This window comes from Molossus molossus, unplaced genomic scaffold (assembly GCF_014108415.1).
Source record: "Molossus molossus isolate mMolMol1 unplaced genomic scaffold, mMolMol1.p scaffold_m16_p_10, whole genome shotgun sequence".
Taxonomy (NCBI): domain Eukaryota; kingdom Metazoa; phylum Chordata; class Mammalia; order Chiroptera; family Molossidae; genus Molossus; species Molossus molossus.
In genome coordinates this window covers 22,007,118-22,079,206 of record NW_023425345.1, presented here as the reverse complement: position 1 = coordinate 22,079,206, position 72,089 = coordinate 22,007,118, and the positions used below count along the sequence as shown (strand labels likewise).

Sequence of the window (72,089 nt, the reverse complement as noted above, 5' to 3'; positions counted from 1 at the left end):
AGAGTGGGAGGGGAAGGGAGAGGGAGAGAGAGAGAGAGAGAGAGAGAGAGAGAGAGAGAGAGAGAGAGATGTGAGAGATGTGAGAGAAACATATCAACTGATTGCCTTCTGCATGACCCCGACCAGGGCCGGGGCCTGAACTGCAACTGAGGTACATGCCCTTGACCAGAATCAAACCCTGGACTCTGGTCCATGAGCTGATGCTCTAACCACTGAGAAAAATGGGCCAGAGCATGTGACAACGGTTTTTTTTTTTAAATCCTCACTCAAAGATATTTTTCTATTTATCTTAGATAGAGTGGGAGGGAGTGAGAGAGGGAGAAAGAGAGAGAGAGGGAAAGAGAGACATAGAGAGAGAGAGAGAAAAACATCGATGCGAGAGCAACATGACAGGTTGCCTCTCTCACGACCCTGACCAGGGCTGGGACTGAGCTGCAACCGAGGTACATGCCCTTGACCAGAATCAATCTCATGACTCTTTGGTCCGTGGGCCGATGCTCTAACTGCTGAGCCAAACGGGCCAGGCAGACAATGGTTTTTAAACTCAGGTCTATCTGACACTAAAGCCTGTGTTTTAAACCACACATCTCCAAACAAACACATAGTCATGTCAATGAAAAGCATAACCAATTCTTAATATTTACTATATTTCATAAAGCAGATGAACTAAATTCTGATAGTTTTATAATATCTCATATTTATGTAGGTCATTTAAAACTCTTAAGTACTCTCGTATATTACCATTTTTGATCCTTATATCAACTGTGTGAAATATGTAGGGATATTACTCTATTCTCTATTTTTTAGATAAGAAAAATGAGGGAAATTAAATTATTTGTCCAAGATAACAGGTATAGTAGCAGATTCTTAGATTTTTAACTACTTCTTTAGACTCCAAAAGCAATACATTTAAAAAAAAAAAGGAACAAACTACATTGAGACTTGGGGCCAGTGTAAAACCTTGTCATCATTTAAGGGGGCCTATGGACTGACAGTACCCTAGAACAAGTATGGACAAATAGAAGGGAGCCTCTGGGATATCTGCTGGGAAAGTGTTTAATGCAATAAGATGACACAATATCGGGTGGTGTGTAGGCACAGCTTTTAAGGGCAGTGCCAGGGACACAGATGGAAAAAAAATGTGTGAAAAGTGGAAAAGTAATAATTGGGCATATCTGCCCTGACTGCCACACAGTTCAACCCCAGTACCCACCCCCACTGTCTCTAATCCTTCTCACTATTTGAAGACACATCCTTATTTTTTTCCCCTCTTTCAGATTCTGGCATAAAGGTGAACCCAATAATCGTGCTGAACGTTGTGTCATACTGAATAAACCTCCTCGTGGCTCATGGGGCTGGAATGATGTTACTTGTGAAGGCCGTCACATGTCAATTTGCAAGATGATGAAGCTCTACTTATGAATGGGAAATTATCCATGAACATGTGGTTGAATTGGTATCTACCATTAAAGAAATAAATAATTTGCTTTTTAGAATTCATGTATAAGCTTATACAAGTGATCTTCAGAAAATTTTTCAGTAGGCTGTTAACTATTCAACTTATATAAATAAGTGTACACATTAATTTATATATTAATTCACACAGTGAACATTTATGGAGCATTTTATAATATCCTGTATACTGGAGAGACTATTTGCAGATGAATGGAGGGAGTATGAGCCTCTTCTCCCAATTTTTGTCTTATTGCAAGGGGCTTAGATATTGATATAATAATATGGTATGGTTCCTCCACCTATCTGGATTTATCTCTTTATGGGCTGGTCAAAAGCAAAATAATACCAATCATTACATTACACTGGTGAGTTGACATAAATCTATATTTGTCAGGTATTCTGATGCATTTTTTCTTTAAGTTTTATAATTTCTGTGTGGATTGACACCCAAAATGACTCCTGGCATATTTGTCTGTTTGTTTTTTTGACTCCTGGCATATTTGTAATCCTCTTTTTACTATAGTTCTTACACACCGCTTCTTTCTATAACAATATAAAATATATGATATTTATAATAAAACCTGTAAGTCATGCTTTAGTATAGTAGTTATAATTGATCATGATAAAGCTGATTCTTGCCATGACTATCCCAATAAAGCCTAAAATTATACCCTGATTTTCTTGACTTAACTGAGTAATTATATTTGCCACTCATTTCTTAATTCTATCTAAAGTTGAGTTATTTTTATGCAGGTCTAATTTTATACATTATATATAGAACTTAGTAGTTTACTTCCCAGAAAGCAACTTACATCGCAATTCTGGAAAAATTCTGGGGAAACTTTATTTATGATGAGCTTTTCCCATTATTATTTCAATAATATGGAATGGAGTGTAGGGAGGGCAAAAAGAACTTCTTTATTAAATGCCTTTGGTTGCCATAGTGGAAGGTGTGCTTGACCTGGAGTGAAATGGAGAATGATAATATTATTCAGTGCTGGAACTTTTCTCTTTCTTCCACCTTGCATTGTATGAACGTGGTTCAGAGCCAATTTTCTTTCATTTTCCTTCGAACTTCTAACTATTAAATGAAGATGGTGTGTAATAGCTTGTATGTAAGATTTATATTGAAGTGTAACACTTAGGTGAAGAAGCATCTAGTTGAGTCCCAATCAATGGACAGAATTGTGAAAAAAATAACAATATAGTTTATAGCCACTAAGTTTTGGGGTAGTTTATTATTCAGCAATATATAACTGAGACACCTTCAAATTCTATTGCAGTTTTAAACTAAGATTCTATAAAATAATGAAACACATTTAATCACACAGCTGCCACTAAAAAAATTAGTAACAATTTCATAATGAGAGTAGATTAATTATACTGTCAATAAATAAAATGCAATATTAGAGTGCTCAGTTTTTGTATAATTTAATTCATATTGTATAGTGGGTTTGTTATATCATGGTATATTACATCATAGTTTTGTGGTTCATAACTATACATTCAATATTAAGTGTGCATATAATAATTTATTAAGAATGTACAGTAAAAAATTGTTTTGGGATCAGTAGTCTAGAAAAATGCACTTATAAATAAATAAATCTACCAATGCTTCAAGCTCTTTTGGTCAAATTGCCACTTGATAAATAGAAGAGGAGGCAGAAACTCCATAGAATGTCCAGTACTGGGAAAATACTTTTCCCGCTGGGATTCAAATGATCAACCTGGATGATTTTTCTAAAGGTAGGAATCTCCCAACACCTGACAACTCTTCAGAACCTGTAGAATGTTAATTTTCATTAGATGATCTTAATACGAAAACATGAATTAATAGTTCTGTCTTTGCCAATATGGAAAGCATCAATGGTGCACACTTTGTCGAAGATAAATTTAATGATTCCAGGATGGAAGAAATAATGTGACAATTCACTGTTAAACCAAATGTTCAGTATAAGGATTTGATTAATTATATTCTGTCCATAAAATGAAATGCTAAAGTTAAAATAGTTGCAAATGGAATTTTATAATTAGGACTTTGCCACATATCATTGGTCTATTTATCCCTTCCTCTTTGCAAGCAAAACTTCATTGTTGTTTAGAGAGGCACTTTCCTCATGCATCCCAGGTACCTTGGGATACTAACCTCATTTTCAGCTCTGTGGGTGAATACTGATTAATCAATCCAAGGTGATCAAAATAACCACTAAGTGGTTGGTTTAGCCATAGACACAGATTGCAAGTCATTACCATGAGCTACCTTTCCTTTTTCTCAGATAAATTATGGAGCTTATCTTTCCCAATAAGTATGAACAGAGAAGTGTGTAGTTCTCCTTGCTACTGATAGTCATTCTATGACCATGATGGGAACTAGCCACAGGATGACAGGAACACCATGAATACCTGAGTAGAACAATGGAAAGGAACTGGTTCCTTAAAGGTGCTGTTGAGCAACTAAATAAATTATTCCTGAAACACATTCTACTCTGAGTTTTTAATAATGAAAGCTAATAAAATCTTTAATTATTTAGGCCTGATTAAATCACGACTGATGTAAAGAAACTATATTATTTTTAGTGACCAAACTTCATTGAGGTTTAATTTACACAGAGTAAAAAGCTAACATTTTTGGACTACAATTAAATGACTTAGACAAATGTATACAAACCTGTAACCACCATGTCAATCAATATAAGGGACATGTACCTTATTGTCATACATTCTCTTGTGCCCCTACCCTAGAAAAACTGATCTGATTTCCATTAACATATATTTGTTTGCTAGCTCTAAAATTTTATATAAATGAAATAATAAAGTATTCACTTTTGTTTCTATCTTTCTCTGCTCAACATGTTTGTGACATTCATTCAAGTTTTTGTATTTTTTTCAGCAATACAGTCAATTTTATTATTGACTTGTATTCTATTGTCCAAATAGATCATAATATATTATTCATTCTACTTTGGTAACCTTTGAGTTCTTCCTAGGCTTTAGTTATCACGAATAAACCTGCTCTAAACATTCTTTCATACATATTTTGTGGACATGCATTTTTATTTTTTTGGATATACACCTAGGATAAAATGTATCCATCATTACAGTATCATAAAGAATAGTTTTGCTGCCCTAAAAATTCCCTGTGTCCCACCTATTCAAATCATTCCCTCTTCCCCAAGACCCCTGGCAACCACTGACCTTTTACAGTTTCTAAATTGTTGCCTTTTTTCACATTGTAATGTATGTAGAATCATACAGTTAGTAGCCTTTTCAGACTGGTGTTTTTCACTTAGCAATATGTATTTACGGTCCCTCTATGTCTTTTTATGGCTTGAGAGCTCAATTTTTGTTTATTGCAGAAAGTATCTCAGTGGATGAACATATTACAGTTTATCAGCTCACCTCTTATAGGACATCTTGGTTGTTTCCAGTTTCTGGAAATGATGAATAAAACTGCTATAAGAATCTATGTGCAAATTTTTGTGTACATGTTTTCAGCTCATTTGGGTAAATATCTTGGAGCATGATTGCTGGATTGTACACAAAACTGTCTTTCAAAGTGGCTACATTATTTTTCATTCCCACCAGGAATGAATGAGACTTACTATTCCTACACATACATCTTCACCAGCATGTGATATCGTCAGTGTTTTGGATTTTAGCTATTGTAATATGGTATCTTGTTGCTTTAATTTGTAATTTTGTAATGACAAAAGATAGTCTGTTCAGATTTTTTGCTCACTTTATTTTTTATTGTATTGTTTTTAGAGAGAGATAGAAACATCAATGTAAGAGAGAAATGTAGATCGGCTGCCTCCTGTACATCCCCTACTGGGGATCGAGTCTGCAACCTGGACTTACGCTCTGACCAGGAATTGAACCTGGACCACTAAGTCCACGGGATGATGCTCAGTCTACTGAACCACACAGACTGAGCTTGCTCACTGTTTAATTGGGTTGTTAGTTTTTTTATTGTTGAGTTTTAAAAGATTTTTGATTTGTTGGATACAACTTCTTTATCAGATATTTAAAAAATTTGCATAGGACATTGTCTTTGACTTGTGTTATTTAGAAGTGTAATCTCAAAGTTTGTTTTTGAATTTGCCAGCTATCTTTCTGTTACTGATTTCTAGTTTAATACCACCATGGGCTGAACACAGACATTGTATGTTCATATTCTTTTAAAATTTAAGTTTTGTGTTATAGCCCAGAATGTGGCCTATCCTGATGAATGTTACATTTGAGTTTGAGAAGAGTGTGTACTCTATTGTTTTTGGATGAAATAAATGTCAATTAGACTTAGTTGATTAATGGTGCTATTCAATTTAATTAAATTCTTACTTATTTCAGTCCAATGGATCTGTCAAAACTGTGAAAGGGTTACTGATAGATCCAATTGTAATAATGGATTTCTCTACTTCTTGCATTTTTATCAGTTCTTGCTTCATGTATTTCTGTACTATTGTCAGGTGCATTCACATTAAAAATTGTTATGGCTTCTTGAAGTATTCACTCTTTTATCATCATGTAATGCCTGTATTTATCTCTGATTATTTTTTATTTTTTGCTCTGAAGTCTGCTTTGTGTGGAATTATTATAGCTATAGAGATTTATATGCAAATATAATAGATACAGTTAATTATTACAGCTTTTAAAATAAAGGACTATTTTTAGAGCATTTTAGTTTACAACAAAATTGAGAGGGAGGTACAGAGAGTTCCCATTATGTCCCTTGCCCCATATATGCACAGCCTACCCCTTTATCAATGTTGCTCACCAGAACAGTATACCTTTTCACCAAGGATGAATCTACATTGACATATCGTATTAACCCAAAGTTCATAGTTTACCTTAGGGTTCACTCTTGATGCTGTACATTCATTGAGTTGGACAAAGGTATAATGACATATATTCAACATAATATCATACAGAGTATTTGCACTGCACTAAAAATCCTCTGTGCTCTTCCAATTCATCTCTCCCCACCTCACCCTGCAACCATTGATCTCTTTCTTGCCTTTTCCAGAATATTATATAATTGGAATGATACAGTATGTAGCCTTTCCAGATTGACTTCTTTCACTTTGTAATATGCATTTGAGTTTCCTCCATGTCTCTTTGTGGCTTGATAGCTCAGTTCTTTTTAGCACTGAATAATAGTCCATTTTCTGGATGTGCCACAGTATATTCACCCATTGAAGGACATCTTGGTTACTCAAGTTTAGGCAATTATGAAGAAAGCTGCTATAAACAGGTATGTGCAGGTTTTTGTGTGGCCCAATATTCTCAACTCATTTGGGTAAATACCAAAATGTGTGATTATTGAATTGCATGGCAAGAGTATTTTAGTTTAGCCCTGGCTGGTTTGGCTCAGCGGTTAGAGCATTGGCCTGCGGTCCAGAGAGACCCGGGTTTGGTTCCCGCTAAGGGCACATACCTTGGTTGCAGTTTGTCCCCGGCCCTGGTTGGGTCATGCAGGTGGCAACCACTCGATGCGTCCCTTTCATGTCAATGTTTCTCTCTGTCTTCCTCTCTCTCCCTCCCACTCTATCAGAACCAAAAAATGGAGAAATGTCCTCGGGTGAGGATAAAAAAAAAAAAAAAAGAGTATTTTAGTTTAGTAAAAAACCATCAAACTGTATTCCAAAGTGCCAATTCTATTCCATTTTTCTGTGTGTCTGTTTTTCTGCCAGTGCTAAATTGTTTTGATTATTGTAGCTTTGTAGTATAATATGAAGACAGGGATTGTGGTAGCTCCAGGTTTGTCCTTTTTTTCTCAGGATTGCTTTGGCTATTTAGGTTTTGTTTGTTTTGTGTGTGTGTGTGTGGGGGGGGGGGTTCTATGGAACTTTGATGATTTTTCTGTCCTATTTCTTTGAGAAGTGCAGTTGGAATTTTGCTAGGGATTGCATTAAGTCTGTATACTGAGTTGGATAATGTGACCATTTTATCTATGTTAATTCTTACAATCCATGAATACAAAATCTCTTTTCATTTCTTTGTGTCTTCTTCAATTTCTTTCAATAATGTTTTGTAGTTTCCAATGAATAGGTCCTTCACATCCTTTGTTAAGTTTGTTCCCAGGTATTTTATTCTTTTTATTGCAGTTGCAAATGTATTGGTGTTTTGTTTTGTTTTCATTGTTTTCTGAAATTTCATTGCTGGTATGTAGGAACACAGTGGATTTTTATACATTGATTTTATATCTTGCAACATTAAGGTATTTGTTTATTGTTTCTAATAGCTATTTTGTGGAGTCTTTAGGGTTTTCTATATAAAGGCTCATATTATCTGCAAAAAGTAACAATTTTACTTCTTCATTCCCAATTTGGATGCCTTTTATTTATTTTTCTTGCCTGATTGATCTGGCTAGGCCTTGTAGTATGTAGAATAACAGTGGTTAGAGTGGATATCCTTTCTTGTTCGTGGTTTTAGAAGAAAAAAAAAGCTTCAGCTTATCATCATTCAATATGATATTAGCTGAAAGTTTGTCATATATGGCCTCCATTCTGTTGAGGTACTTTCCTTCTGTGCCCACTCTACGACCGTTTTAATTATAAATGGATGTTATATCTTGTCAAATGTTTTTCTCTGCCTTTATTACTATAATCATATGATTTTTATCCTTATTTTTTAAATGTGGTATATCACATTGTTTGATTTGCATATGTTAAACCATCTTTGTGCCCTTGGAATGAACCTTACTTCATCGTGATGTGTTATCTTTTTAATTTAATGTTTTATTCAATTTAATAGTGTTGTGTTTAGGATTTCTGCATCTATATTTATCAGAGATATTGGTCTAAATTGTCTTTTTTGTGTGTGTAGTCATTGCTAGGTTTTGGTGTCAGAGCAATGTTTGCTTCATAAAATTAGTTAAGATATATATATTTTTTTATCACATCGTGTATGATTTTATTTGTATGAAATGTCCAAAAGAGGCAAATCCACAGAGACAAAAATCAGGTTAGTGATTGTAGGGACCAGGGGAGGGAGAGTGAGGAGTGACGGCTCATGGGTGTGGGCTTCCTTTTGGAGTGGTGAAAATGTTTTGGGATCAAGATAAAGGTGGTAGTTGTTCAATGTCATGAAACCCCTGAATTGTATGCTTTTGATGATTAAAACGATGCCTTTTATCTCTAACAAATTTTTGAAAAGAACACTGGCTGCCCAGGGTGAATAGACAATGCAGGGCAGGACCTTGACTGGAAGGTGAAGACAGTTATTGGAGGTGCTGTGAAGAGTAAGAAGTGGTCAGCTCCTGGAACTGTTTTGAAGGGAGAGTCAATAGGATTTGCTGGTGTGTTTTTTGGGGCTGGGGTGTTAGGATGTATTGCCTCTTTTAAAAATTTTTGGAAGAGTTTGAGAAGGATTAATTATTACATTGTTTTTGAATGTTTGGTGAAATTCACTAGTGAGGCCATCTGGTTCTGGACTTTTACTTTTTGGAAGTTGTTTGGTGACTGTTTCAATTTCCTTACTGTTGATCCGTCCATTTAGATGTTTCCAGTTCTTTATGATTCCATCTAGGAAAGTTATATATTTCTAGGAACTTGTTCATTTCTGCTAGGTTATCGAATTTGTTGGTGTATAGTCTTCCAGACTATTCTTCTATAGGCCTTTGTATTTCTGTAGTGTCTGCTGTAACTTCTCTTTCATTACTGATTTTGGTCAAGTCTTCTCTTTTTTTCCTTAGTGAATCCAGCCAGAGCTTTGTAAATTTTATTAGTCTTTTTAAAAAACCAACATTTTGTTTCTTTAAATATTTCTATTGTTTTTTTGTTCTCCATTTGAATTAATTTTGCTCTAATATTTTATTCCTTTCCTTCTACTGACTTTAGCCTTTGTTCTTATTTTTCTAGTTCTTTAATGTGAAATGTTAGGTTATTTTCTTGAGATTTTTCTTGTTTCTTGAGGTCAACTTGTAATAATATAAACTACCTCCTGATTACCACTTTTGCTGTATTCCCCAAATTTTGAAGTAAAATGTCATTCTTATTTGTTTCTATATATCTTTTGATTTTTTATTTATTCTTTGACCCAATCATTATTTAGTAGCATGTTGTTTAATTTTCACATATTCGTAGTTCATTCTGATTTCTTTTTGCAATTGATTTCCAATTCAAAGCATTGGGGTCAGAGGATATGGTTGGCATGATTTGAATCTTCTTACATTTGTTGAGACTGGTTTTGTGTCCCAATATATGTTCTATTCTTGAGAATGCCCTATGCGTGCTAGAGGAATGTATATTCTGGAGTTCTGGGATGAAACACTCTATAAATATCAATAATGTCCATTTGGTCTATTGTGTCATTTAAGGCCGACAATGTCTTACTGATTTTTTTTTGTTTAGATGATTCATCCATAGCTGTCAATGGGGTATTCAGTTCCCCTAGTATAACTGCATTTTTTTCGGTTTCTTCCTGTGGTTCTATTAGTGGTTTCTTTATATATTTTGACCCTCTCAATTTGGGTATAACAGTAAGTGTTATGCCTTTAAAATGCATTGTTCCCTTTATCATTATAAAAATGTCCATCTTTGTTTCTTGTTACCTTAATTTTTTTATTATGCATTTATTTTTGTTACAGATTTTCTCCTTTTTCTCCCATTGACACCCTCCTCCCAATTCCACCCAGGTCCCCTGCATTGTTATCTATGTCAATTGATTATGCATATATGCATATGAGTTCTTTGGTTTATTTTTACCCCCCCCCCCCACACACACACCCTTCTTCTGAGCTTTGTAAGTCCTTATCCTACTTCTATGTCTCTGGATCTACTTTCTGAATCAGCTTATTTTGTTCATTATTTTCCACAAATAAATGAGATCATGTCATATTTGTCTTTCTCAGATTGGCTCATTTCACTTAGCATAATACTGTCCAAGTCCCTTCATGTTGTCTCAAAAGATAAAAGATCTTTCTTTCTTACAGCTGCATAGTATTCCATTGTGTATATGTACCACAACTTTTTTTTTTATCCTCACCCGAGGACATTTTTCCATTTTTTGTTCAGATATAGTGGGAGGGAGGGAGGGAGAGAGAGAGAGAGAGAGAGAGAGAGAGAGAAATATTGATGTGAAAGGGACACATTGAGTGGTTGCCATCTACATGACCCAACCAGGGCCAGGGATAAACTGCAACTGAGGTATGTGCCCTTAGCAGGATCTAAACCCAGGCCTCTCTGGACCGCAGGCCGATGCTCTAACCGCTGAGAAAAACTGGCCAGGGCTGTATCCATCTATTGATGGATACTTGGACTGTTTCCAGATATTAGCAATTCTAAATAGTGCTGCTATGAACATGTGGGTACATATATTCTTTCTTAATGTTGTTTCAGGCTTCTTAGGATATATTCCTAGAAGTTGGATCACTGGGTCTAATGGCAGATAAATTTTTAATCTTTTAAGGAAACACCATTTTGCTTTCCAAAATGGCTGCACCAGTCTGCATTCCCACCAGCACTGTACTAGGATCCCCTTTTCTCCACACCCTCGCCAGCACTTGCTGTTTGATGATTTGTTGATGGCGGCCATTCTGACAGGTGTGAGGTGATACCTCATATTTTTTACTTTGCATCTCTCTGATGGTTAGTGACACTGAGCATTTTTTCATATGTCTCTTGGTCATTTGTATGTCCTGTTTGGAGAGGTGTCTATTTAGGTCCTCTGCCCATTTTTAATTGGGTTCTTTGCCTTCCTTTTGTTGAGTTGTATGAGTACTCTATTTTGGAAATTAACCCCTTATCTGATGCATCATTGATGATTATGGTCTCCCATATAGTGGGTTCCCTTTCCATTTTGATGGTGGTTTCTTTTGCTTTGCAGAAGCTTTTGATGTAGTTAGTTTGATGTAGTCCCATGTGTTCATTTTTTCCTTTGTTTCTCTTGCCTTAGGCATAGTATCAGTGAAAATTCTGCTGCATGTGATGTTTGAAATTTTGTTGCCTACATTTTCTTCTAGGATTTTTATGGATTCAGGAATCACATTTAAGTCTTTTATCCATTTTGAGTTTACTCTTGTTTATGGTGTAAGTTGGTGGTCTAGCTTCAGTTTTTTACATGTAGCTGTCCAATTTTCCCAGCATCATTCATTGAACAGATTGTCTTTTCTCCACTGTATGCTCTTGCCACCTTTGTCAAATATTATTTGAGCATAATGTCTTGGGTCAATTTCCTGGTTCTCTGTTCTGTTTTATTGATTTATATGTCTGTTTTTGTGCAAGTACCAGGCTGTTTTGATTACACTGGCTTTGTGGGATAACCTGATATCCAGTATTTTGATCCCTCCTACTTTGTTCTTCTTTTTCAAGATTGCTGTGGCTGTTCGGGGTCTTTTTTCCATATAATATTTTGAAATATTTCTTCCAGTTCTGTGAAATATGTTATTGGTGTTTTAATGGGCATTGCATTGACTCTATTGATTGCTTTGGGTAGTATGGACATTTTAATGATGTTAATTCTTACAATCCATGAACATGGTATATGATTCCACTTTTTATATCTTTCTCTGTTTCTTTTTTCAGTGTCTTATGGTTTTCTGCAAATATGTCCTTTACTTCTGTGGTTAAATTTATTCCTAGGTGGCTTAACTTTTTTTCTGCAATGGTAAATGGGATTTAAAAAAATTTCTCTTTCTGTGAGTTCATTATTGGTGTATAAGAATGCCATTGATTTGTTGACGTTAACTTTGTATTCTGCTACTTTGCTGAATTTACTCATTAATTCTAATAGTTTTTTGGTGGAGTCTTTAGGGTTTTCTATATACAATATCATGTCACCTTCAAATAATGGCAGTTTCACTTTCTCCTTTCCTAATTGGATCTCTTTTATTTTTTCTTCTTGTCTAATTGCTGAGTCTTAGACTTCAGGTACTATGTCAAATAAAAGTGGCGATAGTGGGCATCCTTGTCTTGTTCCTGTTCTTAAGGGAAATACTCATAGTTTTTGCCCATTGGGTATAATATTGGCTGTAGGTTTTTCATGTATGGCCTTTATTATGTCGAGATATAATCCTCTATCCTTACATATTGAGCTTTTTATCAGAAATGGGTGCTGAATTTTGTTGAATGCTTTTTCAGCATCTATTCATATGAACATATGGTTTTTATCTTTCATTTTGTTTATGTGATGTGTCACATTTATTGATTTGTGAATATTGTACCAGCCTTGCATCCCTGGGATAAGTCCCATCTGGTCATGGTGAATAATGTTTTTAATGTATTGCTGGATCCAATTTGCCAATATTTTGTTAATGACTTTGGCATCTATGTTCATCAGGGATATTGGCCTATAGTTTTCTTTCTTTGTAGTGTCTTTATTTGGTTTTGGTGCTCCTCTGTTGGGTGCATATATGTTTACCAAGGTTATATTCTCCTGTTGGATAGATCTTGTCAATGTTATGTAGTGGCCTTCTTTGTCTTTAGTTCTGGCCTTCATTTTGAAGTCTATTTTATCAGACATGAGTATTGCTATTTAGCTTTTTTCTTTTCTTTCTGTTTGCTTGAACATTTTTCTCCACCTCTTCATTTTCGACCTTTGTGAGTCTTTTGTTGTGAGGTGAATCTCTTGTAAACAACATATATATGAGTCATGCTTTCTTATCCATTCAGCTATTCTGTAACTCTTAATTGGAGCTTTTAATCCATTTACATTTATGGTTATTATTGATATGTACTTATTTATTGCCATTTTTATTTTTTATGATTATGTTTCTCTTCCTATTTCTTCTGTTTATTATATCAGTCCTTTTAACATTTCTTGGAGTGCTAGTTTGGTACTAATATATTTCTTTAGTCTTTTTTGTCTTGGTAGCTCTTTATTTCACCTTCTATTTTGAATAATAGCCTTGCTGGATGGAATAGTCTTGAATTCAGATCCTTGTTTTTTATTGCCTTGATTACTTCATGCCATTCCCTTGTGGCCTGTAGGGTTTCTGCTGAGAAGTCAGCTGATAGCCTTATGGGGGCTCATTTGTAGGTATCTTGTTGCTTATCTCTTGCTGCCTTTAAATCCTCTCTTTGTCTTTAATTTCTGGTATTTTAAATATTACGTGTCCAGGTGTGGGCATCTTTGGGTTCTTCTTACTAGGAGTTCTCTTTGCTTCTTGAACTTGTATGCCTTTTTTCTTTACCAAGTTAGGTAAGTTTTCTGTCACTATTTCTTCAAATATATTCTCTAACCCTTGCTCATTTTATTTTTCTTCTGGTACTCTATGATGTAGATGTTGTTACGTTTCATGTTGTCTCACAGTTATCTTAGGCTGGCTTCCTGTTTTTTAATTGTTTTTTTCTTTTTGGTTCTCTGACTGGGTGATATTTTTGTACCCTGTCTTCTAATTCACTGATTTGATCCTCAGCTTCCTTTACTCTGCTTGTTATTCATTCCTCGGTGTTTATGTCTGTTATGTCATTCTTCATTCCCAATTGGTTGGTTTTCAATGTTTCTATATCTTTATTCGTGCTGTTGAGTGTCCTCATAATCATTACTCTGAACTCTACCTCTGACAAGTTGCTTAATTCCATTTCATTGATCTCTTCTGTAAATTTTTGTGTTCTTTCATTTGGGATTTGTTTCTTTGTTTCAACATTTTGGCTGTCTCAGTGGGTTTTTGAGCCTGCCAAATTTTCTCTCTGGGTGTTAGTGTTTCACTGGTTGTGGCTGCCTCTACTGGGTTTGGTTGAGTGTGGGAGTACCTATGTTAAACACCACTGTCACCTCCTTTTCCTAGGTAGATTTTCAAGCCAAGAAATGTTCAGTTACTCTCTAGTTTTTGCCCTTAGGCTATTGGTCTCAGTTACTTGATGAGCCTTGATTTGTCACCTTTAGCTGAATGAAAAATTCCTCAGGTGTAAGGGGATTAATAGTTCATAGGGTACTTGCTTTCTGTCAGACTCTGTATGTTAATGAGCTTCAATTTTCATTTCTCTGGCATTGTCTGGTGGTGTTGAATTCCTGAGGGATGGTCCCTTGCTTCTCCCTGGGGCTCTGGGAAGGGCCTCTTTGAATAATATGATTGCTGTCCTATAAGAGAGTGATTCAGCATAAAACTCTCTGTGTTCTCTCCATCCAGCTCTCTCCTGAGGTAGGAGCCCTGGAGTCTCTCCACACAGTTCAGTCCAGTCTACCCTCCCTCTGCGAGAGCCCAAGGTGAGTGTCTGTAGTTCTTTGAAACCCCTGCTTTCTCAGCAGGATCTGCTCACAGCTGGGACAGCCCTCAGCTACTGTCTGAGGGATCCCAACCCACCCTCTCTCACCTCTGCTGTTTCTACCACGCTTGATTTGGCATCCTCTTTCTGTCCCTGGTTTTATGGGTTCTTTCCAGCTGCTTTTCAGTTTGTTTTCATCAATGATTTGTCTTCATTTTAGTTGTAATTTCAGTTTGGTCCTGGGAGATGGTCTGTGTAGCTTCCATTCACTTCACTGCCATTTTTCCTCTCCTTATTACCTTTTTTTAAATCTTGAAATCTATTTTATCAGATATAAATTTGGTTACACCTCTGTTCTCTGGATGGCATTTACTTGGAATATCATTTCCACCCCTTCATTTTGAGTCTGTATTTGTCCTTGCAGCTGAGAAGTGACTCCTGAAGGCAGCATATGATTAGGTTTTGTTTTTTGATCCAATTCGCTACTCTGTGCCTTTTAATTGGTGAGCTCAATCTATTTACATTTAGAAAGTTATTGATATTTGAGCATTTTCTATAGTCATTTTACTTTTTGTTTCCTGGTAGCTCTGTGTCTCTATTGTTTCTTTTCTCTTATGTTTATTTTTCAATTACAGTTGATATTCAGTATTATTTTATATTAGTTGCAGATATTCAGCATAGTAGTTTAACAATCATGTACTTTACAAAGTTCCCTCCCCCCCCCCCCAATATTTCAAGTGTGCACTTGGCACCTTACATATTTATTATATTATTATTGACTATTTTTCTTATGCTGTACTTTACATTTCTGTGAGTATTTAAAAACTATCAACTTGTACTTCTTACTCTCTTCACCTTTGTCACCCAGCTATCTAACACCTCCCCTCTGGTAACCATCAGTTTAATCACTGTATTCATGAATTTTTTTTTTCTCATTTATTTTGTTCTTTAGATTCCATATATCAGTGGAGTCATATGGTATTTGTCTTGTTCTGTCTGACTTAGTTCATTTAGCATAATACCCTCTAGCTTTATCCATAGTGTTGCAAATGGTAAGATTTTATTCTTTTTATGGCCAAGTAATATTCCATTGTATATATGTACCACAACATTTTTATCTACCCATCTATTGATGGGCTCTTTAGTTGCTTCCATAGCTTGACTATTGTCAACAATGCTGCAATGAACACAGAGGTGTGTATATTCTTTCAAATTAAAGTTTTGGGTTCTTTTGGATATATACCCAGAAGTGGAATCACTGGCAGTGAATCATCAGAAGTAGATCATCAGGCAGTTCCATTTTTAATTTTTTTGATGAACCTCCATATAGTTTTACACAGTGACTGCACCAATTTGCATTCCCACCATCAGTGAACAGAGTTCTCTTTTCTCCACATCATGACCAGCACTTGTTGTTTGATGATTTATTAATAATAGTTATTCTGACAGGTGTGAGCTGATATCTCACATGAGCATTTCTTTGATGGTAGGAGACACTGAGCATTTTTTCATAAGTCTATTGGCTATTTGTATGTCCTCTTTTGAGAAGTGTCTCTTCAGGCCCTCTGACCATTTTTAAATTGGATTGTTCGTTCTTTTTTAAAATTTAGTTTAATTTTAATTGTATTTATTGAGGAGACATTGATGAATAAAATCATAAATGTTTTAAGTGTACAACACAATATGAATTCTTTATAAATTTTGTATATTAACTCCTTATCTGATGCATCGATGAATATCTGCTCCCATTAAGTAAGTTGCCATATCATTTTGTTGGTTTCCTTTGCTGTGCAAAAATGATTTAGTTTGATGTATTCCCATTTGCATATTTTTCTTTTGTTTCCATTGTCCAAAAAGATATATCAGAAGAAATATTGCTAAGAGAAATGTCAGAGATTTTACTGCCCATGTTTTTCTCTAGGATTTTTATGGTTTCATGACTTATATTAAAGTCTTCTATCTATTTTGAGTTTATTCTTATATTTGGTGTAATTTTTTAATATATCTATCCAATTTTCCAAACACTGTTTCTAGGTTGTCTTTACCCCATTGTATGTTCTTGCCTCCATTATCATATATTAATTAATCATATAAATGTGGTTTTATTTCTGGTATCTCTACTCTGTTCAATTGATCTATGTGTTTGCTTTTCTGCCAGTATGATGCTGTTTTGATTACTATGACCTTGTAGTATACTTTGATATCAGGTAGTGTGATACCTCCAACTTTTTTCTTTCTTAAGATTGTTGTGGCTATTCAAAGTCTTTGTAGTTCCATACACATTTTTGGATTATTTGTTCTAGTCTTATGAAAGTGCCATTGTGATTTTGATAGTAATTATATTGAATTTATAGTTTGCTTTGGGTATTACGGACATTTAATGGTGTTAATTCTTTCTATCCATGAGTATGGTATATGTTTCCATTTATTTGTATCTTCTTTATTTTTTTCTTCAGTGTCTTATAATTTTTTGAGTACAGGTTTTTTACCTCCTTGGTCAAATTTATTTTTAGTTTTTTTTTTATTATTATTATTTGTTTTGTTTTTGTTTTTTGAGGCAATTGTAAATGAGATTGATTTTTAAGTTTTCCTTTCTGATAATTCATTATTGGTGTAAAAAAATGCAACCAATTTCTGGGTATTTATTTTGTACACTGCTACTTTACTGAATTCATTTATCAGTTCTAGTAGTTTTTGGTGGAATTTTTAGCATTCATTATATACAATATTATGTCATCTGCAAATGACAGTTTTCTTTAATTCTTTCCAGTTTATGTGGCTTTTATTTATTCTTGTCTCATTACTGTGGCTAGGGCTTTCAGTACTATATTGAATAAAAGTGGTAAAAGTGGACATCCTGTTTTGTCAATGATCCTAAAGGAAATGCTTTTTGTTTTTCTTCACTGAGTATGATGTTATCTGTGGGTTTGTCACATATGGCCTTTGTTATGTTTCTTTCCTTAATTCCTACCTTGTTGAGAGTTTTTATCATAAATGGATGCTGAATTTTGTCAAATTGTTTTTTTGTTTTGTTTTGTTTTCTGCATTGGGATTTTTATTCTTTATTTTATTTATGTGGTGTATCACATTAATTGATTTGCATATATTATACCAACTTTGCATCCCAGGAATAAATATAGCTTGTTCATGTTTTATAATCTTTCTGTATTGCTTAACTTAGGTTGCTAAATTTTTTTGAGGATATTTGCATCTATGTTCCCAGGGATATTGAGCTATAATTTTTTATCTTTATAGTGTCTCTATCTGGTTTTGAAATTAAGAAAATGCTGGGTTTGTAAAATGAGCTTGAGAGTTTTCTCTCCTTTTGAATTTCTTGGTAATAGTTTGAGAAGGGTATATGTTAGTTTTCTTTGAATGTTTAGTAAAATTCACCTGTGAAGCCATTCAGTGCAAGACTTTTTGCTGGGAGTTTTTTTTCTTTAATTATTATTATTACTGCTTCAATTTTATTGGTTGTAATTTGTCTTTTCAGATTTATTTTTCTTCTTGATTTAGTTTTGAAAAATTGAATGGTATGCTTCTAGGAATTTATTTCTTCCAAATTATCAAAAATGTTTTTGCATATAGTTGTTTATACAAAAACTAATTTTTAAAAGGACAACCCAATGCCTCTTACTTGGAAAAGGATTTGTTCAAGTTGCTGATTCACCAATCATGTCTTTTTAAAAAGAGTTTAAGCCAAAACAGAAGAATATTTACTTTGCATAATAGTATATCATTTCTTATTCAATCAATACTAGTTATTATCTTCTCCCCTGCTCATTTTTGCATTATTCTCAAGCCAGAATAAAACATTCTAATTTTTTTGCACATCTCATCTGAAACTATCCACAATTTGACTTTTGCTCTAATTTGCTGTTCTCCCTGCCAATTTTTGTTTTATATTTTATTTTGGTGTATTGCTCCTTTCTGACATTGCTACTACCATTAAAAGGTTTGCCAGCAGCAATCTAGAAATGTATATGGAACAGAGGAATGGAAAAAAATCAAAGGGAATGGAGTACAAGTTTGTCAGTGGTCAAGAACATTACATGATTAGGAGAAACTATATTGGAAATGAGCAAGGAAACAAAGAGGTCTTTAAGTTTTGTTTTTTTTTCCCCCTGTATATAGCTAAAAAGAATGTTTTCTTTTCCTTGACTAATATGTGGCCTAATCCTTGGGTTCTGTCTTTTTTTCTGAGGGGAACTGGAAACAGATGGTGATATTTTATAACCACGTCTCCTTCTCCCATTATGAATGAGCTGTTGCATCATACACCAACCCAGGGTATAATTTTGTGGATTTTTAATTCTGCCCTCAATGTCTATTTCATGGTTAGCTATAACTATTTATTTTAAAAGCATGTTGAGTTTAATATTCATTTATCCATGGTAAATATTTTTCTTTTTTAAAAATTTTTTTAAATTTAATTAATTAATTTATTTTTGTTACAGATGTTTCTCCTTTTTCCCCCACTGATACCCCCTTCCCCTTCCCTCTCTGCCCTGTCCCCAGCTTTTTTGTCCATATCCATTGTTCATGCATACATGCATATAAGTCCTGTGGTTTATCTCTCCCACACCACCCCCTCTTCTGGGGATTGTCAGTCTGTACCCCACTTCCACGTCTCTGGAAATACCCCATTCTTTAGACTGTTATGTTCATTATATTCCACAAAAAGTGAGATCATATGATACTTGTCTTTCTCTGTTTGGCTTGTTTCACTTAGGATGACACTTTCCAGGACCCTCCATGTTATCTCAAAGGATAAGAGATCTTCCTTTCTTATAGCTGCATAGTACTCCATTGTGTATATGTACCACAGATTTTTTATCCATTCGTCAACGGATGGACATTTGGGCTGTTTCCAGATCTTAGCTATTGTAAATAGTGCTGCTACAAACATGGGGGTAAGACCTCAAATAGCCACAGCAATCTTGAAAAAGAAGAACACAGTAGAACAAAGTAGGAGGGATTACATTACCAGATTTCAGGTTATACTACAAAGCCACTGTAATCAAAACAGCCTGGTACTGGCACAGGAACAGCCATATAGACCAGTGGAACAGAACAGAGAACCCAGAAATGGACCCAAGGCAATATGCTCAATTAATATTTGACAAAGGTGGCAAGAGCATACAGTGGAGTAAAGACAGCCTCTTTAATAAATGGTGTTGGGAAAATTGGACACCTACATGCAAAAAAAAATGAAACTAGACCATCAAATTACGCCATACACAAGAATAAAGTCAAAATAGATAAAAGACTTAAATGTGACTCATGAATCCATAAAAATCCTAGAAGAAACTATAGGCAACAAAATTTCAGACATCCTACGCAGCAGGATTTTCACTGATACATCCTCTAAGGCAACAGAAACAAAGGAGAAAATGAACACAGCAAAAGATACAATCATCAAAATGGAAAAGCAACCCATTGTATGGGAGAGCATAATTGCCAATGATACATCAGATAAGGGGTTAATTTCCAATATATATAGAGTGCTCATACAACTCAACAAAAGGAAGACAAAGAACCCCCCCAAAAATGGGCAGAGGAACTAAATAGACAACTCTTCAAACAGGACATACAAATGGCCAAGAGACATTTGAAGAAATGCTCAACATCACTAATCATCAGAGAGATGCAAATTAAAACAACAATGAGGTATCACCTCACACCTATCAGAATGGCCACCATCAACAAATCATCAAACAACAAGTGTTGGTGAGGGTGTGGAGGAAAGGGTACTCTAGTACACTGCTGGTGGGAATGCAGACTGGTGCAGCCACTATGGAACACAATATGGTGTTACCTCAAAAAATTAAAAATTGAACTTCCATTTGACCCAGTGATCCCTCTTCTAGGAATATACCCTAATAAGCCTAAAACACCAATCAGAAAGAATATATGTACCCCCATGTTTGTAGATTTTTTTCTTGTACTCAAGACTCTCACTTGAGAATGTGGAGATGTTTTTGATGTTAATAGAAAGGTCTTTATTCTAGAGACTGTATCTTAAGAAGGTTTCTGATGCCCTTGAGTAATGATAAGGAATTCATGAAGCCTGCCTCTGCTGTTATACCACTTCAAGCTTTCCCTCATCTAATTAGGGAGATTATAAGATATTATTAAGCACTGCTCAATACTGGTCTTGATGCATTAAGAATGTTTAATTACACACAAAAAAGGAAAATGGTGGTGGAATGAATGGAAGCTACACAGACCGTTTTCCAGGACCAAACTGGAATTACAACTAAAATACAAAAAAAAAAAATTCATCTGAAAAAACCAACTGAAGAGCAGCTTGAGGGAACCCTTATAACCAGGGATGTAAACTGGATCCCAAATCTAGACTGGTAGGTACAGAGGCACAAGAGGGCTGGCTGGGTTCCCACAGGCAGCAGCTGAGGGCTATCTTAGCTGTGAGAAGTTTCCTCTGAGAAGTCGGGGGCTTAAACCCCAAGCTGGATCCCCAGCACAGAGTGGCAGAACAGGAAAAACTGCAAACATAACACCTGGCTGAGAAAATGACCAGAGCAGAGGTTCTGTCCAGCAGGGAGAGGTTCTGGGAACACTGACACTTCCCTGAAGAGCCAGGGCACTAAATTACAGCTACAGCCACTCACATTGGGCTCTGGCAGAGTGTAAGGGCTTAGGAACCTGGCCTCTTGTTGATAAAGGCCGTGGTTCAGGACATGACACTGGAACTGTCTGTGCAGGCACAGACCATGATTCCTTCATAACCAAGATACAACAAAAATCTATGACACAGGTGCCACGCACCCACCCCATGCATATTATCCCATAGCACGAGTCTATAGAAGCCATTAGAAATATTGAATAAAGCTGATGCTGCTGTTGATCCCTCCTGATGTTGGTTCCATGAGCTTTCTTTACCCTGGGTATCTCACTGCTGAAATCTTACCTGCAACTTTCAGTCTCTGACACTTGATATTGTCGGCAGGATGAAGTGAGTACCCAAATGACCCTTAGTGAGGAGCAGCTCAGTGTGGATGAGATGTGTCCCCCAGCATCCCTCTGGTACCTGGTGGTAGCATACCTGATGGCCTGGACACAAATGATGGACTGTGACTCTGTATGTCCCCAGTCTAATATGATGTGGAAGGCTTTGGAAACACTGGAACTGAACATTCCTGTGGTGCATCGGGAGGCTGTGAGTCATGTTGCTTGGATGTTCCTGGCAGTCTTACGATATGCCAGCTGAGACATCCAGGACCTCACAAACCAAGTGCAGCAGCTGCTCTGAAAGAAGGAGGACTTGGAGCAGTGCCTGGCGGTGGCTGAGCACATGCTCCAGGACTTCCCATGCTAGCAGCCCTGCCAGGTCCATACAACAAGCCCAGCTCTTGGTGTGACAGAAGATAGAGATAGAGGAACCTTTAGCACCAAGAGGGGGGCTGGTGGGACTTCTGTAGTGACCTGGCATATGTCTTATACAACGTATTCTGCCACGCAGTTATGGGTCTTGGCAAAGCAGTGTAAGCAGCGGTTGGAGGAGTCTGTCCTACCTTGGTTGTTACACCTCTTGGATGATGGTGTGGACATTACTGAACTCAGCCCCACTAAGATGGGACAACTGGCCAGTATCGCTATTGTCTCTCTGTTGTGGCAGTGGTTGCAGAATGTGCTGCAGATGAACCCCCACGCTGGTAACCAGACACTTATTAATTGGTTGATGGCAGCTGCCCGAACTGTGTGGGAGAATGCTGGAGATACCTTGGATGAGTAAGTGGACAACTTGGACTTCGTACAAGTCATACGAGAGGGAGATGGGTATGTGCCAAATGATTTTCATGCAGCAATATACCAGCCCAGATGAAGAAATGTTTATGGCCTACATGAAGGACATGGTTCTAGCAAATTGCCCTTTAGGAACCTTTGGGACCATGGTGGCTTTATTGGCCCCTTCCACAGACAGCACAGTCCATGAAATAACTTCTGCTGCTGCTGTTGATCCTTCCTGATGTCGGCTCTGTGAGCTTTCTTTGCCCTGGGTATCACTGCCAAAATCTCCCCTGAAACCCTCAGATTCTGACACAGAGGGAGGATGGATTGCACTGGAGCTTTGTAAGGAGAGTCAAGGGTCTGTGGTGCTAGGGAGAACGCTGGGAAGGAAGTCCTATGCTGAGTCATTCCCCAGGCTGCAGTAGCCATCTTTCTCAAAAAGCCCCTTCCCATCAGAGCAGCTTTAGCCCTGGTGAAAAGCAACTGCCCCTCCCTTGGGAAATTAACTCCATCCAGCCAGGAGAAGTGAAACCTGAGGCTCAATAACTAACTGTCAGAGACTCCCCACTGTAGGCAGAGACTCATCTCTGAAGGTTTTGAACCTTGGGCCTGGCTCTATGTTGTTGGATTTCATGGCTCTGGGGACTGCATTGTGAAGGCTGAGGCCTGGGTCCCTGTGCTAAGCAATTAAAACATGCTACAGTAAACATCTTTCTTAAGCAGTTCTTTTCCATCAGAGTGGCTTTAGCCCAGGGGAGAAGCTATTGCTCCTCCCCTGAGAATTTAACTCCACCCAGCTTGGAGAAGCACAACCCAAGGACTATTAACTGCCAGAGACTACCAGCCAGCCTTCAGGTGAAGACAAGTCTCTGGGTGCTCTGACCTTTAGGTCAGGTTCATGGTCATTGGTCATTGGGTTTCAAGGCTCTGGGGCCAGAGCTGGAGAAGGTGGCTGCCTGGGCCCCAGTACTGAGTCATTAACGCATGCTGTAGAAACCATTTTCTTCAGGCATAGTTTTCCTCTCAAATCAGCCTTAGCCCAGGGAAAAGCAATTGACCCACCTGCTGGAAATCCTCTTACCCTGCCCACTTAAGGGATTTTTTTTATTCAGCTGAGGACTACAACTTGAGGCTCATTAAGTAATTGAGATTAACAGTTAGCCTGCAGGCAAAGGCTTTGGGATAGCAGAATCTATGCCTGGCCTGAGACTCTACCCAGGGTAAAACAAGATATTGGTGTTTAGCATGGTCCCTTCTATACGATCCAAACCCAGCAGAAGGAGCCACAATCAGTGGAACACTAACACTCACAGGGAATATTTGGCAGCACCAAACCTTGCTGAGACAGCCAAAATGGTGAAACAAAGAAACAAATTCCAAATGAAAGAACAAGAAAATTCTATTGAGGAAGGGCTAAATAAAATAGAGCTAAGCAACTTATAAGAGGTAGAAGTCAGAATTATGAAGAAGCTCAAAAGCATGAGTAAAGATATAGAAACAATACAAATTAACCAATTGAAAATGAAAAATCAACAAATGGAAATGACGAATGACATAATATAAATAAAGAACACATTGAAGGAAAAAAACCAGCAGATTAGAGGAAGCCAAGGATCGGATCAGTAAATTAGAAGACAGGGCAGAAAAAAATCACCCAGTCAGAGAACCAAAAAGAAAAAACAGTGAAAAAACAGGAAGACAGTTTCAGAGAGCTGTGGGACAATATAAAATGTAACAACATCCGCATCATAGGAGTACCAGAAGAAGAAGAAAATGAGCAAGGGTTAGAGAATATATTTGAAGAAATAGTGACAGAAAACTTTCCTAACTTGTTGAAGGAAAAAAAAGCACACAAGTTCAGGAAGCACAAGGAACCCCAAATAAGAAGAACACAAAGAGGTCCACACCAAGACACATAATAATTAAAATGCCAAAATTTAAAGACAAAGAGAGACTCTTAAAGGCAGCAAGAGATAAGCAACAGGTTACTTACAAAGGAGAACCCATAAGTCTATCAGCTGATTTCTCAACAGAAAAACTGCAGGCCAGAAGGGAATGGCAAGAAGCACTCAAAGTCATGAAAAACAAAAATCTGAATCCAAGACTACTCCATCCAACAAGGCTACCATTCAAAATAGAAGGTGAAATAAAGAGCTTCCCAGACAAAAAAGAAACGCTAAGGGAATATATTAGCACTAAAGCAGCACTCCAAGAAATGTTAAAGGGACTGCAGTAATAAGCAGAAGAAATAGAGAGAGAAAAATAGCCATAATAAATAAAAATGGCCATAAATAAGTGCATATCAATAATAACTTTAAATATAAATGGATTAAATGCTTTAATCAAAAGACACAGAGTAGTTGAATAAATAAGAAAGCATGACTTATACACATGTTGTTTACAAGAGACCCACCTCACAACAAAAGACTCACACAGGTTAAAAGTGAAGAGATGAAAAAAATTTTTTTTTTTTTTTAATCCTCATCCGAGGACATTTTTCCATTTTTTGTACAGACAGAGTGGGAGGGAGAGAGAGGAAGAGAGAGAGAGGGAAACATCGATGTGAAAGGGACACATCGAGTGGCTGCCACCCGCACGACCAACCAGGGCCGGGGACAAACTGCAACTGAGGTACATGCCCTTAGCGGGAACCGAACCCGGGTCTCTCCGGACCACAGGCGGACGCTCTAACCGCTGAGCCAAACCGGCCAGGGCGAGATGAAAAAATTTTTTTCCAAGCAAATGGAAATGGGAAAAAGCTGGGGTAGCAATACTTATGTCTAATAAAATAGACTTTAAATAAAGGTCATAATAGAGACAAAGAAGGCCACTATGTAATATTGAAAGGCTCTATTCAACAGGAGAATATAACTTTGGTAAACATATATGCACCCAATACAGGAGCACCAAAATATACTGAAAAACTTCTGGAGAACTTCCAAGAAGAAAACAGCAGCAACACATATAGCAGGAGACTTCAGCATCCCATTGACATCAGTGGATAGATTCTCTAGACAAAAAATTAGGAAACAGAGACTCTAAATGATGCACTAAATCAAATGGGTTTAATAGATATTTACAGAGAATTACACACCAAAACTGCAGAATTCACATTCTTTTCAAGTGCACATAAAACATTCTCAAAGATAGACCAAATGTTAGGATACAAACTAAGTCTCTACAAGTTCAAGAAGATTGAAATCATACCAATCATCTTCTCAAATCACAATGGCATGAAACTAGAAATTACTTACAATAAAAAACACATAGAAACATTCAAACACATGAAGGCTAAATAGCATGTTGTTAAACAGTGAATGGGTTACTACACAGATCAAGGAAGAAATAAAAAAAAACTTCCTGAAAATCAATGAAAATGAACACACAACAACACAAAATCTATAGACATAGGGAAAGCAGTCCTGAGAGAGAAGTTCATAGCATAACAGGCCTACCTCAAGAACCAAACAAAAAAATTCTAATAGAGTATCTAACCCTACCAAATAAAAAGCTAGAAGTAAAAAAACAAACAAACAAATCCCGAGCAAGTAGAAGAAAAAGAAAAAAAAAGTCAGAGTGGAAATAAATGACATAGACACTAAAAAAAAAAAAAAAAATCAAAAGATCAATAAAACCAAGGACTTGTTCTTTGAAAAGATAAACAAGACTGAAGAACCTTTAGCTAGACTAACCAAGAAACAAAAAGACTCAAATAAACAAAATAAGAAATGAAAGAGGAGAAGTAACTATTGATGCCACAGAAATACAAAGGATTGTTAGAAAGGACTGTGAACAATTATATGTGAACAGATTGAACAATCTAGGGGAAATGGACAAATTCTTAGAATCACACAGTTTCCCAAAACTGAATGAGGAAGTATCAGAAAACTTGAACAGACCAAAAAAAAAACCCCCAAAAACAAACAAACAAAAAAACAAAACTAAGGAAATTGAAGCTGTAATCAATAAACTTTCAGCAAACTAGAGCCTGGGTCTGGATGCCTTCTTGCAGGAGTTTTACAGAACATTCAAGAAGAACTAACACTCATTATTCTCAAACTATTCCAAAAAATTCAAGAGGAAGAACTACTTCCAAGCTCTTTTTATGAGGACAGCATAATCCTAATTCCAAAACTGGATACAGACATTACAAAGAAAGAAAACTATAGGCCAATATCCCTGAAAAACATACATGCCAAACTCCTCAACAAAATATTAGCAAATCTGATCCAGCAGTGTATATATATATATATATATATATATATATATATTAATTTGTTTTTGTTACAGATGTTTCTCCTTTTCTCCCCACTGATACCCCCTCCTCCCCTCCCCACCCTGTCCCCAGCTTTGTTGTCCATGTCCATTGTTCATGCATACATGCATATAAGTTCTGTGGTTTATCTCTTCTCTCCCCCACCCCCTCTTCTGGGGATTGTCAGTCTGATCCAGCAGTATATTAAAAAATTATTCACCATGACCAAATGAGATTTGTTTCAGCGATGCAAGGCTGGTACAATATTCATAAATCAATAAAAGTGATACATCACATAAACAAAATGAATGTTAAAAATCCAATGATCATATCAAAAGACGCTGAAAAAACATTTGACAAAATACAGCACCCATTTATGATAGAAATGCTCAGCAAAGTGGGAATAGAAAGATTATATCTCAACATAATAAAGGCCATATATGAAAAAACCTATAGCCAAGATCACACTCAATGGTACCTAAAGTCTTAGCCACAGCAATTAGACAAGAAGAAAAAATGAAAGGTACCCAAATGAGAAAGGAGAAAGTAAAACTGTCATTATTCACAGAACACTTGATATTGTACATAGAAAACCCTAAAGATTCCATCAAAAATCTACTAGATTTAATAAATAAATTTGGCAAAGTAGCAGAATATAAAATTAATGTCAAGAAATCGCCCTGACCAGTTTGGCTCAGCGGTTAGAGCCGGCCTGCGGTCTGGAGAGACCCGGGTTCGGTTCCCGCTAAGGGCACATACTTCGGTTGCCGTTTGTCCCCGGCCCTGGTTGGTCGTGCGGGTGGCAGCCACTCGATGTGTCCCTTCACGTCGATGTTTCTCACTCTCTCTCCCTTCCTCTCTCTCCCTCCCACTCTATCTGTACAAAAAATGGAAAAATATCCTCGGGTGAGGATAAAAAAAGAAAGAAATCAACAGCATTCTTATACATCAAAAATGAACACTCTAAAAGGAAACTTAAGAAAAAAAAATCCCATTTACCACTACAACAAAAAATAAATAAATAAAATATCTAGGAATAAACTTAACCAAAGAGGTAAAAGACCTATTCTCAGAAGACTACAATACATTGAAAAAATAAATAAAGCAAGATATAAAAAAGTAGAAATATATACCATGTTTATGGATTGGAAGAATCCACATCATTAAAATGTCTGTGCTACCCAAAGTCATCTACAGATTTAATGCAATCCTAATTAAAATACCAACAGCATATTTCACAGATCTAGAACAAATACTCCAAAAGTTTATATGGAACAAAAAAAGACCTTGAATAGCCACAGCAATCTTGAAAAAAAAAAAAAAAAAAAAGAACAAAGTGATAGGGGGATCACAATACCAGATATCAAGTTATATTACAAAACCAGCATAATCACAACAGACTGGTACTGGCACAAGAAAAGGCAGATAGATCAATCGAACAGAACAGAGAACCCAGAAATCAACACAAGACAGTATGCACAATTAATATTTGACAAAGGAGGCAAGAGCACACAATAGAGAAAATAGTTTCTTCAATAAATAGTGTTGGGAAAATTGGACAGCTACATGCAAAAAAATGAAACTAGACCACCAACTTATATCATACACAAGAATAAACTCAAAATGGATAAAAGACTTAAATGTGACTCATAAAACCATAAAAATCTTAGAAGAAAATGTAGTCAGAAAGTCTCAGACATCATAAGTAGAGAAATTTTTATTGATATATTGTCTAGGGCAAGAAAAACAAAGAAAAAAAAATGAATAAATGGGACTACATCAAAGTAAAAATCTGCACAGCAAAAGAAACCAGCATCAAAATGATAAAGGAACTTACTGTAAAGGAGAACATATTTGCCAATGATACATTGGATAAGGGGTTAATATCTAAAATATATAGAGTGCTCATACAACTCAGCAAAAGGAAGACAAACAATCCAATTTAAAAATGGGCAGAAGACCTGAATAGATGCTTCTCCAAACAGGACATACAAATGGCCAGGAGACATATGAAAAACTGATCAATATCACTAATCATCAGAGAGATGCTAATTAAAATGACTATGAGTTATCACCTCAGAATATCATGCCAGAGTAGCAGCCATCAACAAATCCTCAAACAACAAGTACTGGCAAGGATGTGGAGAAAAGGTTCTTTAGTGCACTGCATGTGGGAATGCATACTGGTGCAGTCACTATGGAAAACAATATGGTGGCCCTGGCCGGTTTGACTCAGTGGTTAGAGCATTGGCCCGCAGTCCAGAGAGATCCGGGTTCAGTTCCCGCTAAGGGCATGTACCTCGGTTGCAGTTTGTCCCTGGCCCTGGTTGGGGTTGTGTGGGAGGCAGCCACTCAATGTGTCCCTTTCACGTCGATGTTTCTCTCTCTCTCTCTCTCCCTCCCTCCCACTCTATCTGAACAAAAATGGAAAAATATCCTCGGGTGAGGAAGAAAAAGAAAACAATATGGTGCCTCCTCAAAAAATTAAAAATGGAACTCTCATTTGACCCAGTAATTCCATTTCTAGAACTATATCTGAACAAGCCTGAAACACTAATCAGAAAGAATATATGCACCCCTATGTTTATAGCAATGCTTTTTAAAATACCTAAGATCTGGAAACACTCCAAGTGTCCATCAGTAGATGAGTGGATAAAAAAGCAGTGATAGATTTGCACGATGGAATACTATGCAGCTATAAGAAAGAAAGATCCCTTATCTTTTGAGACAACATGGGGGACCTGGAGGGTATTATGTTGAGCAAAATAAGCCAGACAAAAAAAGAGAAGTACCACATGATCTCACTTATTTGTGGAATATAATGAACAAAATAAGCTGTCAAACAAAATAGATCCAGGGTCATGGAAGTAGGGAACAGACTGACAAACCTCAGCTGAATGGGGGAAGAGGAGGTTGGGAAAAGATAAACCAAGGTATATGCGTATATGCACAACCAATGGACACAGATGTTAGTTTGGGGAAAGCAGGAAGGGAGTGGGAGCAGGGAGGAGAGGTCAATGGGGAAGAAGAGGGGGACATCTGTAATACTTTTAACTTAATAAAAAGAAGAAGGATGTTTAATTACTTTTGCAGATAAATTCCTTAACGTTATATTTTGCAATCATATTCCTGAACCATGTCCACAGATCTTTAAGTAATTTATTATATTAACATATTTTCTAAGTCATATCCATTCAATAAGACTGTTGCTCACTTCCTAGGACATGGATTAAACCTTACATCGAATCCAATGTAAAGATTGACTAAGAAGAACTTAAATTAAGTAAGTCTTATAAATAAATTTCTTTTAGCTTATAAAATTTTCTATTTTGCATGCCAAAATAAACAGGAATCAGAGAGAGAAACTTAATGACAGAAACTGAACAAATGATCTGAACATTCTTGTCAAAGTTTCCATGAACTGTTTTGGATATGTTTCTCAATTTCCTCTTATTTTTCCTGATATTTTAAAATCAACAGAAACTTTAGCCTAAACCACAACTTCTTCTTTTGAGGCACACTTTATATTTTAAGTCTCTTAGTTTCATCAGAGTGTTTAGCTCTTTGTCTCATCTCTGAGCTATTTGAATGAAGCCAAGGCTCAGGTAACATCTTCAGAAAGACCCACACACACAAGAGGCTCTTGGGCCTTCTGAACACAGGAAGCCTGCATAATGGTGCAAAAAGAACAACGTCAAGGTAGAGGTAAACATTTTTTTTTCTTCATTTCAGAGAGAAAGATAGAAGTGTATGATAAGATGATGAGTTATCTGAAGAATAGAGGTAGACAATGAAAAGACTGAAGGGATAAAGATTGTACCACCATAGCAGTCATGAGAAGTTAGAAGAAAGAAAAATTCCTTAGAGCCAGAAATACTTGACAGAATAAGAAACCAAATATTAATACAGTGGTATGAGCATCAGGAGACATAAGTGATGTTTAAAAAAAAAAAAAGAGGAATCCATGTGTGAATACAATATGTAAGAAGAAAAAAAAAAGGAAGTAGAAATTACAGTTGATTGAAGATGACTTTTCCCCAGATTGTTTAAGACTTTAGTGCTATCACCTAGTTATTTATTCTGAGGTAGTTTCTTTTAAAATTTTTATTTATTTATTTTATTGAAATTATGTAAGTTTTAGGTATACATTCTATAACACATCATCTGTATATTGTATGGTGTGTTTAGCACCCCAAGTCAAGTCTCCTTCCATTACCATCTGAAGGAGTTTTTAAGCTCTCTCCTTCTTTTAGGTTTTTAATTAATATAAGATTCTGCATCTAGTTTCTTTTTTCCCCTTTATTGACATGAGAGAGAGGGTAAGGGGGAGGGAGAAAGAGAAACATTGATAAGAGAGAACATCAATTGGCTGCCTCCTGCATGCGCCCCCATTGGGAATCAGGCCCACAACCTGGGCATGTGCCATAACCAGGAATCGAACCGGCAACCTCTTGGTGCATGGGTTGATGCTCAACCACTGAGCCATACCAGCCAGACTTCACCCAGTTTCTTCATTGTTTTAAGCTTCTTAGGAACTCTGGCTCGTTGGCCCCTTGGTATTTGCATTTGTCTTGCTTTTCTGACAGAGAAAGCAGTATGGTGGCCCCAAGTGAAGATCTGGTCTGTTGCTGTGATTTCCATAGCACTCCTTAGTGCTTGTTTCATTGTGAGTTGTGTGGGTAAGTTCTTCATGAGGTGACACTCTCTTGATTCCTTTCTGTATCATGTTCTATAAAGATTTCCTAAGGTTTGTTCTCTCTTACACCATTAATATGTTAGCTGCTACTTGGAATGCCATGCTTTTCTTGATTTTACTTCCTCTTCTTCTTCCTCTTCCTCCTTCTCCTCCCTCTTTTTTCTTTGTCTTTTGATAATTGATTTTCTTCCAGATATATTTCACCTGGTTTTATTAGTATATTTTCAATCGTGACCTCACATATGGATGGATGTTAATTATAGTCATCTTCTAAGTCTAAGACATAATTTTTCACTACATGGTTCATTAGTGATCACATGTTCTCTAGTCACAAAAGCCCTCAATTGAGAACACAACTATAATTGCTTTTTTACAATAATAATACTTTAGAGTAGCCTCTTTGATGTTCTTGTGGGAGTCTTTTCTAATATAAAAAATTAAACACTGGAGATGTAAGGGAACAAAATGTTTCTTTTCTGTTCCATTTGCCTCCAAATAAATATTTCAAGTACATTTTGTGAGAAAAGTCAAACATTTTTTTTTCAAATTTTGTTCTCTATTCACTGATAAGGTAATTAAAATAGTTATTAAATAGTTTGGAAGAAAGTGAAAGTGACCATACATCAAATGGGCCTGTTTGAAGTTCTTGTGAGATATAAATAAATGTATTTGTCTTTAGTAAAACACAAATAATTATCACCAAGTTAGAATCTGTTTCACTTTTCATGGTAAAGTACGAGAGAGAAGAGGGTTTAAGAAAAGTTATTATGTTAATCAAGAGGAAGCAGATATGCAGAACCCCAAAGCACAGGCTAAGAGAAAGATAGAAAGGCTCGACAGTACAGAGCTTCAGTAGTAGAGCCCAACACATAAATGAGTGAAGAAACAAATCATGATCCAAACGAGAACAGGTCTTGCTTAATGTGCACACCCTTGAAAATAAAAATGAATGTTTATTTGAAACATTTCAAATGTCTTTAAATGTTTAAAGACTCCCCTTGGTTTCTGTTTACCTCATATGTTCATCTGTATCTACCAGCAGTCAGAAATTTTAGAAAATATAAAAATAATGTGCATGCTTGCTTCATGCTTATGAAAATTAAGGAGAAACAGATAGCCAGTGGGTCAACAGATATCTATAGATTATTTTTTGACAGTCACTGTTCTAGGTATTTGTGATTAATTGAAGTAGAAAAGAGGTAGAATCTCTGTCCTAGAATATACAGCTTAAATTTCAATGAGAAAAGAGCAAAAAATAAAATTGCAGGTTTAATAAATGAACACACATAAACAGTAATTGAACATGGTCTTTACTGAGCTTGAATAGAGAAAATGGTGGCAGTTGGAGGGAAGACTGCTTGGCACAGATTTATAGAACATAAGGCTTTATAGCAAAAGAAAAGATGGATATTATCTTTTTCCTCCTCCACAGTGACTTATGATTTTACATATGTCAAAACTAACAAGAGGCTGTCTGAATTACACACCTATCATTCAGGTCTAACCTGCTTCAGTGAAGAGACAAGGGCGACAGGTAAAGTGTTGCAATTTTTTTGTTTGTTTTGTTTTTAATTTTTAAGAAATCAACATGATTTATTGCTAATATATCAATAATTATACTACTGTTCGTTATATTTCAAGAACTTATATATATATATGTACAACCAATGGACATAGATAATAACCCTGTGTGTGGGGGGGTGGGACCAGGAGAAGGGCGTTCATGGGGGAAAAAGGAGAAACATCTACAACAAAAATATGTTAATTAATAAAATAAAATTTGAGTAAAAGAATAAAAAAAAATTTCAAAACATTCTTAACCTTCGACTCCAGAACCAAACAAAGCATCAAAACGTTATACTCCTTAAGAAACAAAATGAACAAAAATTTCTTCACTTCTTTTTTTTTTTAATCTTCACTCGAGGACATTTTTCCATATTTTGGTCAGATAGAGTGGGAGGGGGAGAGAGAGAGAGAAACAGTGACGTAAAAGGGACACATCGAGGGGTTGCCACCCGCACGACCCAGGGCCAGGGACAAACCGCAACTGAGGTACATGCCCTTAGTGGAAACTGAACTCAGATCTCTCTGGACCACAGGGCGATGCTCTAACCACTGAGAAAACCAGCCAGGGCTCTTCACTTTTTTAAATTAATTTTTGTTACAGATTTTCTCCCCCTCTCCCCATCGACACCCTCCTTCCCATTCCCTCCACCCCCGTCCGCAGCCCTGTTGTTTATGTCCATCAGCCATGTGTACACACACAAAAGTTCTATGGTTTGTCTCCCCTCTTCCCACCCCCTCTTCTGAGGGTTGTCAGTCTGTACCCTATTTCCATGTCTCTGAGTCTACCCTGTTCCTCAGACTGTTATGTTCAGTATATTCCACAAATAAGTGAGATAATGTAATATTTGTCTTTCTCTGCTTGGCTTATTTAGCTCAGGTTAATACTTTCCAGGTCCCTCCATGTCGTCTCAAAGGATAAAAGATCTTTCTTTCTTACAGCTGCATAGTACTCCATTGTGTATATGTACCACAGTTTTTTTTATCCATTCGTCTACTGATGGACACTTGGGCTGCTTCCAGATCTTAGCTATTGAAAATAGTTCTGCTATGAACATGGGGGTACATATATTCTTTCTGATTGGTGTTTCAGGCTTCTACGGGTATATTCCTAGAAGTGGGATCACCGGGTCAAATGGCAATTCAATTTTTAATTTTTTGAGCTAAAGGTGTTGCAATTCTTAACCAGACTTTCTCTTTCCTCAGAGAAAGAGAGGTCAAGGATGAGCTCAAGATTGGTTTAATCTTTTTAAAATAATAATAATGATAAAGTCTCTACTTGGATATTTTCAACTGACATGCTCATATCAGGCTCTAAATTTGCTCTCCTCCAGACTTCTTGAGATCAGTAAGTGCTATTACCATACACCATGCAATTTGCTCAAGCCAACCCTGAAAATTTTTCATAAAAGTTTTGGTTTCAAATTATCCTTACCCTTATCATTTGGATAAAATTTCCTTTTGTTATCTAAGTTTCCTAGTGAGTAACACCTATCTCCATTCTAAGCATCAACTTTATTACTGGTCTATTTGGATGGTGAAACATGGCTCAAGAAGAGACTGTCCTCACTTTAAAATGTAGTTCTGGTACCTTTGTTTATGGACAGTTAAGAGTTGGATTTAGAATCGTGGTCTGACTTGCACTGTCTAGTAAGAAATGCCAAAGGCAAAATGCATGCTTTTGGTGGTCTTTATGGCCTTACTCCTTCTAAGTAAAAAAATACAAATAGAAGTCAGACTCTTAGTATTCACAACTCTGCTTTTATGGAAAAAACTCTATCAGAAGTAAAGAAAAGATGAAAGTTTCTTTCTATTTCTATGAGATGTTGGAATTTTTCCCTTTTTTCATTTTTGGTACAAATAGGATGCATAGGGGTGGTGAAGAATGATTTTCTTTACTTTCTCTGAAGCAGGGATTTCTTGTCACACTGAGTTTTTTTTTTTTTTTTTGTCAATTGTAGAGCTGGCACTCCTGGGGAGAAAAACATAATTGCGTCAATATCATCTTCCACTCACCATTTGGAGTCACTCCTGTATCTACAACCAGAGTTTTAAAGATTACAACAGCAATGGGTACTTTAGCCTTTGCCTTCAGAATGCTCTAAAATAAATGAGACAAAGATGGATATTAACTAAGTTAATTCTGCATCCATCTAGCAAACTGACTTGCTATTATAGCCCTTCAAATTGTTTAATACAAATTATTCAAGTTATAGATAAGTTTATATGATAAAATAATTTTATATAATATGTCAGCAAATAAAAGTGCTCAGACTTTAAGAATATCCTTCAAATTATTATCACAATAAAAAGTTAAAAGTCCAAACACAAAATTTTCATTTTCATTAAAGGTAAAAAAAATAATTGGAATCCACATGTATCTTTTCCAATTTGTTTGCCACTCAGTCTTAATCAGTGTTGAGACATTTAGAAGCATGAGAAAAGTTACAGTTTCTTCAATAAGTCTGTGCTTTGCCTATACCTGTGGTCTTTGAACTATTTTGCATGTCAACTTCCAGAAAGGTTTTGAAAAATTGTGTACCCCCTTATACAATTTAATCTGACATCTAATTTTTAAAAATAATGTAATAGTAGTACAAGCTTTAATTTCTGGAACATTGTAAATATTAACATTTAAAAACAGAACTGTTACACCTGTTTTTAAAATGTATCTCTGGTGTCTAGATACTGTTACAAATTGTTATCTCCACTCCCATCATGCATTAAAAAAAAACAAAAACCATGTATTATTTAACAGTTGTGTGTCTTACATAATTCTTTTCCCCTCTTGGACTAATATTTACACAGAAATTTCCCGTCTACTAAGATATGTAAATAAAAACATGTCTAAAAATATTTTTATTTCCTATGGAACATTAAGCCTTAAAAGTTATAAAATTTCTTCTGGATTAATTTATTACAATTATCATCAGACTATAATATTCAAAACATTATACATTTATTATATATTTTGATAAATTATTACTAATAAAATAAAACTATCAGAAGCCCATCTTTTAATGAGACAAATGGAGTTTAAAATATGTAATCAGCCTGGCCGGTGTGGCTCCGTCATTGAGTGTCGACCCATGCACCAAGAGGTCACTGGTTTGATTCCTGGTCAGGGCACATGCCCAGGTTGTGGGCCCAATCCCCAGTGGGGGCATGCAGGAGGTGGCCAATCAATGTTCTCTCTCATCAATGTTTCTGTCTCTCTTTCCCTCTCCCTTCCTCTCTCTCTAAAATCAATAAAGTAAAAAATATTTTTTAAAAAAGTAATCAGATGTACTTACTACTGAATAATACTATTACTGGAATGAGATAGAATCCAACATCAATTTTATTCTTATTTTTTATTTTAGCAGCACAATCTGATAAATCTTATTTATCTAAATAAATTGATAGAATAGAAAGTGCTGTTATAATATCACCCAATTTTTAGGTTTTTTTTTTGCCAAAAAGACATATAGTGATCTAGTATCAAAAGTTATTTGTAGTACTTTGTTCACTGAGAATTTGATTTGGTAATTGTTTAATATTGTTAAATATACAAATAATAAATAAAACAATTTACAAAAGGTTTGTTTTTTTCTCAGTCAACAGTCATTTGCTTTCTTAATTTCTGGGAATTACACAAAAAAGAGGATATTATAAGTCTTATCAAGTGACTATTAATTACACTTCTATTTATACTTACAAAGCACCTTGTTCAGCTCATTATTCTCAGTACAAATGGAAAAATAAAACATTATTGATGTCAATATATCTTTTTGACAAATGCTTCTTTTCATTACAGCTTTTAATAGTTTTGTCAAACTTGGAACTGGAGATTTAGCATAATTAACATATGAAAAATGTTTGCCATACATAACCGACAAAGACAATCCCCACCATCAAAACAGTCTGCCCAATTAGACTTTCAAAATTAAAATATTGTTAATACACAATTTAATGAATATTATGAAAAACAATCTTTAGTAATGAACAGAATGCATAATTCAGATAGACTTCCAAAAGTTGCCAATAGAAAAATAATATAGATATGGTCTATTTCATTCATATTATAATATTATAAAAGGGAGAATAATTTTATAGATTGTTTCTCATCACTTAATATGTATATTTTAATACAATAACATTAAAAATGAATAAATAAAGCTATATATGACAACATGAATAAATCTTAGCAATGTGGAATAAAAAATTAAGCCAAGAGGACCACATATATTATACTTTCAAAAATATTTAAAATTGAACAAATCAAAACAACTTATTATTTAGGCATGCATACATATGTGCCAAAATTATATATAAACATTGATGTATACATATATAATCAAAATATGTGAGTGGATTTGTATATGGTTAGCTACAGATTTTTTTAATTCTAGGAAAGTGACAAACTGGTGTTTCTAAGGGGAAAGGAGAGAGAACTAATAATTTTTAAAACACATGCTTGATACTATGTAAAAATTAGAATTGATAATATTTATCAGCAATTATTCCATGTTAAGCATTTACTTATTTATTTTTTGTATGTAATTTGTTCTTATTTTATTTATTTATTTTTATTTAATTTATTTCTGTTACAGATATTTCTCCTTTTTACTCCCAGAGACCCTCCTCCCTATCCCTACCCCCCAGCATTATTGTCTATATCCATTGGTTACACGTACACACATATAAATTCTTTGGTTTATCTCATCCCTCCACACCCACCCTAGGCCTGCTCCCTTGAAGTTTGTCAGTATGAACTGTTCTCCTTTCTATGTCTCTGGGTCTACTTTCTTCATCAGTTTTTTCTGTTCATTGTATTCCACAAATAAGTGAGATAATGTGATATCTATCTTTCCCTGATTTGCTTATTTCAGTTAGCATAGTACTCTCCAGGTCCCTCCATGTTGTCTCAAAGAATAAGAGATCTTTCTTTCTTACAGTTGCATAGTATTCCATTGTGTCTATGTACCATTGCTTTTTATCCATTCATCTATTGATGGACACTTGGGCTGTTTCCAGATTATAGCAATTGTAAATAGTGCTGCGAGGAACATAGGAGTACATATTTTCTTCCTGATTGGTGCTTCAAGCTTCTTAGGATATATTCCTAGAAGTGGAATCACTGGGTCAAATGGCAGTTATAGTTTTAATTTTTTGAGGTAGCACCATATTGTTTTCCATAGTGGCTGCACCAGTCTGCATTCCCACTAGCAGTGTACTAGGGTCCTCTTTTCTCCACACCATCATCAGCACTTGTTTGATGATTTGTTGATGGCAGCCATTCTGGCAGGTGTGAGGTGATACTTCAGAGTTGCTTTTAATTTGTATCTCTCTGATGATTAGTGATGTTGAGCATTTTTTCATATGTCTCTTGGCCATTTGTATGTCCTATTTGGAGAGGTGTCTATTTAGGTCCTCTGCCCATTTTTTAATTAGGTTCTTTGTCTTCTTTTAGTTGAATTGTATGAGTACTCTATATATTTTGGGAATTAACCCCTTATCTGATGTATCATTGGCAGTTATGCTCTCCTATATAGTGAGTTCCATTTTCATTTTGATGGTTGTTTCTTTTGCTGTGCAGAAGCTTTTTAGTTTTATGTAGTCCCAATGTATTCATTTTTTCCGTTGTTTCTCTTGCCTTAAGCATTGTATCAGTGAAAATTCTGCTGTCTGTGATGTCTGATTTTGTTGCCTACATTTTCTTCTAGGATTTTTATGGATTCAGGAATCACATTTAAGTCTTTTATGCATTTTGAGTTTATTCTTGTATATGGTGTAAGTCGGTGGTATAGCTTCATTTTTTTTAATGTAACTGTCCAATTTTCCCAACACCATTTATTAAAGAGGCTGTCTTTACGTCATTGTACGCTCTTTGAACACAATGTCTTGGGTCAATTTCCAGATTCTCTATTCTGTTCCATTTATCTGTATGCCTGTTCTTGTACCAGTACCAGGCTGTTTTGATTACAATGGCTTTGTGGTATAACCTGATATCTAGTATTATGATCCCTCCTACTTTGTTCTTCTTTTTCAAGATTGCTGTGGCTATCTGGGAACTTTTTTGGTTCCATATAAACTTTTGAAGTTTTTGTTCTTGTTCTGTGAAATATATCGTTGGCATTTTAATGGAGATTGCATTGAATCTATAGATTGCTTTGGGTAGTATGGACATTTTAATGACGTTAATTCTTCCAAAACATGAACAAGGTATATGTTTCCACTTTTTTATATCTTTCTTCCCCCCCCCCCCAATGTCCTGTAGTTTTCTGCAAATAGGTCCTTTAATTCTTTGGTTAAGTTTATTTCTAGGTATCTTAATCTTTTTGCCACAATAGTAAATGGGATTTTTTTTCTGTTTGTTCATTATTGGTGTATAAGAATGGTGTTGAATTCTTGATGTTAACTTTGTATCCTGCTACCTTGCCAAATTGGCAAGTTAAATCTAGTAGATTTTTGGTGGAGTCTTTAGGGTTTTCTATGTACAATATCATGTCATCTGCAAATAATAATAGTTTCACTTTCTCCTTTCCAATTTGGATCCCTTTTATTTTTTCTTCTTGTCTGATTGCTATGGCTAAGCCTTCCAGTACTATGTTAAACAAGAGTGGTAAAAGTGGGCATCCCTGTCTTGTTCCTGTTCTTAAGAGAAATGCTTTTAGTTTTTGCCCATTGAGTATAATGTTGGCTGTAGGTCTTTCATATATGGTCTTTATTATGTCAAGATATGATCCCTCTATTCCCACATTGCTGAGTGTTTTTATCAGAAATGGGTGCTGGATTTTGTTGAATGCTTTTTCAGCTTCTATTGATATTATCATATGGTTTTTATTTTTAATTTTGTTTTGTAGTGTATCATATTTATTGATTTGTGAATATTTACCAGCTTTGCATTACTGGGATGAATCCCACTTGGTCATGGTGAATAATTTTTTTAAAATGTATTGCTGGGTCTGATTTGCTAATATTTTGTTAATGATTTTGGCATCTGTGTTCATAAGGGATATTGGCCTTTAGTTTGTGTGTGTGTGTGTGTGTGTGTGTGTGTAGTGTCTATATCTTGTTTTAGAATTAGAATTATGCTGGCCTCATAAAATGAGATTGGAAGTCTTCCTTCTTCTTGAATTTTTTGGAATAATTTGAGGCAAATGGGTATTAGTTCTTCTTTGAATGTTTGGTAAAACTCCCCTGTACATATCAATAATAACCTTAAATGTAAATAAATTAAATGCTCATAACAAAAGACAGAGTGTAGCTGATTGGATAAGAAAGCATGAATCATGTATATGTTGTTTATAAGAGACCCACCTCCCTTTCCATTTTGATGCTTGTTTCTTTTGCTGTGCAGAAGCTTTTTAGCTTGATATACTCCCATGTATTAATTTTTTCCTTTGTTTTTCTTTCTTTGTGCATTGTATCAGTCAAAATTCTGCTGGGTGTGATGTCTAAAATTTTTTTGTTTACACTTTCTTCTAGGATTTTTATGGATTCCATGTTAAGCATTTTTTAAAGTGCTTTGCACATATTATGTGATTAAGTTAACCTTTGGGTTTGACAATGCTGTTATTTCCATTTCAAAGAGGAAATAACTAAGGATCAAAGAGATTATGTAATTTGCCCAAAGGCATACATAATAAATGGTGGAACAAAAATTCTAATGAGGCATAATTCTAATTCTCATAATTATCCTGTGAATAATGATTATTTCCAGTTTAAAAATGTGAGGCTTGTGGTTTGCCCAATATTGTTACATAGAACTGTCATTTGAGGCACCTTTATTAGTCATTTGTAATGCTGACACACATGGTGCATCTAATATAGAAGGAATATAAAGAACAAAAGGAAAATAATCACTAATAGTGATTTTGTAGCAAAAACAAACAAACAAATAAAACCCAGAGGAATTCTGCAGGGACACCTTGGTAAATATTGAGAACTTAATGTTAAAGAATGTTTAATTAAAAGCAATTCTATGGCCCCAAATTATATAATTTAGAAAACAATAAATACATGAATTAAGAAGCCCATGTCTAGAAAACAACCGCAGATCCTTGGAATTTCACATGTATGGATCTTACCTCTTTAATTTTATATATCTTGTGTTTACTCTTCTCTTTCATGAAACATAGAAAAAGTCTGGGGATGTTGCCCAAGTACTTGGAAATATTTTGGTTCCAGCTGCTACTTTATTTCTAATGAACAGACTTTTTGGACTAAAAGTGAGCAGAACTGTGTTGTGATGGGGGCTCATTTGGTGGTGATCAACACAAAAGCGGAGCAGGTACTTTTGTTTTATTTTGCATTTTCATTAAAATAAAATAAATTTAATTAAAAACAAAATTTGTCATTTTAATAGTTCTTAAATTGTATAGTTCAGTAGTTAACTATATTCACATTGTTGCAAAAAGATTGCTACAATTTTTTTTTTATCTTGAAAAACCGAACCTCTGTACCCATTGAACAGCTAGCCATTTCCTCTTTCCTCAAATTCCTGGCAACTACCCTCTACTTTCTGTTTCTAGAGGTTGATTACTTTAGCTACTTTGTGTAAGTAGTATTATGTCTTTTTTTTCTTAATCCTCACCCAATGATAAGTTTTATTGATTTTTAGGGAGAGAGAGAGAGAGAAAGAAGCACTGATCAGTTGAATCCTCTACCCACCCCTATCAGGGATGGAACCCACAACCTAGGTGTATGCTTTAACTGGGAATTGAATCCACAACCTTTGTTGTGAGGGAGGAAGCTCTAACCAACTGAGCCACCCAGCCAGAGCCATATTTCTTTTTGTCATTATAAACATATATTACATGTTTATCCATTCATGTATTGATGGAAATTTGGGATGCTTCCACCTCTTGACTATTGAGAATAATGCTGCAATGAACATGAATGTGCAAATATCTCTTTGAGATCCTTCTTTCAATTACTTAGAATACATACCTAGAAGTGGGATTGCTGAATCATATAGTAATTCTAATTTTAATTTTTTGAAGAACCATTAATGGTTTTACACAATGGCTGCATTATTTTATACTCCTGCAAAGAATGCACAGGGTTCCATTTCTCCAAATCCTTGACAACACTTATTTTCTTTTCCTTTATTTTAACAGTGACCATTCTAATGGGTATGAGATGATATTCATTATGGTTTTGACTTGCATTTTTTTGTTGATTAACAATATTAAGCATCTTTTCATGTAGTTATTGGTCATTTGTATACCTTCTTTGGAGAAATGTCTATTCAAGTGCTTTGCCCATTAAAATATTATTATTGTTTGAAGACTTCCAGTCAACATGGTGGTGTAGGTAAATGCAGTATCACGTCCTACCACAACCACATCAAAGTTATAACTAAACTACAGAATGACCATCATTCAAAACCACCTGAAATCAAGCAGAATGGAAGTCCTACAACTACAAAATTAAAGAAGCAGCCACATCAAGATTGGTAGAAGGGGCGGAGGCACGATGGGCTGGTCCCACACCCATGTGTGGTGGAAAAAAAATTAGAAGGATACCTCAGCTGGGAAGGTCCTCCCTGATAACTGAGGGGTCCCTATCCCACACCAGGAACCCAGCTCAGGGTTACAGTGCCAGGAAGAGAAGTCTCCATAACTTCTGGCTGGAAAAACCAGTGGGAACTGAGGCTGAAAGAAGCTGAGGTGGCTGGAGCCCCAGGCAGCTCCTCTTAAAGGGCATGTGCACAGACTTAATCGGACTCACACCCTCCAGGCTCCAACATGGGGGAGGCAGCTTGAAAGGTACCAGAGATATATGGGGAAGAAATGAGTTGTTTGGCATTGGAGCAAGGGCAGGAGAGGCAGCTTTCTCCTGGACAGATGTGCTATCAGAGGCTTCTGTTCCTTTGGTGAGTCCTTCCCTGGGGCAGCAGACAGCCACCATATCTGGGACTCCAGCAACTTGGCTCACACTGTTTGCCCCGCCCTGGTGATTCCCTGAGGCCCTGCTACACCCAACTTTCAGGCCCACCAAAACTGTTGCCAGTTGCTTTACCATAGAATTGGCCTGTCTTGGCTCCTGCTTCAGGTTTTCCTGAATTCTTTCAAACAAGTAGTGTCTGGTCTCAGCTAGCCCCATACCTCTTGTTAAGTAATACATAGAAACAAACACAGGAGGCAGCCAAAATGAGGAGACAAATAAACAGGTCCCAAATGAAAGAATAGAACAGAACTTCAGAAAAAGAACTAAGTGAAATGGAGATAAGCAACCTGACAGATGCTGAGTTCAAAACACTGCTTATAAGGATGTTCAATGAACTTAGTGAGAACCTTAGTGAACTTAGTGAGGGCCTCAAGAGCATAAAAAAGGACCAGTCAGAAATGAAGGAGGCACTAACTGAAATAAAGAATAATTTACACAGATTCAATAGTAGAGTAGGCAAAGCCAAGAAGCAAACCATCAATTTGGAATATAAGGAAGAAAAAACACCCAATCAGAACAGCAAAAAAAAAAAAAAAAAAAAAAAGAATTAAAAAAAATGAGGATAGTGTAAGGAGCCTCTGGGACAACTTCAAGCGTGCCAACATTCACTTCTTGGGGGTGCCAGAAGGAGAAGAGAGAGAACAAGAAATCGAAAACCTATTTGAACCAATAAAGGCAGAAAACTTTCCTAACTTGGTGAAGAAAACAGACATAGAAGTCCAGGAAGCACAGAGATTCCCAAACAAGATGAACCCAAGAGGCCCACACCAAGACACATCATCATCAAAATGCAAAAGGTTCAAGACAAAGAGAGAATCTTAAAAGCAGCAAGAAAAAGCAGCTAGTTACCTACAAGGGAGTTCCCATAAGGCTGTCAGCTGATTTCTCAAAAGAAACTTTGCAGGCCAGAAGGGAGTGGCAAGAAATATTCAGAGTGATGAAAAGCAAGACCCTACAACCAAGATTACTCTATCCTGCAAAGCTGTCATTTAGAATCGGCCATATGAAGAGTTTTTTAGACAAGAAAAAGCGAAAAAGCTAAAGGAGTTCATCATCACCAAATCAGTGTTATATAAAATGCTGAAGGGTCTTCTTGAAGAAAAAGATAAAAATATGAACAAACCAAATGGCAATGAATACATATCTATCAACAATTGAATCTACAAACAAAATGAACAGGCAGAACAGAAGCATTCTCATAGATACAGAGAACATTTTGTTGGTTGCCAGATGGGAGGGGGGTTGGGGAAATGGGTGAAGGGATTAAGAAGTACAAATTGGTTGTTAGACTGACAAACATTAAAGGGAAGGGGGTATGGAGGGGTGGGAAGAGATAAACCAAAGAACTTATATGTATATATGCATAACAAATGGATACAGACAACAGTGTGGGGAAAGGCAGGAGGGGGTCAGGAGTGGGGAGGAGGGGGTCAATAGGGGAAAAATGAGGAACATCTGTAATACATTCAACAGCAAAGATAAACTAAAATAATTATTATTCTTTTTATTGAGGTATAATTGACATATAACATTATGTTAGTTTTAGGTTTACAACATAATGATTTGATATTTGTATATATTGCAAAATAATCACCACAATAAGTCTATTTAACGTCCATCACCACAGAATATTCAAGTCCTTTGCCCATATTATTTTATTTTTTTAATCCTCACTGAGGATATTTTCCCATTTGATTTTCAGATGGAGTGGGAGTTGGGGGAAAGGGGGAGAGAGAGAGAGAGAGAGAGAGACATTGGTGTGAGACACATCGATTGGTTGCCTCCTGCACGACCCCAACCAAGTCATGTGCCCTTTATTTGAATCGAACCTGAGACCCTTTGGTCCACAGGGCAATGCTCTAACTGCTGAGCCAAATGAGCCAGGGTCCTTTGCCCAATTCTTTTGTTATTGAGTTGTTAAAGTTTTATATATTCTAGCTATTAACTTATCAGATATATGATTTGTGAATTGTCCTTTCACTCTGTTGATTATTTCCTTTGATGCACAGAGTTTTAAAATTTGATGTAGTTACATTTATCAATTTTTTCTATATTGCTTTTGGTGTCATATCCAATAAATTATTGCCATATCCAATGTCATAAAGCTTTTCCTTTATGTTTTGACAGGAATAGCATTGAAGCTGTAGATTGTTTCATGCAGTATAAATAATTTAACAATATTAAGACTTGCCATTCAAGAACAATGGATGTCTTTCTACTTATTTGTGTTTTTCTTCAAAAATGTTTTGTAGTATTTAGATTATAATTTTTTAACTTCCTTAGTTAAATTTATTTCTAAGTATTTTATTCTTTTGATGGATAGCTGGATCACATGGAAGTTTCATTTTTAATTTTTTGAGTAACTTCCATAGCATTTTTTCTAGTGGTTGTACCAATTTACATTTTCATCAACAGTGCACATGGGTACCTTTTTTTTTTACATCTTCAACAACATTTATTATCTCTTGTCTTTTGATATTAGCCATTCTAATAAGTGTGGGGTAATATCTCATTGTTTGATTTACATTTCTTAAATGATTAGTAATGTTGAGCATCTTTGAATATACTTATTGGTTATTTGTATGTCTTTTTTTTGGGGAAAAATAAGTATTTATGTCCTTTCCCCATTTCTTAATTGAATTATGTGTTTATGTGTTTTATCATTTTTGTTGTAGTTGAGTTGTATAAGTTTTTTAATATATTTTAGATAGTAACCCTTTATCTGGCAGCTGTTTGCAAATATTTTCTCTGTTCTGTAGGTTGCATTTTCATTTTGTTGACTGTTTCTTTTATCATGCAGAGCTTCTTAGTAGTACCACTTGTTTATTTTGGCTTTTGTTGCCTATGCTTTTGGTGTCATACCCCAAAATCACAAGATCAATGTCACAGAGCTTTTTCTCTAGGAGTTTTACAGTTTCAGTTTATACATATGTCTTTAAATCATTTGAAGTTAACTTTGAGAGTGATGTAAGACAGTGTCCACTTTCATTTTTTTTATGTGACCATCTAGTTTTCCCAAAACCATTTATTGAAGAGACTCTTCTTTCCCCATTAAGTATTCTTGTCAAATATTAGTTGATCATATGTGCTCAGGTTTATTTCTGGGTTCCCTATTTTTTTCCACTGGTCAATGTGTCTGTTGTTATGCTGAAACCACATGTTTTTAAAATTTATTTTTTCAATGATAGTTTATATTCAATATTATTTTGTGTTAATTTCAGGTGTACAGCATAGTGGTTAGATAACCATATACTTTACAAAGTGTTCCCTCTGAATTTTCCACTACCTACTTGGCACCATACATAGTTGTTACTATATTATTGACTATTTCCTATGACGTACTTTACATCCCCATGACTATTTTGTAGCTACCAATTTGTACTTCTCAATTCCTTCGTAGTTTTCACCCAGTTCCCCAAACAGCATCCCTTCTGACAACCATCGGTCTCTGTATCTATAAGTCTGTTTCTGTTTTGTTTATTTATTTACATTGTTCTTTATTTATTTTTAATTTTTCAATTAAATTTATTGGGGTAACATTTGTTAATAAGATTGTATAGGTTTTATAGAACATGTACATTACATTGCATGTCACCACCCAAAGTCAAATCACCTTTCGTCATCATGTATTTGGCCCCCTTTATCCTTTACTATACTGCAACCTCCACTTCCTTCTGGTAAAAGTCATATTGTTGTCTATATCTATGAGTTTCAGTTTTATATCCTACACATGAGTGAAATAAGATGGTTCTTAGCTTCTCAGACTGACTAATTTTGCTTTGCATAATATTCTCAAGGTCCATCTATGTTGTAGCAACATTTTATCATTTCTTATGGCTGAGTAGTATTCCATTGTATATATGAACCACATCTTCTTTATTATCATCTATTGAAAGACACTTTGGTTGTTTTAATGTCTTGGTCACAGTGAATAATGCTACAATGAACATAGGGGTGCATATATCTTTTGCAAATACATGTTTTCAAATTTTGGGGGTAATTTTCTGAGGAACCTCGATACTGTTTTTCATAGTGGTTGTACCAGCAGTAAATGAGGGTTCCTTTTTCTTCACAAGCTCTCCAACATTTGTTATTACTTGTCTTGTTGGTAATAGCCATTATAACAGGTGTGACAAGGTATCTCATTGTAGTTTTGATTTGCCAAAATATATTAAAAAAAAACTCATATAATTCAACACTAAAACAATCAAACAATCCAATTAAAAAATTGACAAAGGACCTGAACAAACATTTCTCCCAAAGAGACATAAAAATAGCTAACAGATATATGAAAAGATGCTTAGCCTCTCTAGCTATTAGGGATATATTGTTCTTTAGATTCCACATATAAATGAAATCATATGGTATTTGTCTTTCTCTGACTGTCTCATTTCACTTAGCATAATACCCTCTAGGTCCATCCATGCTGTCACAAATGGTAAGATTTCATCATTTTAAAAAAATATATTTCTATTGATTTTTTAGAGAGAGGGTAAAGGAGAGAGAGATAGAAAAATCAATGTGAGAGAGAAACATCTGTTGGCTGCCTCCTGTATGCCCCCTACCTGGGATCGAGCCTGCAACTTGGGCATGTGCCCTGACCAGAAATTGAGCTGGGACCTCTCAGTCCATGGGATGCTGCTCAATCCATTGAGCCACATTGGCCAGGCAAGATGTCATTGTTTTTTGTTTTTATAGCTGAGTAATATTCCATTTATATATGTGCCACAACAGTACACTGTTGTGATAACTATAGGTTTGCAATACAGTTTGAAATCATTAAGTGTAATGCTTCCAGCTTTATTCTTTCTCAGGATTGCTTTAGCTAGTCCAGGTGTTTTGTGGTTCTATACAAATTTTAGAATTGTTTTCACTATTTCTGTGAATAATACCATTGAAATTTTGCTTTGGGCAATATAGACATAATAAATGTATTATTCTTCCAAACCATGAACACAGAATATCTTTGCATTTATTTGTGTCTTTCCCAGTTTCTTTCATCAGTGTATTGCAGTTTTCAGTATTTAGGTCTTTAATCTCCTGAGTTACATTTTTTCTAAGTCTTTAATTGTTTTTGATATTATCGTAAATTATATTGTTTTTAAATTTCTTTTTTAGATAGTTTATTGTTAAAAACGCAATTTACATATAAAAATATGACTAGGATTTCTATGTTGATTTTGTAGCCTGCAGCTCTAATAAATTTGTTTATTCATTCTAACAGTTTTTTGGTGGAATTTTTAGGATCTTTAGTGTATAAGATTATGGTGTCTGCAAACAGAGACAATTTTACACCCTCCTTTCTGATTTGGATGGCTTTTTTATATTTATTTATTTATTTATTTATTTATTTATTTATTTATTTATTTTGCCTAATTGCTCTGGCTATATCATCCAGTACTATTTTGAATAGAAGTGGTGAGAGTACGCACCCTTGTTTTGTTCCTGGTCTTGAGGAAAACCTTTCAACCTTTCACCATTGAATATAAAATTAGCTGTGGGTTTGTCCTATATGGCCTGTATGATGTTAAGGTATGCTCTTTCTTTATCAATTTGTTGGGAGTTTTTATCATGACAGGATGTTGAATTTTGTCAAATGACTTTTTGGCATTTATTGAGATAATCATATTATTTTAATTTTTCATTTAATTAATGTGGTGTATTAAATTTATTGATTTACAGATGTTGAACCAGCATCCCAGGGATGAATCCCACTTAATTATGGTCTATGATTCTTTTAATGTGCTGTTGTATTTGGTTTGCTAGTATTTGTTGAAAATTTTTCTATCGATATTCATTGGGGATATTGGCCTGCAGTTTTTTTCCCCTGTAGTGTCCTTATTTGGTTTGGTATCAGGGTAATGCTGGCTTCATAAAATAAGTTTGGAAGTGTTACTTCCCCTTCAATTTTTTAGAAGAGTTTGAGAAGAACTTGTGTTAATTTCTTCAAGGTTTGTTAAGTTCACCCATAAAACCATCTGGTACTGGGCTTTTCTGTGTTAGGCAGTTTTTGATTACTGATCCGAACTCATTTGTTATTGGTATATTCAGATTTCCTATTTCTTCATGATTACATCTTGGTAGGTTGTATTTTTATAAAAACATTTTTATTTCTTCTAGGTTATCCAATTTTTTGGCATATAATTATTTATAGTCATCTCATAATTTTTTGTATTTCTGAAGTATCAGTTATAATGTCTCCTTTTTTATTTTTAAATTTTATTTATTTGAGTCTTTTCTCTACTTTTCTTGATGAGTCTAGCTAGCAGTTTGTCAATTTTGTTTATCTTTCAAAATGCCAGTTCTTATTTTGTTTATCTCTTTGATTCTTTTTCTGGTTTATATTTTATTTATTTTCACTTTGATCTTTGTTATTTTTTTAACTCATCTTTATTGTTGAATGTATTACAGATGTTTCTCCCCTTTTTCCCCATTGACCTCCTCCTCCCCATTCCCGCCCCCTCCTGCCTTCCCCACACTATTGTCAGTGTTCATTGGTTATGTTTATATGCATAGAAGTTCTTTGGTTTATCTCATCCCACCTTCCCTCCCCCTTTCCCTTTGAGATTTATAAATCTAACAACTAATTTGTACTTCTCAATTCCTTCATCTTTTTTTTCCATCCCCTAGCCCCCACCCATCTGGCAAGCAACAAAAGTTCTCTATATCTATGAGTTTGTTTCTGTTCTGCTTGCTCATTTTGTTTGTGGATTCAATTGTTGATAGATATGCATTCTTTGCCATTTTATTGTTTATATTTTTGTTCTTCTTCACCTTCAAGAAGACCCTTCAACATTTCATATAATACTGGTTTGGTATTGATGAATTTTTTTTTAGCTTTTTCTTGTCTGGGAAACTCTTGATATGTCCATCGATTCTAAATAATAGCTTTGCAGGATAGGGTAATCTTGGTTGTAGGTCATTGCTTTTCATTACCTTGAATATCTCTTGCCACTCCTTTCTAGTCTGCAAAATTTCTTTTGAGAAATCAGCTGACAGTCTTATGGGAGCTCCTTTGTAGGTAGCGGACAGCTTTCTCTTGCTTCTTTTAAGATTCTCTTTTTGTATTTAACCTTTGGCATTTTGATGATAATGTGTCTTGGTGTGGACCTCTTTGGGTTCAACTTGTTTGGGACTCTCTGTACTTCCTGGACTTGTATGTCTGTTCCCTTCACCAAGCTACAGAAGTTTTCTGTCATTACTGTTTCAAGTAGTTTTTCAATTTCTTGCTCTCTCTCTTCTCCTTCAGGCACCCCAATGATGTGAATGTTGGCATGCTTTAAGTTGTCCCAGAGGCTCCTTACACTATCCTCATTTTTTTTTTTTTTTTTGCTATTCTAGTTGGGTGTTTTCTGCTTCCTTATATTCCAAATCGATGGTTTGCTTCTTGGCTTTACCTACTCTATTACTGATTTCCTGTAAATTATTCTTTATTTCAGTTAGTGCATTCTTAATTTCTGACTGGCTCTTTTTTATGTTGTTGATGTTCTCACTAAGTTCTTCAGAGGTCTCCTTAAGTTCCTTGAATGTCTCACCAAGTTCCCTGAGCAACCTTATAACCTGTGTTCTGAACTCTGCATCTGTTAGATTGCTTATCTGTTTTGTTTAGTTCATTTCCTGGAGTTTTGTTCTTTTCTTTCATTCAGGACATGTTTCTTTGTCTCCTTATTTTGGCTGCTTCCCTGTGATTGTTTCTATGTATTAGGCAGGGTTGCTATGCCTCCTAGGCTTTGTAGGGTGGCCTACTGTTGTAGGTGTCCTGTAGGATCCAGTGGCACGGTCTCCCTGATCACCGCAGCTGGGCTCTTGCGGTGCACCCCTAGTGTGGACTGTACACCTTCACTTGTAATTGAGTCTTGATTGCTGTTGGAGCATCAGTGGGAAGGGTTTATTCAGGCTGGTCAGCTGCAAGAACTGGCTATGTCCACTAGCCACTACCTTGGAGGACCAGCTGTGTAGGGGCTCACCACACAGAACAAGACTCACTTCAGTAGGGCTCTGGTACCCACTGAGTCCATTCATTGAGTGTATCACTTGTGGAGGTGGTTGGGTGGTGGTGTTTCAATGTGGTCTGAAGCTGTCCACCAGGTGTGCTGGCTCTGGGGCAAGGTCAGCCACTGCCTGTGCTCTATTCAGGGCCACCCAGCATAAGCTACAAAGTGAACTGCTGATGGCTGCTTCTTGTGCTGGGCTTGGAGGTGTCCAGGAAAAGCAAAGTTGGGAACCAAGGCTAGCTGCTTCTAGTGCCAGGCCTGGGGCCACTTAATGAGAGGTATGGGGCTCACTGAGATTGGCCCTCTCAAGCCCCAGCTCTGCACCACTCTTTTGAGCCACTGGATTGCACAGGTCCATCCGGAACCCTGGCTCCACACCACTCTTGTGGGCCGCTGGGTCGCACAAGGCCCTATGGAGCCCCCAGTCCTGCCACTGGTGGCTGAGGAGTGCTGCTGCCTAGTGGGGTTCAACTCCTGCTCAGCCTTTGCTGTAGTTTTTTTCTTGGGGTGGGGGGATAGTTCTCTGCTGCTGCTGGTCTGCTTCTGTTACCTGGGGATGGATGTCTGTTCCCCAGCCTCTGTTGCTGTGGGTATATCTCAACTCTGATCAGGCTGCTACTGTGGGGGATGGTGCTGGGCTCCAGGCCATTTGCGGTTTCCGCAACTGGTACCTTGACAGCTCCACTACTGTGCACTGGTCTGTGTTGACACAGGGTGTCCACTGGCCTGATTGTGCCAGGTGCACTGGTGGACTCAGCTCCAGATGCTGCTTATTTGAGAGATTTTAGGAAATTGTGAAGCAGGATCCAAGACAGGCCAATCCTATAGTAAAACCTTTGGAAACAGCTTGGGTGGGCTCAAAAGTTGGGTGGGGTGGTGCCATAGGGAATCACCAGGGTGGGACACACAGTGTGAGCCAGGTTGCTGGAGTTCCAGATACGGAGGCTGTCTGCCTGCCCTGTCGGGGAAGGACTCACCAAGGAAAAATGGCCTCCACCAGCACATCTGTCCAGGAGAAAGCTGCTCCTCCAGCCCTTGTCTGGAGGCCAAACAGTTCAGTTCTTCCTTGTTCTCTGGTGCCCCTCAAGCTGCCTCCCCTCAGAACTCCGAGGGAGCATGTCTGAGTAAGTCTGCGCGTGGGCCCTTTAAGAGGAACTGCTGGGGCTTCCGCAGCTGCACCCTCCCTCAGTCTCAGTTCCTGCTGGTTTTACAGCCAGAAGTTATGGGGACTTTTCTTCCTGGTACTGAGACCCTGAGCTGGCACCTGGTGTGGGATGGGGACCCTTCACTCCTCAGGGAGGGGCTTCCCCACTAAGGTGACCCTCTTGATTTTTATCTGCCACACGTGGGTGTGCGGCCAGCTCATCTGCACCTCTGCCCCTCCTACCAGTCTAGATGTGTCTGCTTCTTTAATTTCGTAGTTGTAGGACTTCTATTCAGCTGGATTTCAGGTGGTTCTGAATGATGGTTGTGTTGTAGTTTTGTAATAAATTTTTTTCTATCCTCACCCGAGGACATTTTTCCATTTTTTGTTCAGATAGAGTGGGAGGGAGAGAGAGAGAAACATCGATGTGAAAGGGACACATCAAGTGGTTGCCACCCACACAACCCAACCAGGGCCAAAGACAAACTGCAACCAAGATACGTGCCCTTAGTAGGAACTGAATCTGGGTCTCTCTGGACCGCAAGCCGCCATCTAACCACTGAGCCAAACTGGCCAGGCATAGTTTTGTTGTAATTTTGATGTGGTTGTGGGAGGACACATACTGCATTTACCTATGCCACCATCTTTCTGTCCTCTCTCTCTGATCTTTTTTTTTTTTTTTTTTTTTTCTGTTAGATTTGGGCTTATTTATTCCCTTTCTTTCCAGGTACTTGAAGTGTAAAGTTACTTTAATTATTTGTGATGCTTCTTTTTCATTCTTTGTTTTTTTTCAAATACTCACCTGAGGATATTTTTCCATTTGTTTTCAGATAGAGTGGGAAGGGGAGGAGAGAGAGAGAGAGTGAGAGAGAGAGAGAGAGAGAGAGAAACATCGAGGTGAGAGAGACACATCAATTGGTTGCTTCCTACACAACCCCAACTAGGGCCAGGGATTGAACTGTAACCAAGGTACGAGTCCTTGACTGGAATCAAACCTGAGACTCTTTGGTCCTCAGGCCAATGCTCTAAACGCTAGGCCAAACAGGCCAGGGTCTTCTTCATAATGTAGATGTTTATCAGCATAAACGGTCCTCTTAGAATTGCTTTTGCAGGCCCAGGAACTTGGCTAATTCCGCAGAACTGTCGAGGTCACTCAGGCCACATAGATAAAAACTCACCATCGTGGATACTCTGTCCAAAGCAAATAGCTCTTTTGCCTTAAACCTTTTGAAAAACCTGGGTGACAAAAGATAGAAAAACGTGTTCTTCCGCCCATGAGCATCTCCTCTGCCCTGGCCATGGTCTTCATGGGGGCAAAGGGCAACACCACGGCAGATGGTCCAGGCACTTTTTTTGAGTAAAAGTGGTGGCGGAGGTGAACATGTCCACCAGGGTTTCCCGTTGCTTCTTGCCGAGGTTAACAAGACTGACACACAGTATTTGCTGAGAACTGCCAACAGGCTCTTTGGAGAAAAGTCTTATGATTTCAACTCATCTTTTAAAAATTCCTGCCACAAATTCTACGAAGTGGAGATGGAAGAGCTGGACTTCTTCAAAGCTGCAGAGGAGGCCAGAAAACACATCAACACCTGGGTAGCTAACAAGACAGAAGGTAAAATTACAGAGTTACTGTCTCCAAATTAAGTTAACCAAAGTAGTCCTGGTTCTCCTGAATGCCATCTACTTCAAAGGAACCTGGAACAGTCAGTTTAGCAAACAGCACACCAAGGAGAGACCATTTAAAGTCAGCAAGAATGAGGAGAAACTTGTGAAAATGATGTTTAAGAAATCTACCTTTAATATGACCTACATAGGAGAAATATTCACCAAAATTCTCGTGCTGCCTTATGTCGGCAAAGAGCTGAACATGATCATCACGCTCCCCGATGAACATGTCGACCTAGAGACGGTGGAAAAACAACTTACTTTTGAGAAATTCATGGAATGGACCGGGCCTGATATGCTGGATGAGGAAGAGGTGGAGGTACTCCTCCCTAGATTTAAACTGGAGGAGAACTACGACATGGAGGCTGTCCTGCGCTCTCTGGGCATGCCTGATGCCTTTGATCAGGAAAAGGCGGGCTTTTCTGGAATGTTGTGTGGGAGAAACCTGTTTCTGTCCAAGGTCGTGCACAAATCCTTTGTGGAGGTCAACAAGGAAGGCACAGAGGTGGCAGTGGTGCTTCCGTGTGCTAGAATCACCCCCAGGTTCTGTGCTGACCACCCCTTCCTTTTTTTATACAGCACAGCAAAACCAACAGTATTCTGTTCTGTGGCCACTTCTCCTCCCCTTAAGGAAATGGTCAGCACTGCCCATAGCCCTTCTCCTGTGTCCTGCTAACCCACTTTCCCTCTGACACTTCACAATGTGCCTGAACCCAAAGTGATTTTTGGTGACAATCCAAAAATAAAGGGCCTAATTTTGGGGGGGGGGGGGGAGGCTTTTGCAGCATTCCAAAGGCTTTGATAATGTTTCCATTTCTGTTTGTCTCAAGATATTTTTTGTTTACCTTTTAGTTCTTTTTTGGTCCATCGGTTGTTTAAAAGCATGTTGTTTTATCCCCACATATTTGTGAATTTTCTAGCTTTCCTTCTATTATTTGTTTCTCGTTTTATACCACTGTTTTCAGGAAAGATACTTGATATGATTTCAGTTTTTCGAAATTTGCTAAGATGTTTTGTGACCTACCTTATAATCTTCTTTCAGATCTGTTTACATTTGCTTAATATAGTTTAGATACTTCAATGGTGGGTGCAAGCATATTTATGATTGTTATATCTTTATGATGTTATATCTTCATATATCTTCATGATATATCTTTATTATTATATAACGACTTTCATTATCTCTTGTTACAGTTTTCTTTTTCCATCCCTTCACTTTCAATGTATGTGTCTTTAAAACTGAAGTGAGTCTTTTGTGGGCAGCATATAGTTGTGGTTTATTTTTTTAAATCTAGTCAGCCACTCTATGTCTTTTTTTTTTTTTTTTTTTTTTTACTAATTAATTTATTTGTGTTACAGATGTTAACACCAATTGAAATGGGTGCTGGATCTTGTTAAATGCTTTTCCAGCATCTATTGATATGATCATATGTTTTTTTGTCTTTCATTTTGTTTATGTGGTGTACCACATTTATTGATTTGCAAATGTTGTACCAGCTTTGTATCCCTGGGATGAATCCCACATGGTCACGGTGAATAATTTTTTGATGTATTGCTGGATCTGATTTGCTAATATTTTGTTAATGATTTTGGCATCTATGTTCATCAGGGTTATCGGCCTGTAGTTTTCTTTCTTTGTAATGTCTTTATCCGGTTTTAGAATTAGAATTATGCTGGTCTCATAAAAAAAGTTTGGAAGCTTTCCTTCTTCTTGAATTTTTTGGAATAGTTTGAGGAGAATTGGTGTTAGTTCTTCTTTGAATGCTCAGTAAAACTCCCCATTAAGCCATCCAGCCCAGGCTTTTGTTTGCTGAGAGTTTATTGATTACATCTTCAATTTTCTTAGTTGTTATTTGTCTATTCAAGTTTTCTATCTCTTCCCAATTTAGTTTTTGGAGACTGTGTGATTCTAGAAATTTGTCCATTTCACCTAGATTGTCCAATATGTTGGTATATAATTGTTTATAGTATTTCTTACAATCCTTTGTATTTCTGTGGTGTCAGTTGTTACTTCACATCTTTCATTTCTAATTTTATTTATTAAGTCCTCTTTCCTTGTTTCTTGGTAAGCCTGGCTAGAAATTGGTCAATCTTGTTTATCTTTTCAAAGAACCATCTCTTGGTTTCATTGATCTTTTGTAGTGTGTGTGTGTGTGTGTGTGTGTGTGTGTGTGTGTGTTTTAGTCTCTATGTCATTTACTTCCACTCTGATCTTTATTATTTTCTTACTTCTAACTCTGGATTTTATTTTTCATTCTCTTTCTAGTTTTTTAATTTGTAGGGTTACAGAGTTTATTAACAATTTGTCTTGTTTTTGAGGTAGACCTGTAATGCTATGTACTTTCCTCTCAGAGCTGCTTTTGTTGTGTTCCACAGATTTTGTGTTGTATTGTGTTTGTTTTCATTGGTTTCCAGGAAGTTCTTAATTTTTTCCTTGGTCTTATTGGTAACCCATTCATTGTTTAATAACATGCTATTTAGCCTCCATGTGTTGAAATGTCTTTGCATGTTCTTGTTGCAATTGATTTCTAGTTTCATGCCATTGTGATCTGAGAAGATGCTTGATATGATTTCAATCTTTTTGAACTAGCAGAGGCTTAATTTGTATTCTAACATGTGGTCTATCTTTGAGATTATTCCATGTGCACTTGAGAAGAACGTATATTCTTCAGTCTTGTGGTGAAATGTTCTGTAAATATCAATTAAATTAATCTGATCTAGTGTGTCATTTACGGTCTCTGTTTTCTTGTTTATTCTTTGTCTAGATGATCTATCCAGTGATGTCAGTGGGTTGTTAAAGTCCCCTACTATAATTGTATTGCACTTGATTTCTTTCTTGAAGTCCTCCAGATGTTTTAAAATATATTTTTGTGTTCCTATATAATGTGCATAAATGTTTATCAAGGTTATATCCTTTTGTTAGATCAATCTCTTAATTATTATGTAGCAGTCTTCTTTGTCTCTAGTTATGGCCTTCACTTAGAAGTCTATTTTATCAGATATGAGTACTGCTAACCCAGGTTTTTTTCTGCTTTCATGCATGGAAAATATTTCTTCATTCCTCCACTTTTATCCTGTGTGAGTTTTTTGTTCTGAGGTGAGTTTTTTGTTGACAACATATATATAGGTCATATTTTCTTATCCAGTCAGCTACCTTATGTCTTTTGCCTGAAGCATTTAAGCCATCTACATTTAAGGTTATTATGGTTATTATTGATAGGTACTTATTTATTACCATTTTTATTCTTCATGTCTGTGTTTCTCTCTCTTGCTTTCTTCTTCTTCTTCTTCTTCTTCTTCTTCTTCTTCTTCTTCTTCTTCTTCTTCTTCATCTTAACAGTCTAACATTTGTTGTTTGGTGGTAATAAACTCCTTTAGTTTTTTTGTTTTGTTTTGTTTTTGTCTGCTAAGCTCTTTATTTCACCTCAGTTTTGAATGATAGCTTTGCTAGATAGAGTAGTCTTGAATTTAGTCCCTTGTTTTTCATTACTTTGTATATTTTATGGCACTCCCTTCTGGTCTGCAGTGCTGTGGTACATATACACAATGGAGTACTACGCAGCGGTAAGAAAGAAAGATCTCTTATCCTTTGAGACTACATGGAGGGACCTGGAAAGTATCATCCTAAGTGAAACAAGCCAAGCAGAGAAAGACAAATTTCATATGATCTCACTGATTTCTGGAATATAATGAACATAACAGTTTGAGGACAATCCCCTAAGGAGTGGGGAGCTGAGAGAGGGATGAACAACAGAATTTATATGCATGTAGGCATGAACAGTGGACATGGACAACAATCGGGGGAAGGGGCAGGGAGGGAAGGGGGAGGGGGGAATCACTGAGGGGAAAAAGGAGAATCATTTGTAACAAAAATTAATCAATAAAAAAAAAAAAAAGATTATAAAAAATAAAAAAATAAAAAAGAAAAATCAACTGACATTCTTATGGGAGCGCCTTAGTAGGTAACTTTCTGTCTCTCTCTTGCTGTCTTTAAGATTCCTTCTTTGTCTTCAACTTTTGCAATTTTAATTATAATGTGTCTTGGTGTGGGTCTTTTGGGGTACATCTTGAGTGGGACACTCTGTGTTTCTTGTACGTGTGTGACTTTCCTTTATCAGGTTAGAGAAGTTTTCTGTCATCATTTCTTTAAATAGATTCTCTATTCCTTTTTCTTATTCTTCTCCTTCTGGTACCCCTATGGTGCAAATATTGTTACATTTCATATTGTTTCAAAGCTCCCTTAAACTCTCCTCCTGCTTTTAAATTATTTTCCATTTGCTGCTCTATTTGGGTGTTTTTTTCTACTTTGTCTTCCATCTCATTGATTTGGTCCTCAGTGTCTTCTAATATGCTATTGAATCTTTTCCAAATGTTATTTATTTCAGATATGTCATTATTTACTTCTGCTTGACTCTTGTTAATAGCTTTCACTTCTCTCTCTTTTTTTCCTCACCCGAGGACATTTTTTCTATTTTTTGTTCCAATAGAGTGGGAGGGAGAGAGAGGAAGAGAGAGAGAGAGAGAGAGAGAGAGAGAGAGAAACATCAACGTGAAAGGGACACATCAAGTGGCTACCACCCGCATGACCAACCAGGTCTGGGGACAAACTGCAACCGAGGTATGTGCCCCTAGCGGTAACCGAACCTGGGTCTCTATAATCTGCAGGCCAACGCTCTAACTGCTGAGCCAAACCAGCCAAGGCTCGCTTCTCTTTTCAAGCTCCTGCTGAGTTATTTATAGTTCTCATTAGGCTGCCTGTAATTCTCACTAAGTTTGAGCACCCTTACTACAACTACTTTGAGGTTTTTTTTCTGACAAACTGATTGCCTCCATTTCATTTAGTTTCTTTTTTTGGAAATTCCTCCTTTTCTTTAATTTGGTGTTGTTTTTTTGTCTCATAATTTTCATGATCTGGTAGTTTGGGATGCACCAGTTCATGCTGGCAGGTTGATGTGTTCAGAGTCATCAGGTTGTGCTGTGGCTGGATCTCTGATCCAGTCCAGTAATCCAGGGGTGCTGGCTGTTCTTGGTGGTGTCTTCAGTGGAGGGACAGGTGGCTCTTAGCTGCTGTGGAGGCTGTAGGGTCCTGGTGTTCTGGTGTGTGGCCCTCAGGACCAGTGCCTCTCATCTGCTGTGCTGTTGCTGTTGTTGAGGGCAGGTCTTGGCTCTTTTTTTTTTTTTTATCCTCACCCGAGGACATTTTTTCGATATTTTGTTCAGATAGAGAGGGAGGGAGAGAGAGAGAAACATCGACGTGAAAGGGACACATCGAGTGGTCGCCACCCACACGACCCAACCAGGGCCGGGGACAAACTGCAACTGAGGTACGTGCCCTTAGCGGGAACCGAACCCGGGTCTCTCCAGACCTCAGGCCAATGCTCTAACCGCTGAGCCAAACCGGCCAGGGCAGGTCTTGGCTCTTGATCCTCTGCTGCTGCTACTGCTGAGTGGTTTTTGGCTCCAGATACACCACTGCTGCTGCTTCCAGGGGTGGGTCTGGGCTCCCTAGCCTCTGCTGCTTCTGGGAGCAGGGATGGTGCTCCTCTCCCAAGTCTTTGCTGCTGCTGGAAGTGTGGCTCTGCTCCAAATCTGCCACTGCTGCAGCTGCCAGGAGCAGGGCTCTCTTGATCTACCACTGCTGCTGCTGCTGGGGGAAGGTCTTACCTCCCAAGTCTCCACTGCTGCTTGGGTTGAGGTGGTGCTCAACTCCTAAGCCTCGGCTGTTGCTGATGGTGGGACTCCATTCCTGATCTCCTCTGCTGTTGCCAGGGGCAGGCGTCTGTTCCTGAACCTCTGCTGCTGTGTAAAAATTGCTCATTTTATTCAAAACTTGTGCTATTCACTGGAATAAAGGCAAAATTTTTTTTTGTTTAGATTAATGTATCCACACAATATGTACCTAAAACAAAACAAAAAAGTTCATTTATCTGAGATAGTGGCATTTAAGATTCCGAGTTATTTGAAATGAAGAAAATTACTAAGATTGTTTTAGCAAAAACCCAAGGAAAACCAATCTTAAGCAATGACTTGCAGCCTATTTTATAATAGTTAATTAAAAGTCTGAACTCTTTGGAAAAGGATGCCATTTTTAACTTACCTGTCATCCCATTTCCCTACTACACATACACGTATGTATTTCACTGAAGCAAGAAACTCAGAAACATAATTTCATCACAACTGTGTAGTTAGGCAAGACACTTCTCTACTGAATGCATATTATGGTTTTGTTTGTTTTTTGTGGGAGGTCATCTATTCTTATAGCTAAAATGTGCAAGGAAATTATACAGTTAGAAGCCTGTAAAATCTGTGGTTCAGTACATAAAACTTCAATCTGCAAAAAATTGTAAATATAACTATCATAGGAAATTACAATGTCTGACATGTTATAAACATTACCTGCAACTACTTTTTAATTACAAAAATATCATATTAAAAAGGTACATATTCTTTCTTACTAAAATGAGTGAAACCATTTGGGAATAAGACAGATTCTTTCTCTCTCTTCTTTTAAAATTCTTTAATATCAAGCTACAGATATGCTAAACCTACAATGGTAATTAATACCAAAGAGGGGTATAAGAGTACATTTTTGTTTTAAAATTTTTTTTCCTTTTTCTTTTTATTTTATTTATTTATTTTTTTAACTTATTTTTGTTACAGATGTTTCTCCTGTTTTTCCTATGGACACCCTCCTCCCCACCCCCTCACCTCATCCCCAGCTTTGTTGTCCATGTCCATCAGTTATGTGAATATGCATATAAGTTCTGTGGTTTATCACTTCCCTCACCCCACATCCCCTCTTCTGAGTGTTGTCAGTCTGCACCCTACTTCCACATCTCTGGGTCTCCCCTGTTCTTCAGACTGTGATGTTCATTATATTTTACAAATAAGTGAGATCATGTGATATTTGTCTTTCTCTGCTTGGCTTGTTTCGCTTAGCATAATACTCTCCAGGTTCCTCCATGTCATCTCAAATGATGAGATCTTTCTTTCTTAAAACTGCATCATAATTTATTGTGTACATGTACCACAGCTTTTTTTATCCACTCATCTACTGATGGATACTTGGGTTGTTTCCAGATCTTGGCAATTGTAAATAATGCTGCTATGAACATAGGGTACATATATTCTTTCTGATTGGTGTTTCAGGCTTCTTAGGGTATATTCCTAGAAGTGGGACCACTGAATCAAATGGCAATTCAATTTTTAATTTTTCAGGTAACACCATAGTGTTTTTCATAGTGGTTGCACCAGTTTGCATTCCCACCAGCAGTGTACTAGAGTCCCCTTTTCTTCACACCCTCACGAACACTTGTTTGATGCTTTGTTGATGGTGGCCATTCTCACAGGTATGAATTGATACCTCATTGTTGTTTTAATTTGCACTCTCTGATGATTAGTGATGTTGAGCATTTCTTCATATGTCTCTTCATATGCCATTTGTATGTCCTGTTTGGAGCTCTGTCTCTTTAGCTCTTCTGCCCATTTTCTAATTGGTGTTTTTGTCTTCCTTTTGTTGAATTGTATGAACACTCTATATATTTTGAAAATTAACCCCTTATCTGATACATCATTGGCAGTTATGCTCTCCCATAGAGTCGGTTCCCTTTCTATTTTGATGGTTGTTTCTTTTGCTGTGCAGAAGCTTTTCACTGATGTAGTCCCACGTGTTCATTTTCTCCTTTGTTTCTCTTGCCTTAAGCATTGCATCAGTGAAAATTCTGCGCGTGATGTCCAAAATTTTGTTGCCTACATTTTCTTCTAGAATTTTTATGGATTCATGAGTCTTTTATCCATTTTAAGTTTATTCTTGAGTATAGTGTAAGTTGATGGTCTGGTTTCATTTTATTGCATGTAGCTGTCCAATTTTCCCAACACCATTTATTAAAAAGGCTGTCTTGACTCCACTGTATGCTCTTGCCACCTTTGTCAAATATTAATTGAGCATAATGTATTGGGTCAATTTCTGGGTTCTCTGTTTTGTTCTATTCGTCTATATTCCTGTTCTTGTGCCAGTACCAGGCTGTTTTAATTACAGTAGCCTTGTAATATAACTTGATATCCAGTATTGTGATCCCACCTACTTTGTCCCTCTTTTTCAAGATTGCTGTGGCTATTCAAGGTCTTTTCTGGTTCCATATAAACTTTTGAAGTATTTTTTCTAGGTATGTAAAATATGTCATTGATATTTTGATGGGGATTGCACTGAATCTATAGATTGCTTTGGGTAATACGGACATTTGAATGATGTTACTTCTTCCAATCTATGAACAAGGTATGTGCTTCCACTTTTCTATGTCTTTCTTTATTTCTTTCTTCAATGTTCTGTAGTTTTCTGCAAATAGGTCCTTTATTTCTTTGGTTAAGTTTATTCCTAGGTATCTTAATTTTTTGCTGTGATGGTAAATGGGATTTATTTTAGTTTCTTTTTCTGTGAGTTCATCATTGGTGTATAAGAATGCCATCGGTTTCTTGACATTAATTTTGTATCCTGCTACTTTGCCAAATTCATTTATTAAGTCTAGTAGATTTTTTATGAAGTCCTTATGGTTTTCTATGTATAATATTGTCATCTGTGAATAATGACAGTTTCACTTCCTCCTCTTCTTATTTTTTCTTTTTTCTTTATTATTATTATTTTATTATTTTATTTTATTTCTTTTGGTATATGCCCCTAGTAGGAACCAAACCTGGGACTATCTGGTCCGCAGGCCAACACTCCAACCGCTGAGCCAAACCACCCAGGGCTCACTTCCTCCTTTTCAATTTGGATCCCTTTTATTTTTTCTTCCTGTCTGATTGCTGTGGCTAAGACTTCCAGTACTATGTTAAATAACAGTGGCAAAAGTGGCCGTCCCTGTCTTGTTCCTGTTTTTAAAGAAAATGATGTTTTCAATTTCTACCCATTGGATATGATGTTGACTGTAGGTCTTTCATATATGGCCTTTATTATGTTGAGATATGATTTCTCTATTCTCACATTGCTGAGCATTTTTATCAGAAATGGGTGCTGGATTTTGTTGAATGCTTTTTCACCATCTATTGATATGATCATGTTATTTTTATCTTTCATTTTGTTTACATGATGTATCACATTTATCAATTTGCAAATTTTGTACCAGCCTTGCATGCTTGGGATGAATCCCACTTGGTGACGGTGAATAATTTTTTTGATGTATTGCTGGATTCAATTTGCTAGTATTTTGTTCAGGATTTTGGCATCTATGCTCATCAGGGATGTTGGCTTGTAGTTTTCTTTCTTTGCAGTGTGTTTTTTGGGCTTTGGAATTAGAATTATGCTGGCCTCATATAACGAGTTTGGAAGTCTTCCTTCTTGAATTTTTTGGAATAGTTTGAGGAGAATTGGTGTTAGTTCTTCTTTGAATGTTTGGTAACACTCCCCGATGAAGCTGTCCAGGCCTGGACTTTTGTTTGCTGGGAGAGTCTTGATTACATCTTCAATTTCCTTAGTTGTTATTGGTCTGTTCAAGTTTTCTATCTTTTCCTGGTCCAGTTTTAAGAGACGATGTGTTTCTAGAAATTTATCAGTTTTGCTTAGATTGTCAAATTTGTTGCCATATAATTGTTCATAGTATTTGTTAACAATCCTTTATATTTCTGTGGTGTCAGTTTTTACTTCTCCTCTTTCATGTTCGATTTTGTGTATTTGGGTTCTCTCTCTTTGTTTCTTCGTGAGTCTAGCTAAGAATCCATCAATCTTGTTTATCTTTTCGAAAAACCAGCTCTTTGTTTCATTGATCCTTTGAATTATTTTTTGGTCTCCATTTATTTCTGCTCTGATCTTTACTATTTCCCTCTTTCTACTTGCTCTGGGGTTTTCTTTTTTGTTTGCTTTCTAGTTCTTTAAGTTGTAAGGTTAGATAGTCTATTAAAAATTTTTCTTGTTTCTTGAGGTAAGCTTGTAGTGCTATAAACTTCCCTCTCAGAACTGCTTTCACTGCATTCCATAATTTTTGTGTTGTTGTGTGTTCATTTTCATTGGTTTCCAGGAAGTTTTTAATTTCTTTCTTGATCTCCTCAGTAACCCATTTATTGTTTGATAACATGGTATTTAGGCTCCATGTTTTCAAATGTCTTTTCATGTTATTGTTGCAATTGAATTTCAGTTTCATGCATTGTTATCTGAGAAGATGCTTGATATGATTTAAATCTTCTTGAACTTGTAGAGACTTAGTGTGTGTCCTAACATGCGGTCTATGTTTGAGAATGTCCCAAGTGCACTTCAGAAGAATGTAAATTCTGCAGTTTTGGGTGTAATTCTCTGTAGATCTCTATTAAATCCATTTGGTGTAGTGTAGAGTCTCTGTTTTCTGGTTAATTTTTTATCTAGAGGATCGATCCAGTGGTGTCAATGGGGTGTTGAAGTCCCCTCTTAGGATTGTCTTGCTATCAACTTCTCCTTTTGCAGTCTCCAAATTTTTAATATATTTTGGTGCTCCCATATTGAGTGCATATATGTTTACCAAGGTTATATCTTCCTGTTGGATAGATCCTTTTAATACTATGTAGTGACCTTCTTTGTCTCTAGTTATGGCTTTCATTTTGAAATTTATTTGATCATATATTAGTATTGCTATTCCAACTTTTTTTCCTTTCTGTTTGCTTGGAAGATTTTTTTCTATCTCTTCACTTTCAACCTATGTGAGTCTTTTGTTGTGAGGTGCGTCTCTTGTAAACAACATATTTATGAGTCATCCTTTCTTATCCAATCAACTACTCTGTGTCTTTTTATCAGAGCATTCAATCCACTTACATTTAAGGTGATTATTGATAATATATTTATTTATTGCCATTTTTGTTTAGTGTGGTTCTATTTTTCTTCCTATTTCTCCTACTAATTATAGCAGTCCTTTTAACATTTCTTTCAGTGCTGGTTTGGTACTTATGTTTTCCCTTAGCCTTTTTTTGTCTGGGAAGTTCTTTATTTGACCTTCTATTTTGAATGATAGCCTTGCTGGATATAGTAGTCTTGGATTCAGATCCTTGGTTTTCATGTCCTTGATTACTTCATGACATTCCTTTCTGGCCTGTAGTGTGTCTGTTGAGAAGTCAGCTGATAGCCTTATGGGGGTTCCTTTGTAGTTAACCTGTTGCTTATCTCTTGCTTCCTTTAGGATTCTCTATTTGTCTTTAATTTTTGGCATTTTAATTACTATGTGTCTTGGTGTGGGCCTGTTTGGATTCTTCTTAGTTGGGGCTCTCTGTGCTTCTTGAACTTGAATGCCTTCTTCCTTAACCAAATTAGGGAAGTTTTCTGTCACTATTTCTTCAAATATATTCTTTAACCCTTGCTCATTTTCTTCTTCTTTGGAGACTCCTATGATGCGAATATTATTATGTTCCCAGTTATCCCACAGTTCTCTTAAGCTATCTTTTTGTTTTTTAATTGTTTTTTCTTTTGGTTTTCTGACTGATTGATTTTTTCTGTCCTGTCTTCTAATTCACTGATTTGGTCCTCAGCTTTCTCTACTCTGCTGGTAAGTCCTTTCAATGTGTTCTTTATTTATGCTATGTTGTTTTTTATTTTCACTTGGTTTGTTTTCAATGCTTCTATATCTTTACTTATGGTATTGAGGTCCTTAACCATGCTGTTGAATTTCCTCAAGATCATGGCTCTGAACTCTACCTCTGATAACTTGCTAACTGCATTTCATTTATCTCATCTTTGGTAGAGGTCTTGTGTTCTTTCATTTGCGATTTTTTTGTTTGTTTGTTTCACCATTTTGGTTATCTCAGTGGATTTTGGAACCTGCCAAATTTTCCCTGTAAGTGTTGGTGTTCTGCTGTTTGTGGCTCTGTCTACTGTGTTTGGATAAGCATAGGAGGACCCATGTTAAACACCACTGTCAAGTCTTACTTTCCTGGGTATATTTTCAAGCCCAGGAACAGTTTAGTTATCCTCTAGCTTTTTGCCTGGAGGCTATTACTTGAAGAGCCTTGGGTTTTCAGTTTAATGAAAAACTCCCTCAGGTGTTCAGCATAAAAAGATTTCCCAAGTGTGGGTCAAATGCTGGTTGTAATGAGCCTCAATTTGCATTTTTTGGCCCACCTGGGTGGGGTTGAATCTTTCAGAAAGGGTTGCCACCTCTCCCCAGAGCCCTGGGAAAGAGTAAGTTAGCCATTGTTCCGCTTGGCCTCAACTCAGCAAAACCTCTGAGCACCCTCTAATCCCAAGTATCCTCACACAGTTCCAGTCCAGTATGCCCTTTCTCTGCCAAAGCCCAAGGTAAGTGGCTCTGGCTGATTTAGTGCTCTGTCCTGGCCCTCTGCACTGTGGAGCTGGCTTGAGATTTTAACCCCAAAGGCACTGCTCACAGCTAAGACCACTGCTGTCTGTGGGCTCCTAGTCCCCCTCTCATGCCTCTGCAACTCTACCAGGATCAATTCAATGTCCCTGGGCATATGATCCTCACAAGCGGCTTTTCTGTTGCTTTTTTCCAATGATTTGTCTTTATTTTACTTGTAATTTCAGTTTTGTTCTGGGAGATGCTCTGTGTAGCTTCCATTCACTTTGCCACCATTTTGGAATCCTCCTAAGTGTCCATTTTAAAAAACAATTGAAATAGCCTGGCTGGTGTAGCTCATTGGATTGAGCATTGTCTCATAGACTGAAAAGTCTCGGTTCAATTTCTGGTCAGGGCACATGCCCAGGTTGTAGGCTCAATTCCCAACAGGGGGCATGAAGGCAATGGCTGATTGATGTTTCTCTCTCACATCAATGTTTCTATCTCTCCCTCTTTCTCTTTCTCTAAAAAAAAAAAAAATCAAAAAAACATATTAATAAATAAATAAATACAATTGAATATATAAAATGCCTAGGCAGATAACAATACTATTCCATAATGAGCAGGGTACTTTTATTTATTAAAAAAATTTTTTTAAATTGATTTTAGAAAGAGAGGGAGAGAGATAGAAACATTGATGAGCAAGAACATTGATTGGCTGCCTCCTGCATACCTCCAAATGAGGATTTGGCTCACAACCTGGGCATGTGCCCTAAACAGGAATTAAATCAGTAACCTCTTGGTGCATGGGTCAATGCTCACCCACTGAGCCACACTGGCCTGGGTGAGCAGGGTACTTTCAAAAACAGAAATTAATGTCAGGGAAATTTTTGTATTCTATAATACCCTTGGCTGAGGAACAGCTTCCTTCCCCCAGAATGTTTGCTTTATGTCAGAGAATCTCAGGACAATACACAGGAAAAAACATTTTTAAAATCCTCACCTGTAGACATTTTAAGGGAGAGGAAGAGATTAAGAGAAAGAAACATTGATGTGAGAGGGAAACATTGATTGGTTGCCTTCTGTACCTGCCCTAACTGGGGATCAAACGGGCAACCCAGGTAGGTGTCCTGACCAAGAATCCAAACAGAAACTTTTTGATGCACAGTACAATGCTCAACCAACTGAGCTACTCTGGCCAGGCACTGGAAATTCTTAAGCCTGAATGTTGAATCCAAAATTAATTCAAAATTAATTGTACCTTATCTCAATCAGAAAACAGTCTAGATAGATTATAAAGGTAATACAGAAGCCTAGATGGAAAAATGAGACTAATAATTTAAAAGTAATAATCACTACAGTTATAATCTAATAAGCACTTCTTTGTGTTTAACTTTTAAAAGTAATTACTTACTTTCTAAAGAATTACTACTTCGAAGAGTAGAGAACCAAATTTGAATTTTGGCAACTCAAATGTAATTTTACTGATAAACAATGGAAAATAAGATGGAACTTATAAATTTAAAAAAAATTTTTGAAAGTGCAAAAATTAACATACATTTATTTATTTATTTATTTATTTATTTATTTATTTATTTTTTATCCTCACCCGAGGACATTTTTCCATTTTTTGTTCAGGTAGAGTGGGAGGGAGAGAGAGGAACAGAGAGAGAGAGAGAAACATCGATGTGAAAGGAACACATCGAGTGGCTGCCACCCGCACGACCGACCAGGGCCGGGGACAAACTGCAACCGAGGTACATGCCCTTAGCGGGAACTGAACCCGGGTCCCTCAGGACCGCAGGCCGCCGCTCTAACCGCTGAGCCAAACCGGCCAGGGCTAACATACATTTAAACAGAATTCTGTCTCTTGGTGAAGTAGGAAAAAAATCTGTCTGTGATGGAAATTCATGGGTTATAACTCCCTGCTTCCTGTGATAATGTTGGTGTTTTGGGCCTGTTCTTTTGTCCAATGAGCTGTCATTACACTGTTTCTCACACCTTGCATTTTATTTTCTCTTCAGAGCTGTAAAGAACCCTTATTCTATTCAATCTGGAAAGTTCATTCTATGACTTGTTTTTCTTTGCGCAGAATTTCATTGTTCAGCACCTGAATAAATCACTTTCTTATTTTCTGGGACTCTCAGATCCACAAAAAAATAACAATTGGCAATGGATTGATCACACACCTTATGCAGAAAATTTCAGGTGAGTACAGATTCACATTAATGAACCACAGGCTTTGTTTACATAAAAATGTAGAAAAATTTAGTTGGCAGTGACTGTTAATGCTAATACTGATAGTTATACTGATAACAACAGATTCTAAAAATTATTAAGCTCTTACTGAGTGCATGTATTGTCACACTTAAACTTTTTAAAACATTTTTTAGAACTCATGTTACTGATGAAAATTGGATTAACTTTCCTGAGGTTAATAAGTAGTAAGATGAGAAACGGCCTCAACTCCATGTCTAACTCCAACATTGGTGCTCTTTTTTTTTTTTTTTTTTATCCTCACCCGAGGATATTTTTCCATTTTTTGTACAGATAGAGTGGGAGGGAGAGAGAGGAAGGGAGAGAGAGTGAGAAACATCGACGTGAAGGGACACATCGAGTGGCTGCCACCCACACGACCAACCAGGGCCGGGGACAAACTGCAACCGAAGTACGTGCCCTTAGCGGGAACCGAACCCGGGTCTCTCCGGACCGCAGGCCGACACTCTAACCGCTGAGCCAAACTGGCCAGGGCCAAAATTGGTGCTCTTAATCATTACAGTTTGCTGCCTCTAAACATAGGTAGACACTTTAATTAAAATTTACATCAATTAATAAGACTTAAATATCTGTGTCAGAACTATGTTCAATTCTAGGAGGTTAATTATGTAACAATACTGTTTATTTGTGGCTTTGAAAAAAACCCAGAATTTAACTATACATTATCTCATGTGATTCTTTCATAATCTTATGAGCTATTTTGGGACCTGATTATGATTCCTATTTTTATATATGAACAATCAATGCCTGAGAAGAATAAGTTGTTTGCTTAAGATCAAAATGAGTCAGGGGCAAAATCAGGTCTCTTGATTCTAAAAACAAAGTCCTACCCCACCAAACCCATCACAGTTATTACATATTGTATTCCTTGAAGGCAGGGTAAATTTTTATGACCAAACTCAAGCTCCATGAGAATACAGGAATTTAAGAAGGTGTTAAGAGTACACAAATTAAGGAGGCATTTTCTTTATTACATGCCACTAAGAAAGGACAACACAAAATTGGGATAGGAGCTCTTTATAGAAGGAGAAATGCAGATCAGACTTTAGGGAAACAGTCAAGATTACTCTATTTCATAAAAATTTGCCAAGGGAGTGTTAGAGGAGCAATTATAAAAGTATGTGTTTACACTGGATTTTTAAAAAATATGTTTTCATTAATTTTCTTGGAGAGAGAGGAAGGGAAAGAAAGATAGAAACATTGATGGGAGAAACATTGATTGGCTGCCTCCCGCATGCCCCACACTGGGGGGTCTAGCCTGCAAGGGCGGCATGTGCCCTGACCGGGAATTGAACGGGGACCTCTTAGTCCATGGGACAATGCTCAATTCAGTGAGCCACACTGGCCAGGCTACACTTGGGGTTTTTCACAAGGGCAGTATGAGAAAAGGAGAGCAATAATTAGAGTGTTTTTTTTCACTCTAATCCCCATTCTCTTTAATCCCCAGCCCTATATACTTTCTAAATTACTTGCATTCACTGAAGTGTTTTTATCCTTTGTTTGTCTTTAGATTATGGCACCAGGGTGAGCCCAATTTATCTGAAGAGGATTGTGCTTCATTAGTTTTCTGGAGTCCTGGAGGATGGGGCTGGAATGATGTTTTCTGTAATTCTCAAAGACATTCAATATGTGAGATGAAGAAGGTTAATCTATGAGTGGAACTCTATTCACTGTCACATTTCAGTGGAGACCTATCATAAAATGATAATTTCCTCTTGAAATTTATGTATAATTCTTATCACAGAGGTTCATGGAAATATCCAGATACCTTACTTCCTTCAATCATTCCTCTTATAGTTTCCTCCTTTCCACTATCAGTAGGGTGAGCTGTTCCTTCGGGGTATTTTTCTTTAATTTGTTATGCATTCTTTACTTTATTCATTTTTCATTTTATAAACATTCCTTGGGCAAGAGATGGCAATATTTTGTCTATCAGATGATTTTTCAGGAGGTCACTATTGAAAATTAAGGTGGACTTTTCTCAAAATCCCATTGATAAATTTTTTTGGTCAAAATAGTAACTGGGACTACAATCACCTGGAGGCCAGGCAAGAGCTGAAGGATCTGATGCTTAGATGTCTCACTAACATGGCTGTAAATTTGCTACTGGCTTTTGCCTGAAGGCCTCAGATCCTCACCATAGGGAACTCTCCATAGGGTTTCTTGAGTGATTCCACAATATGGTGACAGGTTTCCACCAGAGCAAGTAATCCAAGAGAGAAAGTGAAAATAGCAATGTCTTTTGTGAATGACTTGAACTTCGGGTACATTCTATTGGTCACATAGACCAAACCTAACATCCTAAAGAAGTGGATTAACCAAAGGCATAAAGAGCAGAAGATGAAAATCACTGAGGTCTATATTGTAGATTGGCTACCATAGCAGAATTTCTATAAAAAGATACAAAATATGTGTAGCAAGAAGGAAAATAATAAAAAATTCTTCTACACTAAAATTATAAACTTGTGTTTATCAAGTATATCAAGAAGAATTTATGTTCTTCTCAGATTGCTTTGGCTATTCAGGGTCTTTTGTAGTTCTATACAAAACTGATAATTTTTTTCTTCTATTTTTTAAAAAAGTACCATCGAAGGAGTTCTAAGGATCACGAAAGTGTACTAAAGACAACTAAGGGCAGCTGCAAAGGGCTTAACCTTATTGCTTTCCCATGATCATGCCTGAAGCTTTGCAAATGAGCTCAGGCACTCCTACGCTGCAAACGGGGAGCCTGAAGGAGCATTCGCACGCACTGACCTTCCTGGGAACATTCTTACTAAGAACAGTACATGAACAGACAAGGGAATATGCTATTCAGATAAAGGGTTCAAGGAAAGAATAAGGAACAAAGTCCAATAAAGCTACTAAGTAAGCAGGGCAAGTTGCCAAACTTTTACCTTTAAAAATAAACTGCTGCAAGCACTTGGGGCTGCAGCCATGTCCTGTCTGTGTGTATCTTGTCTTCTGTGTGTCTTATGTTCTGTGTGTCTTGTGTTCTGTGTTCATTCCCTTCTTCTACTTATAATGGAACTGCTACAACCATTGGGATTTGTTTGTTTTTGTTTTTGCTGTAAATTGTATTAACTCTGTATATTCCTTTGGGTAATATGGACATTTTAGCTATGTTGAATTTTCCAGTCTAAACAAAAACTCATAGACACAGACAATAGTATGGTGGTAACCATAGGAAAAGGGGGGATTTGGACGAGTAGTAAAAAGTTAAGGGAGTCAAAAATATGGTGATGGAAGATGATTTTCCTTTGGGTGGTGGGCACACAATGCAATATACAGATCATGTATCATAGAAATGTGCAGTTGAAACCTATAGAATATTATCAGCCAATGTCACACCAACAACTCCAATAAAATTATGTAAAAAGAGCAATAAAGGTGAAATATTGTTCATATTTTGAAGGTATATAAAATAATTATTTTACATCATATACATGCTTGTCATTTGCATGAACTGACATAGTAATCAAAAGAGAAACTTCATGTAAAGCACCAAGCAAAGATTTTAACATACCTGTAAAAATCCTCAACATTTTTAAATTTATTTATTTTTAAATTTTTATTTTTCAAAAGGGGCTATTTTATTATATTTTATTTATTTTATTATTTTTTAAATTTACTTTTGCTACAAATGTTTCTCCTTTTACCCCCATTGACACCCTCCTCCCCATGTCCATAGGTTATGCATACATGCATATAAGTTCTGTGGTTTATCTTCCCTCCCACCCCTCTTCAGGGGATTGCCAGTCTGTACCCTACTTCCACGTCTCTGGGTCTACCCTGTTCTTCAGACTGTTAGGTTCATTATATTCCACAAATAAGTGAGATCATGTGATATTAGTCTTTCTCTGCTTGGCTTGTTTTGCTTAGGATAATACTCTACAGGTCTCTCCATGTCATCTCAAAGGATAAGAGATCTTTCTTTCTTACAGCTGCATAGTACTCCATTGTGT

At 36.6% G+C, this 72,089-nt stretch overlaps 2 protein-coding genes and 1 pseudogene across 2 annotated transcripts in view; all 3 read left to right on the top strand.

Annotated features, from left to right (window-relative positions):
- LOC118624214 (C-type lectin domain family 4 member A-like) overlaps positions 1–2,776 on the top strand; it is an 11,645-nt gene extending 8,869 nt beyond the window's left edge. The window contains exon 7 of the mRNA XM_036252309.1: positions 1,278–2,776. Within this exon, the coding sequence (XP_036108202.1) occupies positions 1,278–1,422 (145 nt within the window). The 3' untranslated portion in view covers positions 1,423–2,776. The remainder of the gene's footprint in view (positions 1–1,277) is intronic.
- Positions 2,777–30,175: 27,399 nt separating this feature from the next.
- On the top strand, positions 30,176–70,557 carry LOC118624018 (C-type lectin domain family 6 member A-like). The gene is made up of 6 exons (XM_036251929.1): positions 30,176–30,312; positions 31,194–31,286; positions 32,736–32,837; positions 40,990–41,141; positions 67,943–68,058; positions 69,638–70,557. Exons 1-6 carry the CDS (start codon positions 30,282–30,284, stop codon positions 69,780–69,782), a joined length of 639 nt encoding a protein of 212 aa, XP_036107822.1. The 5' UTR covers positions 30,176–30,281; the 3' UTR covers positions 69,783–70,557.
- Positions 53,200–54,290, top strand: LOC118624019 (annotated as a pseudogene).
- Positions 70,558–72,089: the final 1,532 nt, after the last annotated feature.

What these genes read in the sequence shown, in the direction of transcription:
- LOC118624018 (XM_036251929.1), top strand. Translation starts at nt 30,282, where the DNA reads ATGGTGCAAAAAGAACAACGTCAAGGTAGAG. An exon ending in TGAAGAGACAAGGGCGACAG is followed by an intron (nt 32,838 to 40,989) that starts GTAAAGTGTTGC and finishes CATGAAACATAG; the next exon opens with AAAAAGTCTGGGGATGTTGC. An exon ending in CCTTATGCAGAAAATTTCAG is followed by an intron (nt 68,059 to 69,637) that starts GTGAGTACAGAT and finishes GTTTGTCTTTAG; the next exon opens with ATTATGGCACCAGGGTGAGC.